The sequence below is a fragment of the Molossus molossus genome, unplaced genomic scaffold (assembly GCF_014108415.1).
Source record: "Molossus molossus isolate mMolMol1 unplaced genomic scaffold, mMolMol1.p scaffold_m16_p_14, whole genome shotgun sequence".
NCBI lineage: Eukaryota > Metazoa > Chordata > Mammalia > Chiroptera > Molossidae > Molossus > Molossus molossus.
Window position 1 is genome coordinate 33,511,237 of NW_023425349.1, and position 58,501 is coordinate 33,569,737.

At 42.2% G+C, this 58,501-nt stretch overlaps 1 protein-coding gene across 3 annotated transcripts; it reads left to right on the forward strand.

The window, feature by feature from the left end:
• The first annotated feature begins 2,276 nt into the window (after nucleotides 1-2,276).
• GNE (glucosamine (UDP-N-acetyl)-2-epimerase/N-acetylmannosamine kinase) lies at nucleotides 2,277-53,271 on the forward strand. 3 transcript variants are annotated; one of them, XM_036261328.1, is made up of 12 exons: nucleotides 2,277-2,342; nucleotides 21,704-21,909; nucleotides 28,310-28,761; nucleotides 34,956-35,108; nucleotides 37,579-37,791; nucleotides 41,685-41,772; nucleotides 42,777-42,987; nucleotides 45,270-45,399; nucleotides 45,750-45,971; nucleotides 48,841-49,023; nucleotides 51,521-51,637; nucleotides 52,956-53,271. In XM_036261328.1, exons 1-12 carry the CDS (start codon nucleotides 2,292-2,294, stop codon nucleotides 53,189-53,191), a joined length of 2,262 nt encoding a protein of 753 aa, XP_036117221.1. In that variant the 5' UTR covers nucleotides 2,277-2,291; the 3' UTR covers nucleotides 53,192-53,271. The 3 variants fall into 3 exon arrangements, with proteins under 3 accessions (XP_036117221.1, XP_036117223.1, XP_036117222.1); XM_036261330.1 differs by lacking the exon at nucleotides 2,277-2,342 and adding an exon at nucleotides 5,452-5,473 and having other exon boundaries at nucleotides 52,956-53,215; XM_036261329.1 differs by lacking the exon at nucleotides 2,277-2,342 and adding an exon at nucleotides 15,441-15,508 and having other exon boundaries at nucleotides 52,956-53,215.
• The last annotated feature ends 5,230 nt before the right edge of the window (nucleotides 53,272-58,501 follow it).

Genomic DNA, 58,501 nt, shown 5'->3' on the forward strand with positions numbered 1-58,501 from the left:
TAAACCAATAAAGATCCAAATTGGCCCTATCTGGTGTCATGCAGTTGGTCAAGTGTCATCCCATGCACAGAGAGGTTGTGGGCTGGGGGCATGCAGGAGGCAGCTGACTGATGGTTCTCTCTCATCATTATTTCTCTCTCTCTCCCCCTCTCCTTTCTCGCTCTCTCTAAAATCAATAAAATAATATTTTTAATTAAAAATATCCAAATTGGAGTTTCTCATAGAACTTGGCACGTTGATCCAGGGCCGCCTGGTATGGGCTACAAAGTGATCTGAAGATAGTCGCCCCTTGTGCTGGGCTTGGAGGCGCCTGGGAGAGGCTAAGCTGCAGCCTGAGGCTGGCTGCCACTAGTGCCGGGCATGGGCTGCTTAGCAAGAGGGATGGGGCAGGCTGAGGCCAGATGCTGCTTGTTTGGAATTTGTAAACCTTGAGAGATTTTAGGAGAGTTCTCAGCATGAGCCAAAATAGGCCACTGGTATAGAAAAGCAATGGGAAGTGGCTTGGGTGGGCCCAAAAGCTGGGTGGGGTGGAGTGGAGTCTCTGTGAATCACCAGGGTGGAGCGAACAGTTTTGGCCAGGTCGATGGAAACTCACCTATGGCACTGGCCTGTGCCTGCAGCTGGAGGGCTTAGCAAAAGAACTGTGGCTTCTGCCAGCACGCCTGTCTGAGAGAAAGCTCCTTCCAACCCTTGCCCGAAAGCCAGACAATTCAGTTCCTCCCTGTATGTTCCTGGCACCTTCTGAGCTGTTGCCTCAGTGTTGGAGCTCAGAGCGAGTGAGTCGTCGGCAAGTAAGTCAGTGTGTGGGCCCTTTAAGAGGAATGCCTGGAACTCCAGGAGCCCTGCATCTCACTCGGCCACCATCCCCATAGTTTTTACAGCGAGAAGTTAGGAGAATTCTCTTCCAGGTACAGGAACCCTTAGCTGGGGATCCCGGTATGGGGCTGGGACCCCCTACTCCTCATGGGGGACCTCCAAGCCACTGAGTTATTCTTCCCAATTTATAACTGCCATAGGCGGGTGTGGGACCAGCCTGCTCTGTGTCTCAACCACTCCCACCATCTTGACATTGTTTCTTCTATACATCCTTAGTTATAGGACTTCTGTTTAGCTAGACTTCAGGCAATTCTCAGATGGTTTGTTCTTTTGAGGTGGTCCTGAGAGGAAGTAACTACAGCATTTACCTACTCTGCCATCTTGACCAGAAGCCCTGTTCATCAGTTTTTATTTTTTTATTTTTTTATTTTTTATCCTCACCCGAGGATATTTTTCCATTTTTTGTACAGATAGAGTGGGAGAGAGAGGAAGAGAGAGAGAGAGAGAAACTTCAATGTGAAAGGGACACATCGAGTGGCTGCCACCCACACGACCAACCAGGGCCGGGGACAAACTGCAACCGAGGTACATGCCCTTAGCGGGAACCGAACCCGGGTCTCTCCAGACCGCAGGCCCACTCTCTAACCACTGAGCCAAACCGGCCAGGGCTGTTCATCAGTTTTTAAAAAGAGCAGTATAAAGTGTTCTCTTCTTAAAATTTGATCATTTTAGTTTATCTTTCCTTAAGTAGAAGGTAAAGTTTCATGGCAGATAAGGCTAGGCTGGTGACGTGTTCAAATGAACATGTACCAATGGAATGGAAATAGCAGATTATCACCCTGTATCCCTTGCTACCAGTCTGGTTGTGGAGGGTCCCTGAGCACCAAAGTGCAAGATACACCCTTTGTAAAATGTAGCAACAGTTTTCTATTCTAACGCAGTTTAGATAAAATGCAATGCTATTGATTTTTTCTTCAGTCTCATGAAACTAAGGGTTTTCAATATGTTGTGGTCTGTAACTATTAAGGAAACTTGAATCCTCTAGTTGAATCTCTTTATTTTACTTTTTGTCTCAGAGTAGTATAACAATAAATGTTTTGAATGAACCATGTGTGAAAACAATGTGAAAAGACTATTAAGATTTTTATTGTAGATTTTTGTTTCTACCTTCAAGAAACTCAGAAGAAAACAGTTTTTCTAGTAGAAAATAAAATCATCAGGTAGAATGGTATAGCAAAAACAGGAAGAAACACGCAGACACTAACTCTCCTCCTACTTGCAAGCTATGGTCCAGAAATACAGGAAGAATTTAGAGCCACATTTTTTCCCCTTCCTTCTCAGAGAGGCGGGGCTCATTTAATCTGGAATTCAGGCGCTTATTGATGACTGCTCTGTTGCAGCCAAACCAACAGAGCAAACAGCTGCCCTGCTCCTTGATTCAAACAACACTGGATACAGAGAGCTTATGCCACGGAATGGAAATCAATGTGCATTCTTATCAAGAGCTGTGCCTTCAAGGACCTCATGTAAGTAACATAGCAGTTTGGTAGAGCTGTATCACTGAAATTGCAATCAGAAACAAAGAAAAAATTACAGGGAAGAAGAGGAAAGCTTTGGTTTTATTTTATTTTTTTATTTTTATTTTTTTTTTTTAATCCTCATTCGAGGACATTTTTCCATTTTTGTACAGACAGAGTGGGAGGGAGAGAGAGGAAGAGAGAGAGAGAGGGAAACATCGATGTGAAAGGGACACATGGAGTGGCTGCCACCCGCATGACCAACCAGGGCCGGGGACAAACTGCAACCGAGGCACATGCCTTAGCGGGAACCGAACCCGGGTCTTCCCGGACCGCAGGCGGACGCTCTAACCGCTGAGCCAAACCGGCCAGGGCAAGCTTTGGTTTTAAAGCTGTCACACCCATCATTCATTTTTAATGTTATATTTTAACTGCTCCTCTTGGGAGTCATCTTATGGCTCTTACTTGCTTCTCAGTTACTGTGCTGAAACTCATGGTCTCTCAGCATTTCTAAACTGAAAGCTGAAAATGAATTCTCCTTTATCGAGTCCTCATGCTTTCATCCAAGAAAGTGGGTCTGCTGTTCCTTTTTACTCTTCTGCTTATAAGTGTAGTTTATTTCCAAAAGTGAAAGTTTGCTGCAACTATTTTAATTTGTTCCTTTGCTTTTGATTCACTGTGAAGACTGAGCAATGGTGTTGTACTACTAAGATCCTAAGTTTCAGCGCTGGAGGAGGGTAGATGGGAGAAGTTGAATACAAGTGACTTGGGGCAAAGAATGGGGACGGCAATGAGTCTTTAATAAGAGATGTGATCTCCCCATTTGACTCAATGCTTATGAGACTATATTTCTTAAATAAGACATGATTCGAGGATATATCAGGCAGACAAGTATACCTAACAGAGCTAACTTCAAGGAGTGTAGGATCTAATGAGAGAAAGAAGACATATGAAGTGAGAGGTAATAATGTGAGTGATTTTCTCAGGGTCCTTATAAAACATCAGATAGATCATAAGTATGAAATGAATAGTCAAGACAAGTGCTACAGGAATACGGAGGAGGAAGATTATTTTGGGATAAGGTGTTCATTCAAATTAGGTTTCACAACAGAGATAGGACTTGAAGCCCAGGTAGGATGTAAGCAAGCAGCAGGAGGAAGAGCCTTCTAATTGTGGGAAATGATATCAACAGGGAAGACAGTGATCTGTTTAGGGCAGAAAGACCTGGGTAGGGGAATAATGTTGGTAAGGTCAGGAAGAGGTCAGCATGATTGTTCAGGAACTTCAATACCAAAGTTGATCCCCTGGGCATACTTTACCGAGCAGGGGATAGAGAAACATGGAAGTTTTTCTTAAGCAAAGAAATGACTTAGTGAAAGCAGTCTTGTGAGCACATTACTCAGGCAGTAATGTGCAGGACAGATTGGGAAGCAGGGGATACAGGCTGGAGGAGCAAGGAGAAGCCCAGTAATCTAGGTCTGAGGTGCCATATTTGCTTAATTCTAGGACACTGTTGACATAACAGATTTTTGTAATAAAAACTCTACATTAAATGTGTACCTTGATTAAAAATAAATCTTGAGTTTAGGTATGTAAAATCATGAAAATATAGGCATCCCAGAATTCAGGATAAGAAGATGAGATCTGGTCCGGCTAGTGTGGCTTAGTAGTTGAGTATGGACCCATGCACCAAGAGGTTGCTGGTTCGATTCCTAGTCAGGACACATGCTCAAGTTGTAGGCCACATCCCCAGTGGGGGGCATGCAGGAGGCGGCCAATCAATGTTTTCTTTCATTGATGTTTCTCTCTCTCTCTAAAAAATTAATAAAGAGCCCTGGCTGGTTTGGCTCAGCGGTTAGAGCGTTGACCTGCGGTCCTGAGAGACCCGGGTTCGGTTCCCGCTAAGGGCGCGTACCTCGGTTGCAGTTTGTCCCCGGCCCTGGTCGGTCGTGCGGGTGGCAGCCACTCGATGTGTTCCTTTCACATCGATGTTTCTCTCTCTCTCCCTCCCACTCTACCTGAACAAAAAAATGGGAAAATGTCCTCGGGTGAAGATAAAAAAACAAAAACAAACAAACAAAAAAAACCTTAAAAAATCAATAAAGAAAAAAATTTTTTAAAAAGGAAGATAAGATCTGAATGAACTAAGGAGGTGATGTTAGAAATGGGAGGGAAGAGTAGAGGCCAACCCCCCCCCCCCAGAACACATTTTGAAGAATTCGAGAGATTGAATGTTAAAAGTCAGAGAGAGAGAGAGAGATAACTAAAGTATGACTCCACGATTTTGAGTCTGAATGCAACTGGCAAGGTGATATCATTAAGAGAAATGGGGAAGTCAAGAGGGAAAAAAAATGAACTAAATTAAAAAAAAAAATCCTCACTCAAGGATATTTTTCCATTTATCTTCAGATAGAGTGGGAGAGAGAGAGAGAGAGAGAGAAACATCACTGTGAGAGAGACACATGGATTGGTTGCCTCCTGTATGACCCCAACCAGGGCCGGGAACCACACAAGGTACGTGCCCTTGACTGGAATCAAACCCACAACTCTTTGGTCCGTGGGCTGGCGCTCTAATCGCTGAGCCAAACCGGCCAGGGCAAAACAAACTACATTTTATATATTGAGTTTGAGGTGAGGACATATGAGGCAGGATTTTGAAATTATAGGCCTAGAACTAGAATGAGCAGACTAGAGCATGCATCCAAGGAATTATCTACACAGAAGTCAAAACGGAAGACTTGAGAGTGAAAGAAATTCTGAAAGACGGTGTAGGTAGAGGACCAGGGCAGAGGTGTAATCATAAGGGAGTGGCCACACTTAGGGACAGGAAGCCGTGTAGAGAAGACCAACAGAAATGATTTGAAAGGTTAAATTACATTAATTTCAGGAGAGGAATGAAAGACATGAGAAGAGAGAGGTGGAGGACTTTTGTTCATGATTTGGACTTATAGACATTAATTATGTATATTTGGATGTGTCTTAAGCATTCACATAGGTATCAAGAAATCCACTTCAGTACTCCAAAGGAATGCCATGTGGGACCCCATCTTCATCTTTAGCTGTGTGCTGGCTACTAAATGTTGACTATTCCTCAGCCCCAGGAGTTTTGGACCAGTACGTTGGCTGGTTCCTCAACCTATGTAAGAAAATCATGACATTTTCCCCAAAGGTTTATTGCTTGTATTGAATGCTGTTGACTTTAGCCTGATCCTTTGAAGTCCAAAAGAACATACTTCCCACATAACTATTTTTTTGTTCCCTTTGTTCTTTTTCCCCCCGCATGAGTCTTTAATGGACGGTTATTTTATAACATAATTAGATTGATCCAGCTTTTTATAACAGAGTCAAAGTTAAAGGCAAACTAGTTTTTAACACAGAGTTTTTCTGGAATTTCTGTGCCAATGAAACTTCCTGAACTCCTATTAGTCAAGGGAGACTGAACACTTTCTGGCTTACCTCATTTCCTTAGCAGATAGATAATAAAAATATGTATTGGTTTAAAACAGAATAGTTGCATAGCCCATAAAAATACATTAAAAAATCCCAATAGAGGAAGAACATGGCTGCGGGCAAGACCGCAGTGAGGGTGAGGGTGTGAGTGTGTGAGTGTGAGTGTGAGTGTGTGAGGGAGTGGGCGTGGGTTAGAATCTGCACGCGGTGCGGGAACTTCGGGCCAGGTCTGCGCTAGGGAGCCACCAGCCAGCGCCCTGTGCTGCTTGGCAGGCACTTCTCCCTGCTCTGGGCTGGAAAGCGCCACCATCCTGGGAGGAGGCAGCGAGGAGCAACTGGGGCCTGGTGCCCGAGGCGATGGGCCTGCGTGGGGGAAGAGGGGGCGCCAGACCAGCAGCCCCCACTGTGCCCACACATAGTCCCGGCACAGGAGCTGCTTCGCCGCCTCCCCGCAGCAACTGCGCATGGCAGCAGTACTGCCTCCGCAGGACCCGGCCACACCAGCTCAGGCCCTGTGGGCCCCGGCCACCCTGGCCATGCCCCTGCAGGACCCGGCAACCCAGCCAGGCCCTGGCTGGCGCCCCGCACCTGAGCAGTATCCCCACCGGCCTGTACCCCTGCAGTGCACTCCAGCAGCACCCCCAACGGACCCTGCACCCTAAGAGGCCCCCTGCTGGATCTGCCCACCCAAGCAGCACCTCCTACCACACAGACACAAGGAACTGGCCGTCAGTCCTCCTGGACCCACAGCAGAGAGAGGCCTGGCGCCTACGGCCCCACACCAGCCCAGAGCCACTGACCCCTACAGGCCCTGCAGCCGCCACCCCCCCCCCCCAAATGCTACTGATACCTAGAGCTGTTACCGCCACCGAGAGCCACTAGCCCCACCACCGCTGCCACCGAGAGCAGCCTGCACCCCCAGATGATCGGACTGGATTCTAGGTCAGGCCCCTCCACAACCCAAAACACCTGGACACACCAACCTGCCTGGAGTGTTGGTGGCCTCACCTAGCCCTGAACTGCCAGACTGCTAAAATGGCAAGACAAAGAAACAACTTCCAAATGAAAGAAAAGGAGGGAATCACCAGAAAAGGAAGATGAAGAATTCAAAGTAGAAAAAAGGGGGGACATCTGTAATTTCAACAATAAAGAAAAATTTTATTTTTTTTATAAATTATTTTTATTAATTTATTTTTGATACAGATGTTTTTCCTTTTCCCCCCATTGACACCTTCCTCCCAATCCTGCCCTTACATCCTGCTCCGTCCTCTGATTTTTTTGTCTATGTCCACTGATTACACATACATGTACGTATATAAGTTCTGTAGTTTATCTTTTCCCTCCATCCCCTCTCTTCTGAGGTTTGTCAGTCTGTACCTTACTTCTATGTCTCTGGGTCTATTTTGTTCATCAGTTTGTTTTGTTCATTATATTCCACAAATAAGTGAGATCATATGATATTTGTCTTTCTCTGCTTGGCTTGTTTCGCTTAGGATAATACTCTCCAAGTCCCTCCATGTCGTCTCAAAGGATAAGAGATCTTTCTTTCTTACAGCTGCATAGTACTCCATTGTGTACATGTACCACAGCTTTTATATCCACTCTTCTACTGATAGACATTTGGGCTATTTCCAGATCGTAGCAATTGTAAATAGTGCTGCTATGAACATAGGGGTACATATATTCTTTCTGACTGGTGATTCAGGCTTCTTAGGGTATATTCCTAGAAGTGGGATCACTGGGTCAAATGGCAGTTCCATTTTCAACTTTTTGAGGTAACACCATAGTGTTTTCCAGAGTGGTTGCACCAGTCTGCATTCCCACCAGCAGTGAACTAGAGTCCCCTTTTCTCCACATCCTCGCCAACACTTGTTGTTTGATGATTTGTTGATGGCAACCATTCTGGCAGGTGTGAGGTGATACCTCTGAGTTGTTTTAATTTGCATCTCTCTGATGATTAGTGACATTGAGCATTTTTTCATATGTCTCTGGACCATTTGTATGTCTTGTTTGGAGAGGTGTCTCTTTAGGTCCTCTGCCCATTTTTTAACTGGGTTCTTTGTCTTCCTTCTGTTGAGTTGTATGAGCACTCTATATATTTTGGAAATTAGCCCCTTATCTGATGTATCATTGGCAATTATGCTCTCCCATACGGTGGCTTTTCTTTCCTTTTGATGGTTGTTTCTTTTGCTGTGCAGAAGCTTTTGAGTTTGATGTAGTCCCATGTGTTCATTTTCTCCTTTGTTTCTGTTGCCTTAGATGATGTATCAGTGAAAATTCTGCTGCATATGATGCCTGAAATTTTGTTGCCTACATTTTCTTTCAGGATTTTTATGGATTCATGAGTCACATTTAAGTCTTGTATCCATTTTGAGTTTATTCTTGTGTATGGTGTAAGTTGGTGGTCTAGCTTCATTTTTTTGCATGTAATTGTCCAATTTTCTCAACATCATTTATTTAAGAGGCTACCTCGACTCCACTGTATGCTCTTGCCACCTTTGTCAAATATTACTTGAGCATATTGTCTTGGGTCAATTTCTGGGTTCTCTGTTCTGTTCCATTGATCTATCTGCCTGTTCTTGTGCCAATACCAGGCTGTTTTGATTACAGTGGCTTTGTAGTATAACCTATTTGGTATTGTGATCCCTTCTACTTTGTTCTTCTTTTTCAAGATTGCTGTGGCTATTCGGGAATAAAGAAAAATTTTACAAAGAATTCAAAATAATGGTTTTAGGGGTGCTCAAACAACTTAGTGAGAATTACAAGCAACTTAATGAGAATTATAAAGAACTCAATGGGAACTATATCATCATGAAACAAGGGGTAGAAGCTATGAATAAAAATCAAGTGGAAATGAAGAATGACATAACTGAAATAAAGAACACCTGAGAAGGATTCAGTAGTAGAAGAAGCTGAGGACTGAATGAATTATAAGATAAGGTAGAAAACAAAAAACAATTAGAGCAGAAAATAAAAAATAAAAAACATTAAAAAGAAGAAGAATTTAAGGGAGCTTTGGGACAACATGAAACATAACAACATTCACATACCAGAAGGAGAAGATCTGGAGAAAGGAATAGAGAACCTGTTTGAAGAAATAACAGAAAACTTCCCTAACCTGATGAAGGAAAAAGTCACACAAGTCAAGGAAACACAGAGTCCCAATCAAGATGAACCCCAAAACATCCACACCTAGACACATCATAATTAAAATGGCATCATAATTAAAACGTTAAAGTCAGCCATGGCCGGTTTGGCTCAGTGGTTAGAGCATTGGACCGCGGACCAGAGAGTCCCAAGTTTGGTTCCCGCTAAGGGCACGTACCTCGGTTGCAGTTTGTCCCCGGCCCAGTTGGGGTTGTGTGGGTGGCAGCCACTTGGTGTGTTTCTCTCTCACATCAGTGTTTCTCTCTCTCTCTCTTCCCCCCTTTCTAAAAAAAAGCCCCCCAAAACGTTAAAGACAAAGAAAGAATCTTTTTTTTTTTTAATCCTCACCCAAGGACATTTTTCCATTTTTTTGTTCAGATAGAGTAGGAGGAAGAGAGAGAGAGAAAACCATCGACGTGAAAGGTACACATCGAATGGCTGCCACCTGCACAACCCAACTAGGGCCGGGGACAAACTGCAACTGAGATATGTGCCCTTAGTGGGAACCAAACCCAGGTCTCTCTGGACTGCAGGCCGATGCTCTAACCGCTGAGACAAACCGGCCAGGACAAAGAAAGAATCTTAAAGGCAGCAGAGAGAGACAGAAAGTTACCTACAAGGGAGCTCCCATTAGGCTGTCAGCTGATTTCTCAATAGAAACACTTCAGGCCAGAAAGGAGTGGCATGAAGTATAAAAAGTAGTGAAAAGCAAGGGACTGAATTCAAGACTATATCCAGCAAGGCTATCATTCAAAATTGAAGGTGAAATAAAGAGCTTCACAGACAAAAAAAGGCTAAAGGAGTTTATCACCACCAAACCAGCATTGCAAGAAATGCTAAAGGGACTGTTGTAAGAAGAAATAGAATGAGAGAGAGAGAAACACAGGTATAAAGAACAAAAATGGCAACAAATAAGTACCTATCAGTAATTACCTTAAATGTAAATGGCTTAAATGCTCCAATCAAAAGAAATAGGGTAGCAGATTGGATAAGAAAACATGACCCATATATATGCTGTCTACAAGAGACCCACCTCAGAACAAAAGATGCACACAGGAGGAAAGTGAAAGGATGGGGAAAAAATGATTCTTCCTGATTGGTGTTTCAGGTTTCTTAGGATATAGTCCTAGAAGTGGGATCACTGGGCCAAAGGGCCCAGTTCCATTTTTAACTTTTTGAGGTAACACCATACAGTTTTTTATAGTGGCTGCACCAGTCTGCATTCCCACCAGCAGTGTACTAAAGTCCTCTTTTCTCTACATCCTCGCCAACACTAGTTGTTTGAGGATTTGATGAGGGCTGCCATTCTGGCAGATGTGAGGTGATATCTCCCAGTTGTTTTAATTTGCATCTCTCTAATTTTAGTGATGTTGAGCATTTTTTTCATATGTCTCTTGGCCATTTGTATGTCTTGTTTGGAGAACAGTCTATTCAGGTCCTCTGCCCATTTTTAATTGGATTGTTTGTCTTCCTTTTGTTGAGTTATAAATATTTTTGGAAATTAACCCCTTATCTGATGTATCATTGGCAAATATGTTCTCCAATACAGTAGGTTCCCTTTTCTTTTTAATCCTCACCCAAGGACATTTTTCCATTTTTTGTTCAGATAGAGTGGGAGGAAGAGAGAGAAACATTGATGTAAAAGGGACACATCAAGTGGCTGCCACCTGCACGACTCAACCAGGGCCAGGGACAAACTGCAACCGAAGTACGTGCCCTTAGCAGGAACTGAACCCAAGTCTCTCTGGACTGCAGGCCAACGCTCTAACTGCTGAGCGAAACTGGCCAGGGCTGGGTTCCCTTTTTATTTTGATGCTGGTTTCTTTTGCTATGCAGAAGACTTTTAGTTTGATGTAGTCCCATTTACTAATTTTTTCCTTTGTTTCACTTGCATTAGGCAATGTATCAGTGAAAAATCTGCTACATATCAGTGTCTGAGATTTTGCTGCCTACATTTTCTTCTAGGATTTTTATGGTTTTGTGCGTTATACTTAAGTCTTTCATTCATTTTGAGTTTATTCTTGTGTATGGTGTAAGTTGGTGGTCTAATTTCATTTTTTTGCATGTACCTGTCCAGTTTTCCCAACACCATTTATTGAAGAGACTGGCTGTACTCCATTGTATGCTCTTGCCTCCTTTGTCAAATATTAATTGAGCATAATGTCTTGGGTCGATTTCTGGGTTTTCTTTTCTGTTCCATTGATCTATATGCTTGTTCTTGTACCAGTACCAGGATGATTACAATGGCTTTGTTTTTTGTTAATCCTAGAAGAAAATGTAGGCAGCAAAATCTCAGACATGACATGTAGCAGAATTTTCACTGATACATTGCCTAGCGCAAGTGAAACAAAGGAAAAAATTAGTAAGTGGGACTACATCAAACTCAAAAGCTTCTGCACAGCAAAAGAAACAACCATCAAAAGGAAAGAAAAGCCACCGTATGGGAGAGCATAATTGCCAATGATACATCAGATAAGGGGCTAATTTCCAAAATATATAGAGTGCTCATACAACTCAACAGAAGGAAGACAAAGAACCCAGTTAAAAAATGGGCAGAGGACCTAAAGAGACACCTCTCCAAACAGGACATACAAATGGCCAAGAGACATATGAAAAAATGCTCAATGTCACTAATCATCAGAGAGATACAAATTAAAACAACTCAGAAGTATCACCTCACACCTGCCAGAATGGTTGCCATCAACAAATCATCAAACAACAAGTGCTGGCGAGGGTGTGGAGAAAAAGGGACTCTAGTCCCCTTTACTATGCAACTGTAGGAAACAGAGAACTGTTATCCTTTGAGATGACAGGGAGGGACCTGGAGAGTATTATGCTGAGTGAAATAAGCCAGTCAGAGAGAGAAACATTCACATGAGAGTGACACATCAATTGGTTGCCTCCCACATGACCTCACCGCAACTAAGGTTCATGCCCTTGACTGGAACTGAACCAGTGACTCTTTGGTCCTCGGGCCTATGCTCTTACCGCTGAGCCAAACTGGCCAGGGCTGTACTTTGGTTTTATAATTGGGGAAGCTAGCACAGGTATGGCTCACCACCACAGGTGCTCTACAAAGCTGATTGGCTGACATAATAAACTGATTAGTAATTGGGGATATGAACTGTGATTAATGGTCCTGAAATATGAATTTCAAAAGGCTTCTCTTCTTGTTATGAGTATCTTTTTATTTATTTTTTAATCCTCACCCGAAGATATGTTTTCATTTACATTTAGAGAAAAAGGAAGGGAGAGAGAGAGAAACATCAATGTGAGCAAGAAACATTGATTAGTTTTCCTCCCGTATGTGCCCTGACTGGGGATCGAACCCACAACCCTGTATCCTGACTGGGAGTCGAATAGGAAACCTTTTGAGCCACCCGACCAGGGCTGTATTACCTATTATTAAAAATATTTATATTTCTAGTTACATTTTTTCCTAGCTGTAATCTTAAACAATGTTTAAAAACATATTGTACTTATAATATGCATACAAAAACATGCACAGATCTTAAGTGTATAATTAAAACATTTACAAACTAAACACACCCGCTTAATAAACACTCAGATTTTTTTTTAAACCTGAACATTAACATTGTTTTTGAAATCAATTTTTCTTCAAGAGAAAAAAGGAATGTTCTTTTTTATTTTTTTAATCCTCACCCGAGGACATTTTTCCATTTTTTGTTCAGACAGAGTGGGAAGGAGAGAGAGGAACAGAGAAAGAGAGAGAGAAACATCGACTTGAAAGGGACACATCGAGTAGCTACCACCCGCATGACCAACCAGGGCCGGGACAAACTGCAACCGAGGCACGTGCTCCTAGCGGGAACCGAACCCGATTCTCCCTGGACCACAGGCAGACACTCCAACAGCTGAGCCAAACCGGCCAGGGCCACAGGGTCCTTTTAAATGAACAAGGGAGGCAGGAGAGTCAGAGGATAATGTGACAAGGAAAGCAGGTCCGAGGGGCCACAAGTCAAGGAATATGGGCAGCCTCTTTGTTTGTGTAGAAAATAATACAATGATAAATAATAATACAAAAATAAACTGTTTCATGTACTCACAACTGTAAACCTACTTTTGCCCCACCCTGTATATTGCTAAATGATCACAATACGTCTACTTAATCTCCATCACCACATATAGTTACATTTTGTGTGTGTGTGTGTGTGTGTGTGTGAGATACCTACACTGCTACCTTGATTTTGGCCCTGTGAAACCCATTTCAGATTCCTAAGTCCCAGAACCATAAGGTAATACAATTGTGTTGTTTCAAACCACAATAGGAAATTTATACATCATCTATAGTCTGGTGAATTTGCATTTAGATTCATATATTTTATTGCCTGTGTAGTAGCTAGCTTCATGGGCCATCTCATAGGTATCTCAAACAACATAGCTCAAATAACTACTTTTAACTCCCCAAACCTGGCCATACCCCCAGCTTTTCTCATTTTGGTAAATGGCACCAATCATGCAAATACTAATGCCAGACACCTGGAAGTCATTCTTGTTCCCTTCTTTTTCTGTCATCCCCTCATACCTAATATAATTAAGCTTCATCTATTTCACTTCCGCACTAAATCTCATTTCCATCTACTTCAATTTAGCTTCTCTGCCACCATTTTTTCAATTAATTTAATTTTATTCTCTTTAATATAGAATGTGTGCATATACTACAAAATACAAAAGACATTATACATAGGAATTTAGTGAAAAGTCTGACTCCTCCCAGCTCTATCAGACACAATCAGTGGTACCACAATTATTATGCATCCCTGCAAAGACTGCCACCATTCCTGATCCAATCCATTGTCCACACAGTAGCCAAAGTGGTATTTGAAAAAGAAATCCAATGGCACTTTCTTGTACAAAATCCCTTAATGTTTGTCCTTTTGTGCCTGATGTGACCTTTCAGTGGCTCCAAGCTAGCTGCAGGGGAACCAACAGTTAATAAGTCTCATGCAAATTAGAGCTTTGTCATTAATTTTAAAATCAAGCGCTAAAGTTTGATAGGATATGATATTCATCTTATGTAAGAACTTTCAATGAACCCTGGCTGGTTTGGCTCAGCAGTTAGAGCGTAGACACAGACCAAAGAGCCACAAGTTCCATTCTTGTCAAGGGCACAAACCTAGGTTGCAGTCCCCAGGGTTGTGCTGGAGGCAACCAACTGATGTGAAGAGACACATCAGACACACTGATCTGAAAATAAATGGAAAAATATCCTCAGATGAGGATTTTTAAAAAAAGAACTTTTAATGAGTTGTCAGACTGTTAAATTTCATCTATGGTAAATTATTTAATGGTTGTAAAAAAAAAAGTTTTGTTTCACCCTGGACAGTTTGGCTCAGTTTGGATGGAGCATCAGCTGGGGACCAAAGAGCTACGGGTCAGGGGCAGGTGCCTCCTTGCAGTTTGGTCCCTGTGCCGGAGGCAACCAATCCACGTGTTCCTGTCACATGGCTGTTTCTCTTTTTCTCTCTCTCTCTCCCTCCCACTCTGTCTGAAAATAAATGGAAAAAGATCCTCCAGGATTTTTTTTTTTTTTTAAGTTTTGTTTCTTTTGTTAATCCTCACCCAGGGAAATATTTTTCCATTGATTTTTTTTTTTTTTTTTCTGGAGAGAGTGTTTTGAAGGGAGGGAAGAAAGGGGTAGGAAAGACACATGGTCTGGTTTGTCTCCCCCACGCGCTCCTGCAACCCAGGTGCCCTTGACGGGGACTCGAACCCGTGATCCTTCCTCAGTGATCCTTCCTTAGGAGTCCGTGGTCCACTCCCCAACGGTCTAACCACTTGAGCCAAACCGGCCAGGGCAAAAAAAGTTTTAATGATTTGTTATCAACTCAGAGTTTGTCAATGGTGAGTCGGGAATTTGAAACCATCATTAAAAAGTCTTCATCGAGAGCTCCGTGAGCGCTTTCCCACCACTGTCCCGCCACAGCCTTGCTGTCCCGCCGTCTGGGCCGGCCGGCTGGGCTTGTCTGCAGGGGCGGCCCCGGCGGGGCTCCTCGCGATGCCCAGCGGGTAGTGCCATCAGAGCCTTCCCGCAGCCGAGGTTCTGGAGTGGCAAGGCTCTGCCCGGGAAACGGTTCTGGTGTGGACCAGCTACACCACGGCCTTGTTTTGGTTCCGGTCTATGAAATGACTGAGGGAATGGAAGCCCAAAACAACTACCCCGCGGAAAGACACGGATTTCTACGGGTTCGCGCGGCCGGCGGAGCAAGGAGAGAGGCTGGCGGGACCATCAGCGCCACGACCGCGGAAGGAACTCGGCCCGCCCGGCTCCTCCAGAAACCTTTTGGGAAGGGGGCGGGGCGCCGAAGGGCACAGCCAGTCACGGGACCCCTCTCAGGTGACGTAAGCGCGCTCGCCGATTCGTGCTCGGGGTGGGTGTGCAAGGGGGTGCGGAGCTGGGGTCGAGCGACGAGTCATCGACCGCGGGGCCGGGTGGCGGAAGCCGAGGGGGCGGGCTTGTGCACGGCCTGCGTGCTGGCGCGGCCTTCGGCTTTCGCCCTCCAGGCGTGGCAGCGGCGTAGGCGGCGGCGCGGGAGGAAGCTGCGGTCCGGCGAGTGGTGAGAGCTGCGCGTCCGCGGGGGACACGGGACGGGCTCGGGGAGAGCATCCTCGCGGCTTCCAGGGCATCCTCCTCTGGCCCCTTGCCCGCGGCTTCGCACCTTCATCCCCTCTCGGGCCTCGCCCTTTCTCCCGGGGGCCTGCATGCCGGGGCCCCTCTTTAGTCCCGTTATAGGGCCCGCCTGTTTGCGGGTGAAGCGACAGGATCTATGCGGCCCGGGGCGAGTAACCGAGAAGGCGTGTGTGTGTGTGTGTGTGCGCGCGCGCGCGCGTGTGCTCTGTCAGAGGGAGGCCGGCGCAACTCTGCCCCAGGGCTGTCCTATCCAGGAAGAAAACGGGCTGTCCTGAAAGGTAAATGGCCTGTGCAAGAGAGGGCGGAGAGCTGCTTGGCAGGCAAGTTCCCCTGGCTGTAAAGGTTGAACCGAAAGATAATTTTGAAGGTCTGCGCCCAACCCTGACTATATTCTGTGTCTGGGCTTCCTTGGAAGTTTGATATGCATCTCTCTCTCTCTGCATTTATTTCTCTCTCTCTCTCTCTCACACACACACACACACACACACCCATCCCCATCCTGAGCACACTTGTAAAATTGTACAGCACCAAAAAGTAATCGTTGCTTCTCTGATAGGAGGGATGGGGTACAGTTTAGCATTATAGATAACTGGTTAACAACTGTAGAAGCTCTGGAAGAAGCCAAACTGAATTATAGCTCAGGAATAAGGTTCTGAATTTCAGACCACTTTTATATAGGCCCCTCCTTTTTATTTCTATGAGTCTCATCCTCTCTGCACTGAGGGAAGAGTGGTATACAGTAGTTACCCCCCTTATCCATGGGGGACACCTTCCAAGCCTTTAAGTGGATGCCTAAAACCAGCAGATAGTACCAAACCCTATATATACTGTTTTTTTCCTCATGTATACATACATATCTGTGATGAAGTTCAATGCCTTTTTCATTTAACTAAGCACTTTTGCAGTTTGAGGTGTGACAGCAAAACTAGCACGAATTTTTTTCCTTCTTTACAATGTCACCCATAAATTTGTTCTTACTATGGGATCTTAGTAACCTCAGCATATGATTTTTTTTTCTTTCCTTATTAGGTTGAGAACTTTCACACTTTTTTTATCCTCACCCAAGGACATTTTTCCATTTTTTTGTTCAGATAGAGTGGGAGGGAGAGAGAGGAAGAGAGAGAGAGGGAAACATCGATGTGAAAGGGACACATCGAGTGGCTGCCACCCACACGACCAACCAGGGCCGGGGACAAACTGCAACCGAGGTACATGCCCTTAGTGGGAACCGAACCCGGGTCTCTCTGGACTGCAGGCCAGTGCTCTAACCGCTGAGCCAAACTGGCCAGGGCAGAACTTTCACTTAAAGAAAGCACAGCTTCTCTTTGGCATATTTGAACTGCCAGCCTCACTACTCTTACCCTTTGGGACCATTATTAAGTAAAATAAGGCTTACTTGAACATGAGCAGTGTGATACTGTAACTGAGACTGCCACTAAGTGACTAAGGTCGGGGGATGTATGTGTTGTGGATGAGTCAAGCTAGGACAGAGTGGGAAGGGATGAGTTTTCATCACCCTACTGAGGATAGTGTGACATTTAAAACTTAAGAATTATTTATTTCTGGAATTTTCCATTTAATAGTTTCAGACTGTGGGTAACTTAAACCGCAAAAATTGAAACCTCAGATAGAGGGGGCAGGGGCTACAGTATCACATTCCCTTGGCAGAAAGTTCTCACTCATGGATATTTATGAAATGAACAGACACAAGGCAAATGCTGGATGTGGGCAGTGTCCTGATTGCTGGGTTTTATTTTATTTATTTAATTAATCCGTCACCCGAGGACATTTTTCCATTTTCTGTTCAGAGAGAGTGGGAGGGAGAGAGAGAGAGAGAAACATCGATGTGAAAGGGACACATTGAGTGGTTGCCACCCGCACAACCCAGCCAGGACCGGGGACAAACTGCAACCGAGGTACGTGCCCTGAGCGGGAACTGAACCCGGGTCTCTCTGGACCAAAGGCCTATGCTCTAATCGCTGAGCCAAACCGGCCAGGGCTGTTTTATTTATTTATTTGCTTGAAAGGGAAAGAACAAACGAGAAAGAGAGACATTGGTTTGTTGTTCTACTTATTTATACATTCAATGGTTGCTTGTATGTGCCCTGACCAAGGATCGAACCTGCAGCCTTGGAGTATTGGGATGACACTCTAACCAACTGAACACCTGGCCAGGGCCTGTCCATTTCTTTTTAAGATTTAACTTCTCTCCTTCAAAAGTTTTTTTTGAAGTAACTTCGTATTTTTATAGTTTATTTTTATAGCTAGTTTAATTCTCAGTTTTGGTAGAATAACCTTTGAGTTGCCTGGTAAATACTAAGCATTGTAGTACGTATTGCCAAATGGAAAGTTTACTGTTCTTTTAAAATAAGTACAGATTGACCAACCATGAATGATTTACTTTGGTTCACCTAGCAAATTAAACATCACCAACCATTTATTCAGCTTAAATTTAATGGGTGGAAAAGGATTACAGTATGTACAAGAACACCTACGATAACCAGTTTTAGAAAAAATATTTTTGTCGCCCTGGCCGGTTTGGCTCAGCGGTTAGAGCGTCGGCCTCTGGTCCTGAGAGACCCGGGTTCGGTTCCCGCTAAGGGCATGTACCTTGGTTGCAGTTTGTCCCCAGCCCTGGTCGGTTGTGTGGGTGGCAGCCACTCGATGTGTTCCTTTCACATCGATGTTTCTCTCTCTCTCTCTGTTCCTCTCTCTCCCTCCCGCTCTACCTGAACAAAAAGTGGAAAAATGTCCTCGGGTGAGGATAAAAAAAAAAAAAAAAGAAAAAAAGAAAAAAAGAAAAAATATTTTTGTCTCTTTAATTATGAGGTAGTACTTAGATCATATGATACGGCAGCATTGTTTGGATGAGATGCCTGCCATAGGCCAATGATTTTCAACTGGTGTGTTGCAAGAATTTTTAAAACTTGCAATACCTGAATGAGTAAAAATTATACCTATTTTTATGTCAGATTGGCAAAAACTATGTTTTTTTGGTGTGCCACAGAATTTTAGTAATTAGTTTATGTGTGCCATAGATGAAAAATGTTGAAAATCACTGGCCTATGGTAAAATTGGGTTTGTTTTGCTTAGTTACAGAACCTATCAACAACATTGAGGACTTACTGTACAACTCTTGACAGAATGCTCATTTCATTATCTTACAAATGCTTTCCATTGGGTGGAATTAGCTTTTACTGAGATTGTAAATTCAGAATGGGCTCAGTGATGTGCAGTTTGTGTGATCACGGAAGTTCTAGCTTAAGAGAGGTGAGATACCAATGACAGAGAGCTACTGATAGGATTTCCACTGAATTCCAGAGTTTACCCTGATCTAAAGGGCAGCTCCCTTTTTATTGGCATCCTTACTCAAGCTTTTCTGGATTCCTGAGTGCAAATTCTAAACAGTGATACACTTCCTGAAAGATAAAAATTGAGATCAGTCCATGAAGTGAAATTTTATGTTGATATAAAGAAGTTTATTCTTTTTTTTTATCCTCACTCGAGGATATTTTTGCATTTATCTTCAGATAGAGAGGAAGAGAGAGAGAGAAACATTGATGTGAGAGAGACACATCGATTGGTTGCCACCCGCACAACCCCAGCCGGGGCCAGGGACGAACCGCAACCGTGCCCTTAGCGGGAATCGAACCTCGGACTTCCCAGTCCGTGGGCCGACACTAACCTCTGAGTCAAACCAGCCAGGGTGATATAAAGAAATTTAGCCCTGGCCGGTTTGGCTCAGCGGTTAGAGCGTCAGCCTACGGTCCGGAGAGACCTGGGTTCAGTTCCCGCTAGGGGCACGTACTTCAGTTGCAGTTTGTCCCCGGCCCTGGTTGGTCGTGTGGGTGGCAGCCACTCGATGTGTCCCTTTCACATCGATGTTTCTCTCTCTCTATCTCTCCCTCTCTCTCCCTCCCACTCTATCTGTACAAAAAAATGGAAAAATGTCCTCGGGTGAGGATTAAAAAAAAAAAATCTAGCCCTGGCCGGTTTGGCTCAGTGGTTGGAGCGTCGGCCTGCGGTACAGGAAGAAATTTAAAATGCTCCATAAAACATGCCTCTTATCCCTTGTCCCTGGTTTTTACTTTTTGAATGAGGGTATAGAACGGTGAGGGGACAGGAAAGCAGAGGAATTGAGCAGTAGTATATATCTGTATGGTTGGGCCATAGTGCTCAGAGGCAGGCAGCAACTAAGAGAGGTGAGGTGAGGAATGAAGTTCATGTGACAGCTTTCTGGAGGACGGGGCACTTAGGCTGAATTTTGAGGTATGAGGAAGAGTCCAGTCAAGAGGGAAAGGAAGTTTTAGGTAGAGGTGCTTGCCTCTAGAAAAGCACAGGTATGGAGTCCTACTGGTTGAATTTCAGGCACTTCAGTATGGCTTTAGCACAGAGTAAGGGTAATTGTAGTTAGGGGAGAAATGGATGGAAAGATGGGCTAGGTCCAGATCAGTAATTTGGGCTTTATCCATAGGTGATCTATCCTGTTTAGCATGATGATCAGATTTATGAACTTTGCAAACGGAAAGTTTGTGGGAGGCAAGGCAAGGCTAGGGACAGGCAAACCACTGTGATAGCTGTTCATAGTTCAGACCTAAAATGAGGATTGGACTAGGGGGTGTCCTGGTGGGAATGGAGAGGAGATAGATTTGAAAGATATTCAGGAGATGGAATTGACAGGGCTTTAGGAGGTACATGGTGAGGAACAGAGGAGACAGGGATGTCAGGGCATTTGGATGAATAGAAGTTCAAAACAGAGAATAAGGGAGAAACTGGTTTAGAAAAGGAAATGAGCCCTGGCCGGTTTGGCTCAGCGGTTAGAGCATCGGCCTGCGGTCCCGAGAGACTAGGGTTCGGTTCCCGCTTAGGGCATGTACCTCGGTTGCAGTTTGTCCCCGGCCCTGGTTAGGTTGTGTGGGTGGCAACCACTCGATGTGTCCCTTTCACATCGATGTTTCTCTCTCTCTCTCTCCCTCCCACTCTATCTGAACAAAATATAAAATTAAAAAAAAAAAATGTCCTCGGGTGAGGATAAAAAAAAAAAAAAAAAAAAGAAAAGGAAATGAGTTCTGCTTGGGATAAGGACTTTAAGGTGCCTGTGGGGCAGGCAATTCTGGTAGGCATTTGGAGTTGTCAAGTTTGTAATCACCGGAATAGGTGCTAGTGAGTGCTTAAAGGTAGGGTTGTGTATTTTTCTTGTTTTTGGATCTTTATATTACTCATCTTTCTCTTCCTCAGCACTAATCATAGTGCTTTGTATGTAGGTGTGAGAGTGAATAGATATCATCCCTTACAACGATGGTTCTCAACCTTCCTAATGTCACGGCCCTTGAATACAGTTCCTCATGTTGTGGTGACCTCCAACCATAAAATTATTTTTGTTGCTACTTCATAACTGTAATTTTGCTACTGTTATGTCTTAGGTGACCCCTATGAAAGGGTCGTTTGACCCCCCCAAATGGGTCACGACCCACAGGTTGAGAACCGCTGCCTTACAAGATATGATCCTGAATCTTGGGGAAGTAACTTCCCCTCTCAAGACCTGTGTTTTACTTTTTGTTAATGAGAGAGTTGAACTAGATTAGTAATTCTCAAAGTTTTGCAATAGTCTGGTATTCTGGGATCAATTGGGAGGTATGGCAAGTAATTTTTAACTAATAAAGAGCTGATATTTACTCACCTTTTAAATGAGATTTGATTTATGTCACTTTTTTTTTAAATATGTTTTTATTGATTTTTTAGAGAAAGGAAGGGAGAGAGAGAAACATTGATGTGAAAGAGAAACATCTATCGGCTGCCTCCTGCACGCCCCCTACTGGGGGTTGAGCCCACAACCCAGGTATGTGCCCTGACTGGGAATTGAACTGACAAGCCTTTTCATGCACGAGATGACACTCAACCAACTGAGCCACTCCAGCTAAGTGTTTCCCTGTATATTTTCTTAACAGTGAGAAAAAGGGGTGGAGTTATATAATTAGTCAGCTGGAATTCGTAACTCTGAATCTACCAGTGGCTGTGTCACACAGAATTGTGGTGGATAAGGACTTAAAATCATAAAATTCTGTTTATATCTAGGACCTATCATTCTGATCATAAATTATTTCTATTTTTGCAACTTCAGGAACTCTATTTTAAGGACCTTTCTAAAAGAAAAAAACAAGTCATGGAGAAGAATGGGAATAACCGGAAGCTTCGGGTTTGTGTTGCTACTTGCAACCGAGCTGATTATTCTAAACTCGCACCAATCATGTTTGGCATTAAAACGGAACCTGAGTTCTTTGACCTTGATGTGGTGGTACTTGGCTCTCACCTGATAGATGACTATGGGTAAGATGAAAGCATTTTCTTATGATATTCTTCACTGCAACATGGGGTACTGGAGAGAGTTTGGTTCTAGGAACTATGTGGACCTAGCTTCAAATCCCAGTTCTGCCACTTAGTTTTTGTTTGTTTGTTTTTTATCCTCACCTGAGGACACTTTTGCATTCATATTCAGATAGAGTGGGAGAGAGAGAGGGGAGGAAGACAGAGAGAGAAACATCGATGTGAGAGAGACACATCGACTGGCTGCCACCCACATGACCCCAGCCGGGGCCAGGGACAAACTGCAGCTGAGGTATGTGCCCTTAGCTGGAACTGAACCCGGGTCTCTCTGGTCCTCGGGCCGACGCTCTAACCGCTGAGCCAAACCAGCCAGGGCTCTCCCACTTAGTTTTTTTTTTTTTATCCTCACCCGAGGACATTTTTCCATTTTTTGTACAGACAGAGTGGGAGGGAGAGAGAAGAGAGAGAGAGAGAAACATCGATGTGAAAGGGACACATCGAGTGGCCGCCACCCGCACGACCAACCGGGGCCGGGGACAAACTGCAACCGAGGTACATGCCCTTAGCGGGAATCGAACCCGGGTCTCTCCGGACCGCAGGTGGACGCTCTAACCACTGAGCCAAACCGGCCAGGGCTCCCACTTAGTTTTTATGTGGCGAAGTTGCTTAGCATCTCTGAGCCTCAGATTCCTCAATTATAAAATGGAGTGAAAACCTGTGTTGTAGATATTGTGAAGAATGGAGATAGTGATATAGAGAACTCACTTCAATAATACTGTTTAATAGATGCTTGATAAATGATAGCTGTTAATACTATTATTTGCTATTACATTCAGGAGAAATAGCACTTATATATTGTGTGATATAACAGTGTGATTCTCTGTAATCTGTTTTGTGAGTTCTAATGGTAATTCTATATTAAAACTGGTATACAGATCAACAGCAAATAAAATAGTAGATATGGAACAAGATTTTAAAAATCTAATCGGCCCTGGCCGGTTTGGCTCAGCGGTTAGAGCGTCGGCCTGCGGTCCTGAGAGACCCGGGTTCGGTTCCCGCTAAGGGCGCGTACCTCGGTTGCAGTTTGTCCCCGGCCCTGGTTGGTTGTGCAGGTGGCAGCCACTCGATGTGTTCCTTTCACATCGATGTTTCTCTCTCTCTCTCTCTCTGTTCCTCTCTCTCTCTCCCACTCTACCTGAACAAAAAATGGAAAAATGTCCTCGGGTGAGGATAAAATAAATAAATAAATAAAATTAAAACTCTAATCGATTTACCAGGCAAAGTAAAATGTTATATTAGTATTACCACTGATATTTATTTTGATGACATTAGGTTTGTTACTGATCAGAGTCAAAATATGAAAAATGTAAGTTGGGAGATCTTTGAGGGAGCAGAATATATAAACCGAAGATGAACATTCATTATGTTATATTTAGTAAAATTGCATTTAGTGCACCCTTGTGGCATGAAAATGTTAATGCAATCTCCAAAGATGGTAAAAAATACAATATTAAATATGAAAAGTTTGTGTTAAAGTGGAATTGTTTTTTTTCAAATGATTCTTTAAAAACAATATAATAACAGCAAACACAAATAAATAAAAACCTTCCTCCAAAAACCAAGTTCGCAATTTGCTCTAAGAACTTAGAGTGGAGGAAAGAAGAAATTTATGATCAGCTCAAAATATTGTAGCTTTTAAAAATGTGAAATGAATTCTGCCTAAGAAAACTTATGGGTTTTCTTACACGCACAGGACAAAGATAGGATGAAATAGAAGAGAAATGTTAGCTAGATCCTGAAATGAAAGTCTAAATGGGTTCTTTTACTTCTATGAGAAAGGTTTGACAGAAGACTAATAGGAGAGAGGCCCTCAAAGAAATTGTGGTAGGTTTCTTTTTTTTTTTTTTATCCTCACCCGAGGACATTTTTGCATGTATCTTCAGATAGAGTGGGAGGGAGGGAGGGAGGAAGAGAGAGAGAGAAACATCAATGTGAGAGAGAGACATTGACTGGTTGCCACCCACATGACCCTGACCAGGGCTGGGGACAAACTGCAACTGAGGTACATGCCCTTGGCCAGAATTGAATCCATGACTCTCTGGTCCGTGGGTCAATGCTCTAACCGCTGAGCAAACCTGGCCAGAGCTGTATCTTGAGTTTTAATCCACATTAATATATTATCTACTTTAAGAAGAGATTAAACAAACAGAAAAAATAAGCTACCTTTCTACTTTTAAGAATTGAGCAGCCCTGGCTGGTTTGGCTCAGCAGTTAGAGCGTTGGCCCGCGGATAGGAGAGTCCTGGGTTTGGTTCCCACTAAGGGCACATACCTCAGTTGTGGTTTGTCCCCGGCCCGGTTGGGATCATGTGGGTGGCAACCACTCGATGTGTCTCTCTTACATCGATGTTTCTTTCTCTTCCTCCCTTTAAAAAAAGAAAAAAAGAATTGGGCAAAAGGAAAGGAAATCAGATGAGTAACAGACTACACAGAAATTCATTTGTTCATTTACTCAATAATTTTTTTAAGAAGCTGTGGATGTTTCTAAACATCCTCCAAGGCATAGATCAGATCCCCCAACAATGATCTATCTGGTCCGCAATGTCAGTAGTGCTGAGGTTGACATACCCAGATCAATGGTGTTTCCTCAAAAATAATGTGAAGGGGAAAAAAAATGGACAGAACAGCAGTGAAGATGGCAGAGTAAGTAAATGTGGTACTCGTATTCTCCCACAACCACATCAGAATGACAACTAAACTACAGGACAACCATTATTCAGAACGCCCTGAAATCTACCTGGACAGGAGTCCTGTAACTAAGAATATAAAGGAGAAGCCACATCCAGACTGGTAGGAGGGGTGGAGATGAGGAATGGGCCTGTCCCACACCCACAAGTGGCAGTTAAAAATCAGGAGGGATATCTTTTTTTTTGCTGGGGAAGTACCCCTGAGGAGTGAGGAGTCCCAACCCGACACAAGTCCTCCAACCCAGGGTTCCAGTGCCAGGAAGAGAAGTCCCCATAACTTCTGGCAGTGAAAACCAGTGGGGACTGTGGCTGAGTGAGACAGAGGGCTTCTGGAGTCCAGGCATTTCTCTTAAAGATCCCCACAGATTTACTTGGACTCACTCACTCACTCTGAGCTCCAGGGTTGGGGCAGCAGCTAGAAAGGTACCAGGGACATATGAAGAGGAACTGAATTGTCTAGTTTCAGGGCAAGGCCAGAAGGACAGATTTCTACCAGACAGAAGTGCTGGCAGAGGGCCATTGTTGCTTTTCAGGGCCCTCTTCCCACAGGTACCATATCTGAGTCTCCATTAACCTGACTCACACAGTTTGTCCTGCCTTGGTGATTCTCTGAGCACTTGCCCACCCAACTTGTGGGCCCACCCAAGCCACTTCCAGTTTCTTTTCCATACAAATGGCCTGGCTCAGGCTGAAATCTCTCAAACAAGCAGCATCTGGCCTTGGCATGCCTTGTACCTCTTCCTAAGTGGCCCCATGCCCAGCACTAGTGACAGCTAGCCTTGGTTCAAAGACTGGCCTCTCTCAGCACCTCAAAGCGCTGCACTAGTAGCAGCCATCTACATGTAGATCCCTTTGCAGCTCATGCAGGGTGGCCCCTGGTAGTGCACAGGCAATGAATGACCTTGACCTGTACCTCCTGATAGGCCCCAAAACCAGCTACATGGTGGACAGCTTCAGACCACACCAAAACACCACCCAACTGCCTCCATGAGTGACATACTCAAGGGGTGGATTCAGCTGTCACCTGAGCACCCTTGAAGCAAATCCTGCTCTATGGGGTTGGCCACCGCACAGTAGATCCTCCATGGTGGATCTCAAAGCTGATCAGCTTGGGGGTAAATTCCTCCCATTGACATGCCAACAGCAATCAAAGGCTCAACTATAACAGAAAGGTGCACAGAGCCCATGGAGAAGGACATACCTGGAGCACCCAGCTCAGGTAACCAGAGAGGCTGGGCCACTGGGCCCTAAAGGACATCTACTACATAAGGCCACTCTACCAAGACTGGGAGATGTGGCAGCTCTACCTAATATTTAGAAACAAACACACAGAGGCAGCCAAACTGAGGAGACAAAGAAGCATGTCCTAAATGAAAGAACAAAACTCCAGAAGAAGAACTAAACAAAATGCAGACAAGCAATCTATCAGATGTAGAGTTCAAAACACTGGTTATAAGCATGTCAGTAAACTTAGGGGAAGGCCAGATGAACTAAGTGAGAACTTCAACAAAGAGGTAGGAGCCCTGGCCAGTTTGGCTCAGCGGTTAGAGTGTCGGCCCATGGATCAGAGAGTCCCGGGTTCGATTCCCACTAAGGGCATGTACTTCAGTTGCAGTTTGTCCCTGGCCCCAGTTGGGGTCATGTGGGTGGCAACCACTTGATGTATCTCTCTCATGATGATGTTTCTCTCTCTCTCTCTTCCTCCCTCTCTCCCTCCTGCTCTATCTGAAGATAAATGCAAAAAGAAATGTCCTTGGGTAAGGATTAAAAAAATATATATGGTCATTAAAATAATAAAGGGACTATTAGGTTAAGAAAGTTGACAATTTAGATGAAATGGACAAAGTGATACTACCTCATGACCAAGTGGGGTTATCTCAGGAATTCAAGGTTAATTTAACATCTGAAAATCAATTAGTATAATTCACATCTTAATAGAATAAAGGGGAAAACCCATACAATCATCCATATATGTTTTTAAAAATTGACAAAATTAAATAACTAATTATGATTAAAACTTGTAGTAAGTCTGAAATAGGAATTCTTTAATTTGATAAAGGGCACCAGTGACAAACCTATGTGTGCTTTCCTCCTAAATTGGGAACAAGGTAAGGACTTCCATTTTGACTTCTCTTCAACTTGTACTAGACGTCACAGCCAATATAGTATAGCAAGATGTATACATAAAGGCACAAAGATTGTCTTTATTTACAGACAACAAAGCTTGTGTAGGAAAATTCAAAGGGATCTGTGAAATGACTACAAGGACATCCATATGATGTAAAATAATGTATGTAAAGACTCCTTCGTGATCTGAGAAAATATTAGTATTAAATGAATTAAGTAGGTTACAAAATTATGTAATGTGTTCTCAAACATGTTAAAATATTATGCATAAAAAGGCTAGAAAGAAAATCAAAATGATAACACTGACATTGCTGAGTGTAGGTTTATGGATGATAATTTTCAGTATTTTCCAATTTTTAAATAATAAATGTATTATACATTTAGGAAAAAAGCCATATCTTTTAGAATCTTGTCGTAATAGACAGGGAACTTGAATGCATTGAGAATTGCTGCTGTTACTGAAGCATGAAACAGACTTGGAACTGCATTTCACAGCCAATTTAATTCTATAAAACCTACATTTTCACTCCAGTCAGAATTATGCTACATTACTAGTACCATAAAAAGAAAATTCAAGTGATAATTTCCATCATTCAGAAATTTGTATTATTGTGATATGTCTGGTGTCCTGGTTCCCTACTATTTTTTTTAAACGAGCTTTGCTTTTATAAGTAACATTTCCCCCCCTATTAAGTAGCATATTTAAAATAATTTGTAAATTTATATATATATATATATATCTCATGACCACTGTAAATTTTGGTTTCTTTTTTCCTAATAAAAAAAATTCTCCCTTAGAAAGTTCTCCTCCAGGTACTCACAAGTGAGATTTTCAAGTTGCTGAATGGTTATGTCTTAATCTGGATGGTGGCTACAGGGTATGCAGGTAGAAAAATTAATCAAGTGATCTATGCATTTATGGTCTGTGCTTTTAATTTTTTGTAAGTTGTGCTTCAATTTATTTGACAAGGAAATTTTTTTTCCTTTATTGATTTCAGAGAGAGGGAGGGAGAGGGAGATCTAGAAACATCGATGAGGGAGAACCTTGATTGGCTGCCTCCTGCAAGTCCCCTACTGGGGATATGGCCCACAATCTGGGCATGTGTCCTAACCTGTAATTGAACCAGCGACTTCCTGGTGCATGGGTCAGTGCTCAACCACTGAGCCACACTGGCCAGATTTGACAAGGAAATTTTATAAAATATTTCTCCCTTCAGAGTTGGTTTTAGATTGCTTTTCTTTAAAAAAAAAATTTTTTTTTTCTTTATTGATATTAGAGAGAGAAAGGGAGAGATAAAAATATTGATGAAAGAGAACATTGATTGGCCACCTCCTGCACACCCCTCACTGGGGACCAGGCCCACAACCAGGGCATTTGCCCTGATCAGGAATCGAACCAACGACCTCTTGGTGCGTGGGTCAGTGCTCAACCATTGAGCCACCCTGAACGGGCTAGATTGCTTTTCTCATGTTTTTATGGCCCTGTATTTAAGAACATGCTCTCATATCTTTATTTCTCTCTTACTTCAGAAATACATACCGCATGATTGAACAAGATGACTTTGACATTAACACCAGGCTACACACGATTGTTAGAGGGGAAGATGAGGCAGCCATGGTCGAGTCAGTAGGCCTGGCCCTAGTGAAGCTACCAGATGTCCTTAATCGCCTGAAGCCTGATATCATGATTGTTCATGGAGACAGGTTTGATGCTCTGGCACTGGCAACGTCTGCTGCCTTGATGAACATCCGAATCCTTCACATTGAAGGTGGGGAAGTCAGTGGGACCATTGACGATTCTATCAGACATGCCATAACAAAACTGGCTCATTATCATGTGTGCTGCACCCGAAGTGCAGAGCAGCACCTGATATCCATGTGTGAGGACCATGATCGCATCCTTTTGGCAGGCTGCCCTTCCTATGACAAACTTCTGTGTGCCAAGAACAAAGACTACATGAGCATCATTCGGATGTGGTTAGGTATGTATCAGACTTTTTTCAGTCTAATGGTTGTGTTTTTCAGTGTTGGGTGTGTTTCAGTCCTTTCAGAAACTATTGTGGATAGAATATTCCATTAGCAATCAGAAGGCTAAAGTTTTAGTTCATAGAACTTTCCCTGTGGTATGAATTCACCTCTCTGAGACTCACCTTTTCTGTATAATAGGCTTGCTTTAATGGATTGAATCTATGATATACTTATACAGTGGAATGCTTTTAATCATGAAATATACATAGCAAAAAGGGAGGAAAAAGCAAGCTAAAAAATTTATTTATTATATGATGCCATTTTTATGAAAACAGTAACATAATGGGGAGTTTAAGGAAGTATGTACACCAAGTCATTTATATTTATTTCTGGTTAGTAGAATTATGGGTGTTTTTATTTTTGTTTTCCTTTGATTTTTAGTACAATGACAAATTTGTTATTTTTAATTCTCACGTCTTTCTTATGATTGTTGGAATACTCTGATGAGATAATGTTGAAAGCTGTTAGCAAGTCATAAGTACTTTTTTTTTTATCCTCACCCGAGGATATTTTTTCCATTTTTTATACAGATAGAGTGGGAGGGAGAGAGAGGAAGGGAGAGAGAGAGAGAAACATCGACGTGAAGGGACACATCGAGTGGCTGCCACCCGCACGACCAACCAGGGCCGGGGACAAACTGCAACCGAAGTACGTGCCCTTAGCGGGAACCGAACCCGGGTCTCTCTGGACCACAGGCCGATGCTTTAACCGCTGAGCCAAACTGGCCAGGGCAGTCATAAGTACTTATTGAAAGGGGTTATGGTGATTATTATTAAAAGCAAAAGTCATAGCTGTACCATTAGAGTTAGTCACCTCTGTCAATAAGCATTAAGGTCTGAAATCTTCAATGTTCAATGATCTAGCCTCCTGGAAATTACCTTTTGCTAGTCAGAGGCAAAGAAAATAGGTTTATAAACAGAGTCTCATTTGGTTAATTTATAGTGAGAGTACTAGCTAGAAAAAAAATCAGGGTTAATCATCTGTTTAGGTATTTAGGACTCTCCTTTTTAAAGAGGTAGGTCTTTTATAATGAAGTTAATGAATAATAAAATTGATGTGGTGATTGTGTACTCAAAGTGATTGTGTACATTTTAAATCAGATCACATTAAATCAGGAAAGGGATCAGGCTTTCCTACCTTATAAGTTAATCCATTCTACATATTTCTTATTCTTTCCAATACCTACAAATTTGTAGGTATTAAGGAACCAGTCGAGATAATGCTGGTGGAACGAACTTGTCTCTTTTAGTCTCCCCTTTTTGTATGCTTTTAAGTAAATATTCTTTCATTCTGTTCTGATTATACTGTTAACTCTATATGTATTCTGAAAAACTTTGGATTTTTAAAAAACTTGTAATGAATAAAAAATAATCCTTATAAAGTTTAATGCAGCAAGCTTGTACTCATAGGGCTTAAGGTTCTATTTGGAACCATATGAGCAGTTTCTTTTTTTTATTAAAATTTTTTTTTTCTTTATTGATTTTAAGAGAAAGGAAAGGAGAGGTGGAGGGAGATAGAAACATCAGTGAGAGAGAACATTGATTGGCCGCCTCCTGCATGCCCCCCACCAGGATTGGACCCACAACCTTCGCATATGCCCTGACCAGGAATTGAACTGGCGACCTCTTGGTGCATGGGTTGATGCTCAGCCACTGAGCCACGCAGCAGGGCTTGAGCAGTTTCTTTATAAAAAGAAAGATGACAAAATAGCAAAAACTAGATTAAAAAAATAACAGTGTGTGGGTGGGGCATGGGGTAGAACAAGACAGTGAGCCCAGGCCACCTACCCCTAGGAATGATACATTGTGTTAAGTCTGTACCTGCTTCTTCTGGTGTTTATTACCTTATTTATAGGAAAAATAATGTTGGGTAGGTCACTCAGAATATGCAACTTTATAACTAGAATATTAATAAATAACAGTCCTAATAAAAATATTCACAAAATTAAAAAGACATTAAATCCAGATATTGAAAGAAATGCTACAGTAAATAAACAAAATGATGGTACCTTAATGGAAAGGGTTGTGTGGAAAAGCTGAAGCTGCCGAGTTCTGGAGATTAAGGCAGAGTGATAATGTTAGAAGTTGTGCACTGAGAAGCAGGTGTCGACTTTGCACAAAATGTATTATTGCCAGAGAAGGGTAGTGATAGGTAGCTCCAGCTCATTGTCCTGTGTTTTCTTTTTCACTAGATTTTGCTCTTTTGCCATCCTTCTTTTATAAAGAAACTGGTTCCATATAGAGTCTTAAGTTAAAAAGTGCAATCCTGTTGCATTCTGCATTGTATGGTTATTTTCTATACAATGCAGATGTTTCTTAATCACACTTAAAAGAGAAGATAAGTGGGAAGTGGAAAGCTCTCATGGGGTTAACTGTTGGGATTTTTCTCCTTCATCACCTTCCACTTATCCCTTAGCAGTAAGTTTTAGCAATGAGTTATATAGAATGACCCTTTGCATGGACTGCAAGAGCTCTATAAGAACATCCTTACTATCAAAGAAAAATTGCCACCAAAAAAAAAAAAAGAGCCCTGGCTGGTATGGCTCAGTGGTTAGAATGTCAGCCCGTGGACCAGAGAGTCCGGGGTTTGGTTTCCACTGGGGCATGTACCTTGGTTGCGGTTCGTCCCTGGCCCCAGTTGGGGTCGTGTGGGTGGCAACCAGTCGATGTGTCTCTCTCATGTCGATGTTTCTCTCTCTCTCTTCCTCCCTCTCTCCCTCCGACTCTATCTGAAGATAAATGCAAAAACGTCCTCAGGTGAGGATCAAAACACCCTGAAAGTGTTCTCACGACAGAGTATATGGGCACACTGAACCAAGAGAAAGAATGTGGGGTGAAGGGGCCCTCTTGACAAGTGCTGTATTTCTCCATAGCTTGTGTACATTTATGTTAAGGTTCTTTGTATCCAGCCACGGGGAATCATGCATGAATAATTCAACTACTGCATTAAAGGCTACAGCATTCTTTTATTTACCAGTCACAGAGGAGCTAATTCACATTATAGAAACGTGCATTATAGTGGAACCAACTTGTACTGTATCTTTTATCTCTTTTATTGTTATTTCTTTCCCCATAGTTTCTAATGGCCCTGATCTGTATCTAGTGAATTACCTAAATTTATGTTGATCTCATCTTTCTAGACTTCTGTTTCTGATAGATTCTCTTAGGCCTTTAGGTCTTTTACTTACTTTGCACAAAAATATAATTACATCACCCAAACCCCAGTTTAGAATATAATATAGAACCAATAACTTTTAAAATATAATTGGGGAACCTATAGTCTTTTAAATCAAGTAACTACTGAAGTTTCTTTTTTTTTCTTTAATCTTCATCTGAGGATATTTTTCTATTTATCTTCAGATAGAGTGAGAGTGAAAGGAGAGAGAGAAAGAGAGAGAGATAGAAAGAGAAACATCGACATGAGAGAGACACATCAATTGGCTGCCTCTTACATGACCCCGACCAGGGCCAGGGACTGAACCACAACCGAGGTACGTGCCCTTGACCGGAATCAAACCCGCAACTCTTCGGTCCACGGGCCGACACTCTAACCACTGAGCAAAACTGGCCAGTGCTGAAGAGTCTTAGTAAAAATTCTGTTACCATTAAATAATAAAAATAACTGCTACCGTTTGAATTTGGAGATTAATGATAAACTTACAGTATATTGAAAAATTGATAAACTTACAGTGTATTGAAAAATATATTCTCATTAAAAATGAGTGGAGTCATCTAGTAAATGTTCTGTGTTCTTTGGCATAGCACTCTCCATCTGAACCATTTACACTTCAGATCTTTGCTGAGGAACTGTCCTTGGGGTCCCAGCATGGGGATAAGCGAAGCCGTTCTATTCCTTTGAACAGAGTTAGAAATACCTGCCATTTGTCGAATCTGGTGGGTAATAGTATGGGGAAGCTTCTATGAAATATATTAAATGCTCATTCAATCTCTAAATGCCCTGATTTGCAACAAATTATTTATTATTCATTGATATTGCTGATAATTCATTAGAAACACTAGTTAGAAACTGGGAAGATTCACATTTTGAAATATTTTGGATTCTAATGTCTTCTATTTAATAAAGTTACATATTTTACAAAAGACTTAAATGTGACTCATGAATCCATAAAAATCCTAGAAGAAAATGTAGGCAACAATATTACAGACATCTCATGCAGCAGAATTTTCACTAATACAATGCCTAAGGCAAGAGAAATAAAGGAAAAAAATGAACACATGGGACTACATCAAAATAAAAACCTTCTGCACAGCAAAAGAAACAAGCATCAAAATGGAAAGGGAGCCCTGGCCAGTTTGGCTCAGCGGTTAGAGTGTCGGCCTGCGGTCCGGAGAGACCCGGGTTCGGTTCCCGCTAAGGGCACGTACTTCGGTTGCGGTTTGTCCCCGGCCCTGGTTGGTCGTGCGGGTGGCAGCCACTCGATGTGTCCCTTCATGTTGATGTTTCTCTCTCTCTCTCCCTTCCTCTCTCTCCCTCCCACTCTATCTGTACAAAAAATGGAAAAATATCCTCGGGTGAGGATAAAAAAAAAACAACAAAAAAAATGGAAAGGGAACCCACTATATGGGAGAGCATAATTGCCAATGATACATCAGATAAGGGGCTAATTTCCAAAATATATAGAGTACTCATACAACTCAACAAAAGGAAGACAAAGAACCCAATTAAAAAATGGGCAGAGACCCTGGCCGGTTTGGCTTAGCAGTTACAGCATTGGCCTGCAGTCCAATGAGTCGCGGGTTCGATTCCAGTCAAGGGCACATACCTAGGTTGTGGTTTGTCCCCGGCCCTGGTCAGGTTCGTGTGGGAGGCAACCAGTCAATGTGGCTCTATCACACTGATGTTTCTCTCTGTCTCTCTCCCTCCCTCCCACTCTATCTGATAATAAGTAGAAAAATATTCTCAGGTGAGGAATTAAAAAAAGGTAGGCAGAGGACCTAAATAGACACCTCTCCAAACAGGACATGCAAATGGCCAAGAGACATATGAAAAAAATGCTCAACATCACTAATCATCAGAGAGATGTCAGTTAGAACAACTCTGAGGTATCACCTCACACCTGCCAGAATGGCTGCCATCAACAAATCATTAAACTAGTGCTGGCGAGGTGTGGAGAAAAGGGGACTCTAGAACACTGCTGGTGGGAATGCAGACTGCTGCAGCCACTGTGGAAAACTGTATGGTGTTATCTCAAAAAATTAGAAATTGAACTGCCATTTGACCCAGTGATCCCACTTCTAGGAATATACCCTAAGAAGCCTGGAACATCAGTCAGAAAGAATATATGTACCCCAGTGTTCATAGCAGCACTATTTACAATCGCTAAGATTTGGAAACAGCCCAATTGGCCATCAATAGAGGAGTGTACAAAAAAGCTGTGGTACATAACACAATGGAATACTTTGCAGCTGTAAGAAAGATCTCTTATCCTTTGAGATGGTTTGGAAGGACCTGGAGAGTATTATTCCAAGCAAAACAAGCCAATCGGAGAAAGACATATCACATGATCTCACTTATTTGTGGAATATAATGAACAAAACAAGCTGAGGAACAAAATAGACCCAGAGACATGGAAATGGAGTGCAGACTGACAAACCTCAGAAGAGGTGGATGGGGGGAGGGAAGAGATAAACCACAGAACTTATATGCATGTATGCGTAAACAAGGACATTGACAATAATACTGGGGGATGGGAGAGTGGGATTGGGAGGAGGGTGTCAATGGGGGGAAAAGGAGAAACATCTGTAACAAAAATAAATAAATATTTAAAAAATAAAACTATTTTTATAAAAAGAATGGTAAATTCAGTATCTAACAAAGTATGAACAAATTCTAAGTATTTACATAGTAATAATAATAATAATAAAGCCAAAAAAAAATAAAGTTACATATTTCGTTTGCAGTAGCAAGCACCTTTGTAAAATGTTAAGTTTGCTGATTCCTTGGACTTGTTATAAGTTATTATCATTTAAACCTAATTTGGATGGCCTGCTTAAAATGAAACAAACTTTTGTTTTTTTCTTAGCATTTTTAAAAGCACAGACTTTGGGGTCTGCCTTTTGGAATTTGCTTCTTCCTCCTGTCAGATTCTTATCTAATGAAGTATTGTGGTTTGATTTTCTTTAAACAGGTGATGATGTAAAACCTAAAGATTACATTGTTGCTCTACAGCACCCTGTGACCACTGACATTAAGCATTCTATTAAAATGTTTGAGTTAACACTGGACGCACTTATCTCATTTAACAAGCGGACCCTAGTTCTGTTTCCAAACATTGATGCAGGTAATTGGACTTGAAAATGAAAGTATGCCACCCGCCTTTCCAGTTGTATGTTTCTATTATGTCTTCTTTTGACTGCCCTTCCTGTCTTGCTCATTTTATATTGAAGGCTGTTCTCTTCTGAAATGTGTTCCGGTTTTCAAAGGATCACCAATTTTACAGTAGATTGAAGAGATTGTGATGTTTTTGTCAAATCTAGTAGAAACTTAATAGGTAAGAAATAAATATTAAAAAAGAAAAGATCTCTCTAATCTTCACTGTAGTTTTATGTTAAATCTCTTCCCTCCAGTTTGCACCAGTGAGAAAATGCAGTAGACAAGAGACAAATCCTAGAAGTTGAAAGAATGTCTTTAGGAAAGCAATGATCCCACTGACCACAGTAAAATAGCCATTATTATTCTTTCTTGTTCTCTTCTTTATATTAACTGTATCTTAGAGTAATCTTGAGCTTAAACGATTTAGATCTAGAGTCCCCAGTTGATCCTCAAGCCTGACCTGGTTGATCACTGACCATTGGATGGTACTGTAGGTTTTGGTACTAGTGAGACTTTAACCATGTTCATGGGGATGTGAGATATAAATGAGAAATGACAGAGCAGGGCCTGACACTCAGGAATTTTCAAATACTGGTTATTATCTCATTGCTGAGTCCTTAAGGCATTTTACGGTAAAGGAGGCAGGACCCCTTTCTGCAATGTCAAGCTGTCACCATCTTTCTCTGAAAGAATTCTTATCTTAGTGTCTCTAATAATCTTTACTGTTAGGGGAAACAAAGTAGAGTTTTTTGGTTTTTTTTATCCTCACCCGAGGATACTTTTACATTAATCTTCAGATAGAGCTGGAGGGAGAGAGGGAGGAAGATTGAGAGAGAGAGAGCAAAACATCGATGTGAGAGAGACACATTGATTGGTTGCCACCAGCATGACCCATTTGGGGCCGAGGACGAACCGCAACTGAGGTATGTGCCCTGGGCTGGAATTGAACCTGGGACTCTTTGGTCCGTGGGCGACGCTCTTACTGCTGAGCCATACTGGTCAGGGCCAAAGTAGAGGTTTTAATTGAAAAAACCCACAACCCAGATTTTTTCCAGGCAATTTATTAATATTTCAAAAACCTTAATATTTCTTCTTTTATAATCCTTTAAACTTTTGTATAAATACTTGTAATATAATTATATATATCTCACTTGTTCAGTATTAATCATTGTCAATGATATTTTATTTGTAATATACTTTCCTGATTATATATACTTTAAATTAGAAATATTGCCCTGGCGGTTTGGCTCAGCAGTTAGAGCATTGGCCTGCAGACCAGGAGTCCCAGGTTCGGTTCCCGCTAAGGGCACGTACCTCGGTTGCAGTTTGGCACTGACCTTGGTTGGGGTCATTTAGGTGGCAGCCAGTTGATGTGTCTCTCTCACATTGATGTTTCTCTCACTGTCTCTCTTCCCCCTTCTCTCCCTCCCACTCTATCTGAAGATAAATGTAAAAATGTCCTTGGGTGAGGAGATATATATATATATATATATATATTATATATATGTATGTATATTTTTCCCTCTGAAAGTAAAGGGTCCTAGGAATGCCTAAATAATGCCTGCCATTCACCTCTCTTTCTCACAGAGTTTTTGATAAAATATACACAAGGAACAATAGGGAAATAAGAATCAAGGCATTACTTTCTCATTATCTGCTTAGTGCCCAGTTCCCCAATGTAGAACTTTCTGGAAAGCATGATTAGTACCTGTGACTTAGGCTGAAGGCCAAAGACTGGCCTTCAGCTGAGCCCAAATCTGAATCTTGGAATAGTAGCACCTTCTGATGTTCTGCAATAACTATAGGTGTGGCTGGGCCTGCACTAAAGAGTTAGACCCTGAGTCTATTCACTACATAGAGAAAGTTAAAATGAGAGAGAACACTGCATTCCCAGCTTCTGTTGAATCAATGGCTACTGCCCACTGGTGAATGCAGTGTGGTTTCTCTCCTGCCTTCTAACCAAACAGATTAGCAACTCTGCCTCCCCTGGTAGTTAGGAAGGGGGAGTAGAGAGGCAAGCAGAGAGGCATTAAATGTTGCCTCTCCTCATATATCTGTAACATTTTTTAAGACATGCGTTTAAAATAAGATAACATCTACAGTATCAGAATATCTGTACTTTCTTGGAGCTTAGTCCACGTGAGTGGGAGTGCTGTCCCACTGAGCTGTTGTCAGCTTGGTGTGTGGAGTCTGAGACCTTTCCATTTAGGAACTCCCAACTGCTGCTGTTTAAATTTTCTAGATGAGTGGAAGCAGAGAGCTGACTGGACAACTAGTTTAGATAGTCATCACTCATGAAAAGATCAACAATTAAAATGACTATTTCCTAATAACTGTTATGAGTCTTTATGGGGAGATTTCTTTAAGTGGGGCTATACTTGCCAATGAAAATTGTTTATCTCAAACCATGTAACAATTGGTTCTTTTCATTTTCACAGGGAGCAAAGAGATGGTTCGAGTGATGCGGAAGAAGGGCATTGAGCATCATCCTAATTTTCGTGCAGTTAAACATGTCCCATTTGACCAGTTTATACAGTTGGTTGCCCACGCTGGTTGTATGATTGGGAACAGCAGTTGTGGGGTACGAGAGGTTGGAGCTTTTGGAACACCTGTGATCAACCTAGGAACACGTCAGATTGGAAGAGAAACAGGTATCTACTTTTGCTTGTATTTCAACTTACTATGCTTAATACATATGTATGAATTATTTACAAGGTATGCATGTGTCAGTGATGACAATATTGTTATCAATAAGTGAATGAATGAAGTTATTAACCAGTTGTAGCCTATAAATAACACACAGTGATTACCAAATATTTTTAGGGCACTTACATTTTTATCGTCTTTGTAATATCAGTTAGAGCTAAGAGTTTCTTAGTTAATTGTGGTCTTTGATTGCTGTGTTTAAGAGAGAATGTAGTTGGCCAGGCTGGTGTGGCTTAGTGGTTGAGCATCGACCCATGTACCAAGAGGTCACCAGTTCAATTCCTGGTCAGGGCACATACCCAGGTTGTGGGCCCAATCCCCAGTGGGGGACATGCAGAAGGTGGCCAATTGATGTTCTCTCTCAATGATGTTTCTATCTCTCTCTCCCTTCCTCTCTCTCTAAAATCAATAAAGAAAAAAAAATTTTTTTTTAAAAGAGCATGTAGTTGAATGTGTTATCAATATATGAATGCTAGTCTTTCATTTTCTAGGCTTAGTAGAGTCCCTTTAGTCAGCACTTTAGAGCATGGCAATTCTAAGTAAGATGCCTCCTTAATTAAAGTGTAAGCAGGATTATTATTAATGAATTTACTAACTGAGCTTATCTATTATTAACATTAGTCTGAGTTCTAATACTGTCTACATGCAAATACATTTTTTTAGCTAATGGGAAAATGTATGTAGTTCATAGAAAAAGAACTTGACTAGAATCAAGGACATTACTTCCAGCTGTTTCTCCTGTTCTTCAAATTGCCACCCTAACTTCGTCTTGTCTTTAAACCTTCTTCCCTTTCATTCCCAAAGTATTGTTTTGCTCCCTACTTCACAGAGAAAATGGAAGTCATCAGATGAAAATTCTTTCAACTTTATTAATTCATTCATTAAGATAATATTTAATAAGCCCCTACTATGTACTAAGCACTGGGATTCAGCAGTAAACTAGTCTGAAAAGGGTTGAGCTCTCATGTAACTTCCATTCTAGTGGGAGGAGGGGTAGATGATAGACAAAAACAAACAAACAATAAATCCGGCTGTGTGCTGTCCAGATTATAACAACAGGTAATGTGTGGGCTACATTCGATGGGATAAGGGAAGGCTTCTTTTAGAAAATAACACTTAAGCTGAGATATGAATGACAAGGAATTAGCTATGTGAGGATCAGGGAGAAGCAGAAGAAAAAGCCACTATGGAGACCCTAAGACAGGAATAAGCTTAATGTATCTGAGAAACGGAAGTGTCAGAGTAGCTGTAACGGGCAAGAAGAAGAGTGGCTACAAGATGATGTTACAGAAAGAGGCAGACCTAAGCCAAGGTAAATAATTTGGATTTTTTTTCCAAGTATAATGGGAAGCCATTTAAGAGAGAAGTGACACAATATTTCTTGCATTTTGGAAAGATCATCTGGCTGCTATATTAGAGTGGAATGTGGTGGGCGGGGCAGGAGCAGAAGTGGGGAGAAGAGTTAAGAGATTTTCAGTCCATATGAGAAATGATAGTGGCTTCATCTATGTGGTATTAAAGATGGAGAAATGCTAGATTTGGGGTTTGTTGTAGTGCTTGCCGATGCTTGGATATGAGCAGTGAAAGAAAGAAAGGAATCGATGATAACGCTTAGATTTTTGGATTGGGGTAGTCTTTCTGATATGGGGGACACGGAGGGAGAAGCAGATTTGGGAGGGATGGATTTAAGAGTTCTCTAATGGCCATGTTAAGTTTGAGAAGCTTTTAGATATCAAAGTGGAGGTGGACCATAAGCAGTTAGTTCCAGGGAGAGTTAGTGTTAAAGATGAATTTGAGAATGATTGGCATGCAGGATGGTATTCAGTTAGGATATCAGTTCAGCTGCTGCAACAGAGACACCCAAAATAACAGTACCTTATGTTAGATTTTTTTTGTTTCTTACTGTTAACGCGAGACTTAGCCTCCATCTATCTTGGTGTTGAATCCACATTTTAGCCATTGGAAAGGGAGCAAAGGGAAGATGTCCTTCCCTTTAAAAATACAACCTGGAAGATGCAAATATTTCTTCATACATCCTATCAGAATGTAGTCACATGGCCACATCTAGCTGCAAAGGAAGCTGAAGAATATACTCTAGCTGGATGATCAGATGCCCAGAAAAAATTCTGGTACTAGTGCATGGGAAGAATATTGAGGATAATGGCACACTCTGCTTGAGATGGTATTTAAAATCAAGGGACTAAATGAGATTACCCAGGGAGAACATATAAATATAGGGAGGAGAATGGAGCCCAGGGCCAACCTCTGAAGCTCTTCCGCATTTAGAGTTCTGGTGAGGAAGGGAAGGCCCATCAAGGAAGACTGAAAAAGAGCTGTCACTGAGTTCAGAGGAAACCAGGAGCGTGGTATCATTAAAGCCCAGAAAAGAAAGTGTTTCCAGAAGATGGTATTGAATGCTGCAGAGAGTTCAAATAAGGTGTGAACAGAGAATTTAACACTGGATTGAGCAATGTGGTCTTCTGTCAAAAGCAGTCTCTGTACTTTCTGCCACCACCTTTTATAAACACATGCCTATCCATCCTTTCCTTCTTACCTTCTTTACATATGAGGCTTCTTTTGCCTGTCCACTGTTAGCCTTCTGTGTTCTAAATCACCCCTTCTGCCTTCTTAGGACTTATCAGTTACCCTTTCTCTCCCATGTATCTTTAGCTTCCATGTATCATTTAAACATGTCTGGGCCTCTCATAGCTTAAACACAAAACAATAAAAATAACCCCTTCCTGCCCTGGCTGGTTTTGCTCAGTGGTTAGAGCGTTGGCCCGTGGACCAGTGAGACCTGGGTTTGATTCTGGCCAAGGGCACATACCTCCGTTGCAGTTTGTTTTGTTCCCGGCCCTGGCACGGGTCACGTAGGAGACAACCAGTCGATGTATCTCTCTCACATCAGTGTTTCTCTCTTTCTCTCTCTCCCTCCTAACCTGTCTAAAGATAGATGGAAAAATATCCTCAAGGTGAGGATAAAAGAAAAAGTTAAAAATAACCCCTTCCTGGCCTTGGCCAGTTTGGTTCAGTGTTATAGAGTGCTGGTGTGTGCGCTGAGGGTTGCAGGTTCCATTTCCAGTCAAGGGCATGTACCTGGGTTGCAGTTTCGATCCTCAGCTCCAGTTGGGACGCATACAGGTGGCAACCAGTTGATGTATCTTTCTCACATCGATGTTTCTCTCTCTCCCCTGCCTCCTCCCTCCCTTCCACTCTCTATAAAAATCAATGGAAAAAATATCCTTGAGTGAGAATTAATAAAAATAAATAAATAAAAAATAGTCCCTTCCTTGACCCCATACCTCTCTCCAGCCACCACCCTTCTGGCTCTTCTCATCTTAGCAAAATCTATTGAAAAACATGGCATTTTCACTGTATCTACTCCTTCATATTGGTCAGAAACTGCATGGAGAGAAGGTGACTGCCTGAACAGCTGATGGCGAACTGACCACCCTGGCCTGACCAGCTTGATTGGACAACTGGCTAAGTAGACAGGAGGCAGGGCAGACTGAGAGTGGACATGCTAGATGACTAGATGAGTGGCAAGTGGAATCTAGATTAATCCACCTTATCTATTTCAATAAACATACAAAAACTTGATTTATTTTCTTTGGGAATGAAGGACTCTAGTGCCCTTAAGTGTTTGATATATGGAATCTTGCTGAGCGTGCTTTGAAAGGTATACAGTAGAAAAGTTGATGTCTCTCTAAAAGAAGAAAATCCATTTGGAGTCCTCTGGGTTTCGGGGATGATTATGAGGTTAACACACTGCTAATTTCTTTATTCTTTGGATATTGCTACTTCTGAATCATTGTACTGTGTCACTGGCTTTACCTAGGGGAGAATGTCCTTCATGTCCGGGATGCTGATACCCAAGACAAAATATTGCAAGCACTGCACCTTCAGTTTGGTAAACAGTACCCTTGGTGAGTATATGCCCTCTTTTCTAAAGCGATTTAAATGAGGAGCTGCCTTGGGCATCATTTCCAAGCTGTGATCACTTTTAATCATCCTAACAGAGCTCTCACTATCCATTCCCAGGGTCCCCAGCTGGTGGTGAGACAGGGCTTGCTAATATGCCCCCTATTACTGTGCCAAGGGTTCTGATGGAGAATAATTTTTTATTTGTCTCAGTTAACTAACATAGCTAGGAAATATTTCTGTAGCCTACTTTGAATTTCCATAAGTATTATATCAGAAAGTAATATAACTGATTTTCTTTAAAAATAGTCTAGTTCACCCTAAAGGCACAAGTAAAAAAAAGTCTAGTTCAGCATTTTAACTTAGAGTACTCTCCTTTCTATTTCAAATTAATGAAATTTTCCTGTATTTGAATGTTTGTTTCTGAAAATAACCCCCCTCACGAATATAAAGATAAAAACTAAAAAAACAAACAAAAAAATTGTCTCAAACTATGTTATATTCTAAAATTGGCTTTACAAAGATAACTTTTCTTTGATAATATAGGCATTTTTTAATGGTATCTCAGGCTGGTAATAGTTGTATTTCAGTCAACAGTGGAATTTGACATTGCATTGGTGACACGAAGCTGCTTACTTAACTGTATTGCTAAAGAGATCCAGATGTTGTAATTTTTTTCCTTTATTGATTTTTTTACAGAGAGAGGAAATGAGAGGGAGAGAGAGGTAGAAACATCAATGAGAGAACATTGATTGGCTGCCTCCTGCATGCCCCCCACTGGGGATCGGGCCTACAACCTGGCATGTGTCCTGACCAGGAATCAAACTGGGGACCTCTTGGTGCATGGGTTGATGCTCAACCACTGAGCCACATCGACCATTACAGGTGTTGTTATTTTAAAAGGAAAAACTGTTTATTACCTCAAGTCTGAGATTCCATAATACCATGTCCTCAATATCATTTAGCATGAATGAGAAAAGCATTTAATTGGACTCTTTGGATATTGCAGTTCAAAGATATATGGAGATGGAAATGCTGTTCCAAGGATTTTAAAGTTTCTTAAATCAATTGATCTTCAAGAGCCACTACAGAAGAAATTCTGCTTTCCTCCTGTGAAGGACAATATCTCTCAAGACATTGACCATATTCTTGAAACTCTGAGTGCCTTGGCTGTTGATCTTGGTGGGACGAACCTCCGAGTTGCAATAGTCAGCATGAAGGTAAAAGAACTCCAAGGTCTTAACTTTATATCGCATATGAATAATTGATTTTTAAAAAGGATTGGAAGGTAAGACTAGAAACATACATGAAAGTTTGCCCACAGTATTGGCTTTTTTGATCCATTACAATGTTTATCATTAGTTCACTAATCATTAACATTTCAAAGAAGTAAAATTTCAGGGAAGCCAAGTTAGGAGACTTGAGTTGACAATGGGAGATGCCTTCGGCCCCAGAGAGGGCTTTTGCCACCCTGGAGATCTGAACTTCTGCATTTGGTTAACAGCTTGGATTGTGGAGTATGCTGATTGCTTATTGCCCAGGTAGGGTGTCTGCAGCAGATGTGAGGGGAATTGAATCTCCTCTAGAACATGATTTTAGTTGGGTACAGCATACTCTCAGTCCCTTAACCAAACCATCACCAGTGTTGACAGAGGTTGAGAGAACCTTTATAAAAACACCAAATTGTCCATGTGAAAATGATTTCACAAGGAAGAATAAACTCACCAGAAAAATCTTTGTTTGAAATATTGTCTATATATATAATGAAGTTTCAGGAGTTCATTAGAAATAGCACAGATTTTAAACATTAAGTTATTTAGGTCAATATAGAAAAGCAAAACAGAATATGATTTTCTCAAGAGAATCCAAAAGGCCTCCTTTATTAATACTCTTTACAAAGTAGTAATAGAATATTCTCTTAACATAAAGATGATTTATTTCATATTAGTGGCCAACACCCTTTGTCATGGTGAAATTCTGGAGGAAAAGAACGCTGTTTTCTACATTTTTTAACATAATTCTGGAAGTTATGAAGGGAATAAAGCATGGAACAAACAGCAAAAATGGAGATTGTGGACAGGGTAAAACACAAAATGTTATTTATAGACAATGTGAATAAACCAACAACATTATAGAAGTAAGAAAATTGAGTAAAATGGCTAGATATTATGATAAATATATATCTCTATATGAAATTTTAGGCAATTAGTTTTCCTTTAGGTGACTGTCAACCTGACTGCACAATAGCATTATCTGGAACCTTTAAAAAAATCTACAGATACCTAGCTCCCACTCCAGACTAATTAAATTGGAATCTCGGGGGTGGAAGCCAGGCATCAATATTTGTTCAAAGCTGCCCAGGTGATTCTGATGCACAGTGAAGGTTGAGAATAACAACTTTAGGTTTAATGTCAATCATTAGTGACAGCTTTAACCTTCATAAATGTATAAAAATCCATTAATACCAGAAGAATGGAAAAAGATCCTATTTAGAACAACACAATAAAAACTTCTAAGAATACTCCAAACCAGACAATTATGTGATCTGTATAAAGAAAATTACAAAACTTCACTGTGAAATGTACTGGCTTGAGAAATATCCTGGATGTGAGTGCCAGGTATTTTTGAAATGTCAGCACTTTCCAAATTGAATTATAAATTTAACATAATTTCAGTAAACATTTCAATGAAATTTTTTAAAGTTTAACAACATTATTCTGAAATTTACTTAAAATAATGCCCAAGTGAGAAGAACAAAGAAAAAAATTAAAAACAAGAATAATTAGGAGGGACTATCCCTGATTGGTGTTAAAACATATCACAAAACACAGTAATTTAAACATCATGGTACCATACCATTATTGGCTTTAGTTGTGGGAGATGATTAAAGCTTAAATACTTAGGATATTTACTTAGCTGCAGTAGTATTTAAGCAAGGAAAATATGTCAACCTGAAAGAGTAAAATATGACCTTTATTTCTTTTTTATAATCCTCACCCGAGGACATTTTTCTATTTTTCATTCAGATAGAAAGGGAGGGAGAGAGAGAAAGAAACGAGGACGTGAAAGGGACACATCGAATGGCTGCCACCCGCACGACCCAATCAGGACTGGGGACAAACTGCAGCCCAGGTACATGCCCTTAGCAGGAACTGAACCCAGGTCTCTCTGGACCGCAGGCCGACGCTCTAACTGCTGAGCCAAACCGGCGAGGACTAATGTATGACTTTTTAATGAAGATTCAGATTAGCCAACATTGACCTTATGCTTAAGAGGGTCCCATCTGGTTGGTTCTGGAGTTGTCATTGCTTCAACAGCCATATGCCAGAAAGGCTTCCAGGAAATGACTTGGGTATATCCTAGGGCTGGCCCAGACCAGACAGTGGCTGTCTTCTGAAGCAGTCATCGTAATCTGTAGCACTGTCCCACGGCAGTGTCTAATATGTCATGAAAAAGGCCTTAGCTAAGACCATTGAGACAGAGAGTGTTTTTTCTCTTTTAGGGTGAAATAGTTAAGAAGTATACTCAGTTCAATCCTAAAACCTATGAAGAGAGGATTAATTTAATCCTTCAGATGTGTGTAGAAGCTGCAGCAGAAGCTGTAAAACTGAACTGCAGAATTTTGGGAGTAGGTAAGGTTATAAATTACATATCCAAGAAATGTTCATTTTAGTGTACAAAATTACTGCATGACTGAACATCAAGTCACTGTCTATAGATGATTCCAGGTACTGTCTGTGGGCCCCAAGCACGGGGTCTTCCCAGGACACCAACAAGCATTTTGGGAGAAGCAATGAAAATACTGCATATCTCTGAACTGCAGATTTAGCTCAAAACTGTTTGTCATTTCTTTGCAGTCCTTGGTAATGTTTGTCTTAGGATATGTTGGGTGAATTAATTTGTGTTCCAAGCCCAGGATGTTGGCACACTTTTCTAAGATTGCTAATTAGAATTATTTTCCTGTGTTTGTGGTGGAGCTCAGGTATTTCCACAGGTGGCCGTGTAAATCCTAGAGAAGGAATTGTGCTGCATTCAACCAAACTGATTCAAGAATGGAACTCCGTGGACCTCAGGACCCCCCTGTCTGACACTTTGCATCTCCCGGTGTGGGTAGACAATGATGGCAACTGTGCCGCCATGGCAGAAAGGAAATTTGGCCAAGGAAAGGGCCTGGAAAACTTTGTGACATTTATTACAGGCACAGGTAAGAGGAGTAAGAGGCAGTTGCTTTGGGAACCAGAGTGTGTACTGGGGCACACCTTTAACACCCAGCCAGGCAGTTTACAACTGTGCTCTAGCCTGCTTGAGTAGAGTGTGAGGGTGAGCCACACGGCAGAGCTGAGGGTCTGCCCAGGTCTCTTTAGAGCATGTATGTGGCCTTCTAAAATCTCACTGTCTTGTCACAGCTATTCAGAACCCTTATTCCCCAAAGCTGCTCATTCCCCAGCTTTTCCTCCCAGACTTTTTGGTTAGTATATTGTTTGCCTCCACTGTTACCCATTTCCCTAAGCAGCAAAGACTAATAAGTATATTTTGCCTTTAAATGTTTTTGACAAACACCCCTTGGGTGGCCCCTTGAGCCCTGGGAGAGTTCTGAGGTAGGTGAGATAAAGAAAGGCAAGCTCTGAGCTGGTTGAAACCACCACAATTTTTTAAGAATAAGGTTAGTTCAGCTTCCTCCAGTACTGCCATCTGTACTGTGAACATGGGATGCTGTCCAAGGCCACTGTCAGTGTGTGTGTGTGTGTGTGTGTGTTGGCGGGGGGGGAGGGGGGGATGGGACCAGAAAATGCCAGAAAGCTCTTACTAACATTCAGTTTTTTCTTGATTAAACATTCCCCTGGTTGTTGCAAACATTTGGTTAGTTTCCAGAGTTCCAAAAAAGTTGATTCTGATAGTCTTTGTCAGTTTATTTATTGCCTTAGTGGGAGAGGGATGGACTTTTGGCGTTCCCTACTCTGCCACTTTTGCTGATGTCCCAGTTTGTTTATAATTTTTAAAAAATCTTCACCTGAGGATATTTTTCCATTTATCTTCAGGTAGAGTGGGAGGGAAGGAGAGAAGGAAAGTGAGAAAGGGAAAGAGAAACATTGACGTGAGAGACACATCTACGGTTGCCTCCGGCACAACCCTGACCAGGGTCAGGGACTGAACCGCAACTGAAGTACGGACCCATGACTGGAATCAAACCTGCGACTCTTTGGTCTGAGGGCCAACACTCTAACCGCTGAACCAAATTGGCGAGGCTGTTTTTTTATAATTTTTAAAAATATGTTCTTATTGCCCTGGCCAGTTTGGCTCAGTGGTTAGGGCGTCAGCCAGCGGACCAGAGAGGCCCGGGTTTGGTTCCTGCTAAGGGCATGTACCTCGGTTGCAGTTTGTCCCTGACCCTGGTTGGGGTTGTGTGGGTGGCAACCACTCAATGTGTCTCACATTGATGTTTCTCTCTTTCTTCCTCCCTCTCTCCCTCCCGCTCTATCTGAAGATAAATGCAAAAAGTGTCCTCAGGTAAGGATTAAAAAATATATATGTTTTTATTGATCTATTAAAATATGTTTTTAATAGAAGGGAGAGAGAGATAGAAACACCAATGTAAGAGAGAAACATTGATCAGCTGCCTCCTGCATGCCCCCTACTGGGGATTGAGCATGTGTCCTGACCGGGAATCAAACCTGGACTTCTCAGTCCATGGGATAATGCTCAATCCATTGAGCCACACCAGCTGGGCCCATTTGTTTTTTTTTTAATCCTCACCTGAGGATATTTTTCTGTTTATCATCAGATAGAGTGGGAGGGAGGGAGAGAGCATGTGCCCAAGGGGAGGGGGAGAGAGAAAGAAAGAAACATTGATGTGAGAGAGACACATGGACTAGTTACCTCCCACATGACCCCACCAGGGCTGGGGACAAACCGCAACCAAGGTATGTGCACTTGACCGGAATTGGACTCACAACTTTTTGGTCTGCGGGCTGATGCTCTAACCGCTGAACCAAACCAGCCAAGGCCCAATTTGTTTTTTTAAATGAAGAAACAGCCTTAGCTAGTATGTCTAGCCAGCATTTGATCCTAGAAATGCCCAACTTCAACACTTGTGTGCTCTTAAACTCTACATTATACTACCTCCCCTTTAAGCTCATACAATTCTCTTAGTTTTAGACACAGTTTTAGCAAGCTTGGCTATCATTTCCTAGCACAGAGCAGTTAATAAGCTGCAAATGAGAGGGATGGGGTTTGAGGAGTAGATGCCACCAGAAGTAATAGATGGCGGGAAGACTAAAAAGGAGAGCCCACTAAGGCAAAATGCCTTCACTCCTTAGTAACTCAACTCCATAACAAGACAGTCATTGATATTCATAATTCCCGAATCACAGACTTTTAGACATGATATTAAGAAAAGGCAAAATCATATTTCATATTATGTTTAAGAAAGCAGGAGGTATTTGATACCTTAGAAAGACCGCCCCCAAAGCAGGGCCTGAGACGGGATTTAGATGTGGGCAGTGTATTTCGGCAGTGGCCCTGAGCAGCAGGCGTGAGGGAGTGGGGAGTGGAGAGAGCAGGAGGAGGGCCGTTAGAGGATACATGATCAAAGTTGCCTTGAGAGCAGTGGGGGCTGAAATCTATCAGAACCTCCCAAAAAGACTTCAGAATACCATCCAGAATTATCCACTTGGATCTGCTGGCTCGTGTCTTGCCCTGATTTAGGGTTGCCTCTGGGCACTGTGCTTACACAGCTGACTAGGCTCCTGGTGAGAACAGTGGGCAGTGTGTACCCGAAGTGGTCTCCTGTCATCACAAGGGGAGGCCGAGCTTGCATGAAGCTGTCCACTACAGCTGTGATGGAAACCATGGTGAGCCAGGCGGATGCAACACAGGGTATCAGAGGATCTGCTGAAGTTATTTCCATCCAAGATGATTCCAAATGAAGTTTGGGTACTTTAGCGTTAGCTTCGAGGAAAGTAGGCATTGTATAGAACCTCAGTTCCCAAAGCTTTCCTTGACGGATGAGGCAATGCCATATCAGTTTTCTGTTTCAGAAGAACCACCTCAATGATTGCTGTCTCTCCCTGTAGGAATTGGTGGGGGAATCATCCATCAGCATGAATTGATCCATGGCAGCTCCTTCTGTGCTGCAGAACTTGGCCACCTTGTCGTGTCTCTAGATGGACCTGATTGTTCCTGTGGAAGCCATGGGTGTATTGAAGCATATGCCTCTGGAATGGCCTTGCAGAAGGAAGCAAAAAAGCTACATGATGGTTGGTTTCTTTCTCCTGAGGGATTAAATAGTCAAATGGTAGAAAAGTACTTCAAAGTAGATATTCCAAAGAGAGCTGAACGCTGAAGCCAGAGCTTTAACCTTTCCCCTTTCTAGAAGAAAAGTGGGGCTCTCTCATACTGAAGCTCGAGTCCCCTTGGACCTGAGCCGTAGTGGTCCTCTTCCTCCGGTGGCGGAGATGGACAGGGGTCCTGAGCTCCAGGAGAGTGGGAAGGTTTCTTTCATTTTTGTTTCCTCAGCCGCTAGCACAGGGTAGGTACTTACCACACATTTTAATGAAGAATTAAATGGAGGAACATATTACAGTTTTTGAGCTCTAAAAGGTTTATTTGAACTGAAGCTGAAGTTTCTGGACATTATAAAAGTCAGGATGGTTTCCAGTCATTTAATATAACATAGTGTCTCAATTGCAGTGAGAATGATGGCCAACACATGTAGATGCATGTAAGGACCCCGGGCTCCCTCCCACCCTCTCCATACAGTGAGGAGCCTTAAGGTGCTGTCCTGAGAGGTCGCAGTCAGAGGGTAAATAGCACTAGTGAGGCAAGTTTGGATGAGCAGGGGAACATCTCCAAGTTTGGGAAACGGGTGTTGGTGCATAAAGTGCAGAGTATCATGTAGCAAGAGGTGAGCCAGAACCAACAGCTAATGGAGAAGCCCCTGAAACATTTTAGGGGAAGATACAGTCAGATCTGAATTTTAGATTCTTCACCGAACTGTAACTTAGTTTTCTGGGAAGAAAATGGTAGTTGAATAGAGAATGGCTTTAAATGGGACAGTTCTATAGAGTGACTTCCAGTTTTCTAATTGGACAAGTTGGGGTTGGGGACGTAACATCAGGAACAGGTTTTGATGGAAGGTAGTGGTTGGGTGCCAGTGGAAATGCACAGGAGGCAGCTGGCTACCGGGGTCATGCTCAGAGAGGACTAGGCTACAGGTAGGGACTTGGGAATCAGCACTGGGGTGGTCATTAAACCTCTGAAAGGGACTACGAATGAAGCAAGAGTCAAGAATGGAATCTGGCAAAACAGCATTTTAGGGTGGGAGGAAAACCAGGAAAGGGTCAAGTCCTGGAAGCCAAAAAGGGGGAGCGTGTCAGGGAGGTTGTAGTCAGTAGTCAAATGCTGCTCGTGCGTAAGAGAAAATGAGAGTTCACTGGCTTTGGCCATGAGGACATCACTTGAAGCCCTGAAATGTGTTTCTTTTTCAACCTTGTTTTTATCATCACCTCTGACAAGGAGCCTGTTTAGATGTTTTTCCTAATCATCTTACCCCATGAAACTCTAATACCACAGATAAGTTCTTTGTGTGTGTACTGTCTGTATAAAAAGATGCTCTGCCTCCTTGGGGGCAAATGTCTGTCTGAAAGGAGTCCAGTCAGATAGTGGGGGCAGAAGCCCAGCGACACTGAGGAAGGGGAAGGAGTGGAATTGGTGAGCATGTGCTGATGGGAAGGAGACAGATGGAAGCAGAGGTTGAGAATGCAGGAGAGAAAGGATGGTCCCTACAGAAAAGCCCCTGAAGATGGGGCAAGAGATGAGTGCAAAGCTAGGCAGAGGGCCCGAATTGGGGACGAAGGAATGAAGTTGCACATACAGACCTGCTTACCAGTGGTGGCCGGAAAGTAAGGGAATTTCCTTTACCGGAGGTCAGAAATACGGACATTTCTCGGTCAGGTCAGGGGTGGGCAGGGGAAGGAGGTCTGAGGAGGTTTGGTGAAGCCTTAGAAGAGGCAGCTGTGAGGGCCTCTGGGAGAGAGGAGACCACCCGGTGGTATCTAGGCAGCAGTCTGCACAGTTTGGCTTTCCACCCATCAGAGCCCATGTATAATAGCAGAGAAGGCAGCAGAGCCATCGGGTTGGTGACTGGCAGAGTGAGGGGCAGAAAGTAAGTACTACAGATAACAACAGAAATACCTACTATTTATTTAGCATTTACTCTGGCCTGCACTTAACTAAATACTTTGTGGTCAATTATGTCATTTAATCCCTAAAATAATCCTGCCAGGGTAGGTATTATATCATTACCCCCGTCTCACAGAGGAGAGAAACACGCGAAGGTGACGTGACGTGGACAGGGCTGTGCCGCTCGTAAGGAGAGCTGGCAGCCGAGCCCGCCTGTGTCTGCTCCTCAGGAGCACCTCCTGCCACAGGGCGTGGCACATTGCATCTCAGCTGCGAAAGGAGATGAATGCAGAGGAGTCTGATACTTCACAGGGAAACACACTTCAAGGACTCTGCTTCCTATGGAAGTGAGAAGTGAGGGTGATGTTCTAGGTGAAGAAAAGCAGGCGAGGGAGCCAGAGGTCTCTGGGGATAGGATATGGAAGTTCATGAATGAGGAGCTTTGCAAATGTGAAAAATACTGACTTCCCACTTGGGGGCTTGCTGCCACTGGCACGATTATAACCTTGGCCCCTCACAGGGCTTCCGCAGCTCACTAATGACTGCTTCTCCTTCTCACCTCTGCTCAAACAGAAGACCTGCTCTTGGTGGAAGGGATGTCAGTGCCAAAAGACGAAGCTGTGAGTGCACTCCATCTTATCCAAGCCGCAAAACTTGGCAACGTGAAAGCCCAGAGCATCTTGAGAACAGGTGAGTGTCGGCTCCCGGAAGCTCTGCCACAGGGGACAGGCCCTGAGACCACCCTGGGCTCCCCCAGAAGCCCAACTTCCCTCAAGATTGGCGCTCTGGAGTGTTTATTCAGAGGTATTTTTCCTGCTTATTGGGAGAGAAAAAAGGAATTGCCTTTTGTTGTTGTTGTTGTTAATCCTAGTCCGTGGATATTTTTCCATTGATTTTTAGATAGAGTAGGAGGGAGGGAGGGAGGGACATTGGTTGGTTGCCTCCCGCATGACCTTGACTGGGGTGGGGATGGAACCTGCAACCCAGGTCCGTGCCCTGGACCAGAATCAAACCTATGACCCTTTGTTCCTCGGGGCGGCGTTCTAACTGCTGAGCCAAACCAGCCAGGGGGCAGCATTACCTTTTCAAATTTTTGGGGGGGTGGGGTGGTTTAGTTTTACAACTATGAAGAAACGACTTCTTCATTTTATAGGAAATTTAGAGAAATGTGAGAGTAAGGAAAAGTGTCACTTTGGGTTTTACTGTTCAGAGATATCAACCATTAACATTTCCTTCCAGTATTCCTATTATTTTTATAGTTGAGATCATAAAGTACAGTACATACAATTTTATACCCAACTTTTTTTTTTTTTTTTTATCCTCACCTGAGGACATTTTTCCATTTTTTGTACAGATAGAGTGGGAGGGAGAGAGAGGAAGAGAGAGAGAGGGAAACATCGATGTGAAAGGGACACATCGAGTGGCTGCCACCCGCACGACCAACCAGGGCCGGGGACAAACTGCAACCGAAGTACGTGCCCTTAGCGGGAACCGAACCCGGGTCTCTCCAGACCGCAGGCCGACGCTCTAACCACTGAGCAAAACCGGCCAGGGCTATACCCAACTTTTTTCATTTCAAAGTATCCCATGATTATTTTGTCATAGTAAGAATAAATAATAACAGCTTTAAAAGTACTGCTTCTGGTACTTTTTTTTTTATCCTCAACCGAGGACATTTTTACATTTACCTTCAGATAAAGCGGGAGGGGGAGAAGGAGGAAGAGAGAGAAACATCGCCGTGAGAGAGACACATTGAGTAGCTGCCACCCACACAGCCCCAACCAGAGCTGGGAACAAACTGCAACAGAGGTACATGCCCTTAGCGGGAACCGAACCCGGGTCTCTCTGGTCCGCGGGCTGACGCTCTAACCGCTGAGCCAAACCGGCCAGGGCTGGTTCTTTTTATTAAACAGTGTGAATGTTCCTGGCTGCTGGCTATTTTCCACCTTCCTCTTGGGCATTTTTAATTTGACTCTCTTCCTGAAGCTTATATTTTGTTTTCCCGTAGCTGGAAAAGCTTTGGGTCTTGGTGTTGTGAACATCCTCCACACTGTGAATCCTTCCCTTGTGATCCTCTCTGGAATCCTAGCCAGTCATTACATCCACATTGTCAAAGATGTCATCCGCCAGCAAGCCTTGCCCTCCGTTCAGGATGTGGACGTGGTGGTGTCGGATTTGGTGGATCCTGCCCTGCTCGGCGCCGCCAGCATGGTTCTGGACTATACAACACGCAGGATCTACTAGGCTTCCCAGGAGTGGACGTGGGCCAAGACTCTCAGGTTGTCTTTTAGATGTGCATTTTTATTTTTATTTTTTGTATTAATTTTTTAAAGAGAGAGAGAGGGAGGAAGAGGGAGAGAGAGATAGAAATATCGATGAGAGAGAGTATCAGTTGGCTGCCTCCTGCATGCCCCCACTGGGGACTGGGCCCACAACCTGGACATGTGTCCTGACCAGGAATCAAACCGGCGACCTCTTGGTGCATGGGTCGAAGCTCAACTACTGAGCCACACCGGCCGGGCTAGATGCACATTTCTTAAAAAGCAAAGTTGATACTTATACTTGGTATTTGACAGGTGACTTTGCAGAGAAGTTTGTGCTTTTAGTCTCATCTTCCAAAGTTACCTTTCCCAACCCCCCTTTTTGTAGATGCAGCTTTCTGGGGTCACTTTAATTCTAACTGTATAAATACCACTCAGTTTTCTGTGCCAAAAGGAGCTACAATAGTCTTAGGCTGCAGTTCTCAACCCTTGGGTCGCGTGCGACCCCTTTGGAGAGAAAAAGGGAATTGACCCCTAAGGCCATCAGAAAACACGTATTTCCAATGGTGTTAGGAACTGAGACACCGCTCCTCTATCGGTCCCCAGGCGGGCCCGCCCACATGCAGATATGCCCACATACGACCTGAGGAACTGGATTAAAGGGTCGCAGCATTAGGAAGGTTGAGAACCCCTGGTAGGCCTCTGCTTACTAGATGTACTACTCAAACCTACAGGCCCTGCTTGGGAATGTGACCTTGGTACTGGAGTTTGGATTATTAATCCTTCCTCCTTTGACCCTAAATTTAGATGGCAGAAAGGGATGTAGTCAGGGAACAGAAGGAAATCTCACCAAGAAAGGCATAAGTGAACTTTTTTCTTAATTATTTTTGTAATCCTCACCCGAGGATATTTTTCTATTTATCTTCAGATAGAGTGGGAGGGAGAGAGAAACATCGATGTGAAGGGACACATCGAGTGGCTGCCACCTGCACAACCCAACCAGGGCCGGGGACAAACTGCAGCTGAGGTACGTGCCCTTAGCGGGAACCGAACCTGGGTCTCTCTGGACCGCAGGCCAACGCTCTAACTGCGAAGCCAAACTGGCCAGGGCGAACTTTGCTTTTTAAACAGCTTTACTGAAGTGTTTTTTTAAAAGCACCCAGCTTGATAAGCTTCAATATATGTGTGCATCTGTGAAACCATTACAAACATGATACTGGACATATCTGTCACCCCCAAAAGTTACTTGTTACTACTCTCACAGAACCTTGAGCAACTTTACACCCGAAATCTGAATTACAGTGGCCTTAATGACCTTGTCCTTGTCTTCTTAAGGCAGCTGAGAAGCCACTAGGTCTTATAGCCTCTGAAAGGAGATTAACTGTCCCAAAAGGATTTTTGCTACTGACAAGCAGACACCTCTCCCTTCAGTAGCTTTTCATACGGTGTTGAATCCGGCCCTGGAATGTCTGTTTAGGCAGTGTTTGCGTGTCGGGCCCAGAGCCCACATCTGGGGATCTGGATTCTGCTAAATAAGATTTCATGCTTTCACTGCTGTCAACATCCAAAGGCTATGGTTCTTGCTGTCAACTACAACCTGGAAGAAAACTAATAGCCACCATTTATTAAGTGCCTACTGTGTGCCAGGCTCTGAACTAGGTGTGCCTGAAATACATTATTCTAAATTCTCATAGCCTGTTTTAATTCCCACTTTATAGAACCCCAAACTGTCTTACTGTTTAAACTTACCTAAAGCTATGTCGCTAGTGAGTGTTAGAGACAGGGTTTGATCCCAGATCCCTCCGTGCTTTTTCTGGTAAGCCACACAACCTCTCATATCAAAAATTTTCAAAATGTAAAAAAAAAATTCAAAATGTGAATTCTAATTTACTGCAGGCTACCGAAAGCTTTACTTAAGAATATCTCAGTAGTAATGACTTGATTTATCCTTAGCACTATCTGTAAGTAGTGAATTTAATCAGTTATTTCTCTGTGCTGTGTGAATTTTGGCAGCACAGTATTTGGACTTAGATCTAAAAAAAGCATATGTAAATGTTTTTTAGATTGCTTTATTTTAGGAGAACCTCAAGGTTTCTATAGTATTGTTTCAGTATTAGCACATAAAATAAAGGAATTAATATTACATTTGTTCTTCCTGGTGGGTTACTGTGAAAAGTCAGGTTAATTCTTACAACTCTACCAGCCCTGAAATAATCTCCAGGTCCTGGTTATTGTTATAACATTCCTGGTGATTTCTGGGAGGGAAGTAGTCCGCTCGGCCATCAGTGTCTGGGGCAAGATGATACTGTGAAGGGGCAATTGTTCTTTGGTGAAATATGTGACCACCAATACATCAGACAACTGCATTGTTACCCAACTATATGAAGGATGGTACTGAATCTAAAACCAAATCTTCGTTTTTATTAAATTCATGGAAAGATGAATATATTCCAACATAATTATCATATATGGTTAATAATCACGTCTTAATTTATTTTAATGTAAATATTTTTGTTACTGAGCCAAATTCTAAAGACAAAATAAATATATTTCCTTGTGGAAATCCTAGCACTTCTGTTGTGTTCTGAAATTAACTCACTAGCTAAAAGCATTTCCCTTCTGAGAATAGATTTAGTATATTGTTGCATTGCTTACCTTCTGAAGGTCATGTAACTTCTTTAAGGCATCTAATATGGACTTCTTAACCAAAAGAAAAATAACTTTGATAATAGAAAGCATTATGTAACATTTAAAAAATATATTGTAAAATGATCATAGTAAATCTAGTTAAAATCTGTCACCATATATAGTTACAGAATTTTTTTGTGATGAGAACTTTTAAGATCTACTCTCAGCAATTTTCCAGTATGTGATAGTTATTAACTATGGTTGCCATACTGTATATTACACCCCCATAGATTACTTATTTTATAACTGGAAATTTGTAACTTTTGACTCTCTTCACCCACAATACACTCCCCCAACCCTGGCAACCACCAATCCGTTCTCTATACCTATGAACTTGGTTTGCTGTTTTGGGAGGGTTGTTTTTTTAGATTCCACATGTAAATGAGACCAGACAGTATTTGTCTTTGTTTTATTTATTTCATTTAGCCTAATACCCTCAAGGTCCACCCATGTTGTCACAAATGGTAAGATTTCATTCTTTTTTATGGCTGAATAATAATCCATTGTACATATACAGCACAATTTCTTTATCCATTCATCTGTGTATGGACACTTAGGTTTCCGTATGTTTGGCTATAGTAAATAATGATGCAATGAACACGGGGTGCATAATTCTTTTTGAGTTAGTATTTTTGTTTTCTTTGGATACTCAGAAGTGGAATTGCTGGGTCTTATGACTGTTCTATTTTTAATTTTTTCTAATAATCTCTGCAGTTTTGCTTAGTGGCTGCACCAGTTTACATTTCCACCAAGAATGCACGAGGATTCTTTGCTCCACACATCCTCACCAACATAATATTTGTCTTTTTTTTCCCTTTATATATATATTTTTTTCCTTTATTGATATTTTTTTTGAGAGAGAGAGGAAGGGAGAGACAGAAACATCAATGAAAGAGAATATCAATTGGCCGCCTCCTGCATGCCCCCACTGGGGATTTGGCCCACAACCTGGGCATGTGTTCTGACTGGGAATCAAACCAGCAACTTCTTGGTGCATGGGTTGATGCGTAGCCACTGAGCCACACCAGCTGGGCAGTATTTGTCTTTTTTGATAACAGTCATTCTAACAGGTGTGAGGTGATATCTCATTGTGGTTTTGATTTATACTTCCCTGATGATTAGTGACACTGAGCATCTTTTTATGTACCTGTTGGCCATCTGTATGTCTTCTTTGGAAAAATATTCAGATCCTCTGCCCGTTTTTTAATCAGATCGGCTTTTTTTGCTATTGAGTTATGTGAGTTCTTTACACTCAATTTTGGATATTAACACTCTATGAGATACATAATTTGCAAATATTTTCTCCCATTCAGTTAGAATGCTTTTTTATTTTGTTGATGGTTTCCTTTACTGTGTGGAAGCTTTTCAATTTGATGTAGTCCCATGTGTTTAGTTTTGCTTTTGTGGCCTTTGCTTTTGGTGTCAAATCCAAAAAAATCATTGCTAAGACAAATGTCAAGGAGCTTGCTGCCTATGTTTTCTACTTCTCTGGTTTCAGGGCTTACATTCAGGACATTAATTCATTCTGGTTAATTTGTGTGGTGTATGGTGTAAGACAGTGGTCCAGTTTTCTCAACGCAATTTATGAAAGAGACTCTCCTTTCTCAATTGTACTTTCTTGGCTCCTTTGTTGTAAATTAATTGACCATATATATATGGGTTTATTTCTGGGCTTTTTATTGTTCCAGTGATATATCTGTGGTTTTATGCCAGTACCATACTGTTTTGATTACAATGGCTTTGTAGTATAGTTTGAAATCAGGGAGCATGATGTCTCCAGTTTTGTTTTCTTTGTCAAGACCTCTTTGGCTCTTCAAGGTCTTTTATGGTGCCATGTAAATTTTAGGATTGTTCTAGTTCTGTGAAAAATACTAGTGGAATTTTAATAGGGATTGCCTTGAAGCTGTAGAATGCCTTGGGTAGTATGGACATGTTAACAATGTTAATTCTTCCAATCCATGAACACACGATATCTTTCCATTTATTTGTGCCTTCTTCAATTTCTTTCACCAATGTCTAATAGCTTTCAAAGTACAAGTCTTTTACCTCCTTGGTTAAATGTATTCCTAGGTATTTTACTCTTTTTAATGTAGTTGTAAATGGGATTTTTTCTTAACTTCTCTGATAGGTTGTTATTAGTGTATAGAAACAGATTTCTGTATATTAATTTTACATCCTACAATTTTACTGAATTCATTTATTCTAATATATATATATATATATATATACACACACATATACACACACACACACACACACTATATATATTAAGAATCAAGTCATTTGCAAATATGTGACAGTTTTACTTTTTACTTTCCAATTTGGATGACTTTTTCTTTTCCTTGCCTATGACTTCCAGTGCTATGTTGAAAAACATTTAAAGTTTGACATAAAAAGCAAAATGGCCCCAAGAAAGAGGTTTGAGACTCAATGTTGAGCACTCACTGAGTCCCTGGGAACAACTCCCTCCTTTTTATGTGGCCCCATGTGGGTAATATGTAGGTTTTGGAAGCAATCCCAACTTACTGTTGCTCACAAACCACCTCAGGCTTAAACACAGTAATCATTCTCTCATGGTTTCTATGGGTCAGGATTTTGGGGAAGG

Bases quoted from the DNA above. Each gene is read 5' to 3' on its own strand.
- GNE (XM_036261328.1), top strand. From the start codon at position 2,292: ATGGAAATCAATGTGCATTCTTATCAAGAGCTGTGCCTTCAAGGACCT. The intron at 21,910-28,309 runs GTAAGATGAAAG...CTCTTACTTCAG, and splicing joins CACCTGATAGATGACTATGG to AAATACATACCGCATGATTG. The intron at 41,773-42,776 runs GTGAGTATATGC...TGGATATTGCAG, and splicing joins TTTGGTAAACAGTACCCTTG to TTCAAAGATATATGGAGATG.